General features: G+C 41.2%; 3 protein-coding genes across 3 annotated transcripts in view; 1 reads left to right on the top strand and 2 right to left on the bottom strand.

Moving 5' to 3' along the window:
• The window catches only part of LOC132858392 (centrosomal protein of 135 kDa-like), a 38,794-nt gene extending 32,006 nt beyond the window's left edge, over positions 1–6,788 (bottom strand). The window contains exons 1-2 of the mRNA XM_060888714.1: positions 6,653–6,788; positions 5,640–6,024 (exon numbers count right to left, since the gene is read on the bottom strand). Of these exons, the coding sequence (XP_060744697.1) occupies positions 5,640–6,024; positions 6,653–6,788 (521 nt within the window). The remainder of the gene's footprint in view (positions 1–5,639; positions 6,025–6,652) is intronic.
• A 20,237-nt stretch (positions 6,789–27,025) lies between these two features.
• LOC132858381 (uncharacterized protein K02A2.6-like) lies at positions 27,026–31,473 on the top strand. Its single transcript, XM_060888702.1, has one exon. The coding sequence runs from the start codon at positions 27,424–27,426 to the stop codon at positions 31,471–31,473; it is 4,050 nt and encodes a 1,349-aa protein (XP_060744685.1). The 5' UTR covers positions 27,026–27,423.
• A 20,143-nt stretch (positions 31,474–51,616) lies between these two features.
• On the bottom strand, positions 51,617–63,094 carry LOC132858372 (C-type lectin domain family 4 member M-like). Its single transcript, XM_060888691.1, has 5 exons — positions 62,959–63,094; positions 56,491–56,880; positions 55,942–56,075; positions 51,950–52,056; positions 51,617–51,758 (listed from the first exon to the last, which is right to left on the bottom strand). The coding sequence occupies exons 1-5, from the start codon at positions 63,092–63,094 to the stop codon at positions 51,617–51,619; spliced, it is 909 nt and encodes a 302-aa protein (XP_060744674.1).
• Positions 63,095–72,089: the final 8,995 nt, after the last annotated feature.

Here is a 72,089-nt window from a genome sequence, read left to right as displayed (position 1 = left end):
ACTGAGATCGAATTAAAATACAATTATCTCATTTATATTGCTTCCATCATCATGATCATCAGAATCATAAGAAATATACAATACATCGATGAGATAAAGAAAAGTATTTGTGCACTCTGTATCTGTGAATGATTACAGAGGAAACAAGAGCAGAGACTGAAACTCAATTAGCATCTAAATATTGTCTTTGATATTGTATAGATTTAGCACGTTTCATTTAAAATGATACACGTCATTGAGAAACATGTTTCTCACAGATCCAGGGTAATTTAGCAGAACATTTCCGGTCATTCCAAGTGCCAGTTGAACTTGAACCGGAAATCACAGCACAGTCCTCTTCACCTGCATTATTCGGTTCCTCTCTAGCCCAGGAGAATCAGATCAGAATATATTTCCTTCAGTTCCACACATTTAACTGAATCCTCTCAGCCTCTGTTTACTGAAATGCCCATTGGAACAATAAAAAATACAAGTAGAACAAGGAATAATCTTTGTTCAAGCAGGAGAACATTATTAAGATGATTTCATTTGTATTACATGATAAAAACAGGGAAATATTTTCTTACCCAGTGTTCAGTGGTGTATCGTCCACCCATTTCCACTCCCCCTCTTTTACTGTGTCACTCAGACCAATCCAAGTCTCAAGGTTGTTCAGCTGTTTAACGATGAACTCCTTTAAATGACAAAAAAACAGCAGAATAAAAAAGCTTTACTCTCTCTCTCTCTCTCTCTCTCTCTCTCTCTCTCTCTCTCTCTCTCTCTCTCTCTCTCTCTCTCTCTCTCTCTCTCTCTCTCTCTCTCTCTCTCTCTTTCCATGTGCATGCCTGCGTAAGCGAGTGTGTGAGCGTGGACGGAGCATGTGAGCGTGTAGTGAAGGTGTGAGTGAAAACTCAGTCTTTTTGCTATTTTCTTTATGTTGTACAGTATGTTGTGTGATTTGAGTGAGCATTGAGTGGTGTGTAGCGAGTAGAGTGTGTGTGTGTGTGTGTGTGTGTGAGAGAGAGAGAGAGAGAGAGAGAGAGAGAGAGAGAGAGAGAGAGAGACGCTGTAGCGGAAGCCTTGTTTTCTTTGGTTCTGGCATCATGGCTTTTTTAAACCTGACACATAAGCAGGGGGTTTAAACTCTTACCGACTGTCACGTAAACTGTAGAGGAGTGCTCTTCAGTGGTAGCTAGGCTAATCGGTGAGAAGAGCAATGTTTGTGCATGAGCTTCACGATGTTGAGGTTGTGGTCAAATCTCTCTCCCCCTCTCTCTCTCTCTCTCTCTCTCTCTCTCTCAAAAGGGGTTGTAATAAAAGACACTCTGGTCAAAGATTTTCTCCTCAGTAGCCCCACAAAAAGAGTTATCGTGTCTAATGTCCCACAACTGTCTAGATTTGGAAAACTCGTGTCACCAATAAAAATGATCCCAGCAGGCTGTAAAGACCCCGAGCTGAGGCACATTATGTCTTATAGAAGATGTGTACATGATTTTAAACAGCAGGCATGAAGACCTGAACATCATGTTTAAAATAAATGTAAATGGAGAGGAAGTCGTTATTTATAGAAAGTGTTTTTTGTGGTCAGGAGGGACATGTAATCAGGAACTGTCCTGAGAAAGAGGTTAAAGGTAACCAGAAGACAGAAATGCTAAAAGCAAACAAAGAAAAAGACAAACAAGACAATGAAGAGGGCAGTGTACAGGAAAAACGTCAGGAAGAAATAAAACAGCAAAAAAGTAACACAGAAAGTCAAGAAGAAGAAGAGAAAATAACTGAGCCAGAAGCAGAACAGATGGAGACAGGAAAAGAAAATCCAAAGGTTGACGTTAATGACAATACAGGACAGAACCCAAAGACCATCAACAATCATGTTGATGAGTCTGTAGCTACAGACAACACAGATCTGATCACAGAAGATGTAGGTTTCACTGTGGTCAAATCCAAGAGAAAATCTAAAGCAGGTAGTAGTGGCCCACAGACCAGGAAGAAAGGGCTAGTTGAAATGGGACAAGAAAAACAAATCATAAGCAGTCAGTAAGCAGTGATGGAGTCGGGCAGTGAACAAGATACTAACAAGGAAACAGAAAGTGATGAAGACAAAATAGCGAACAAACAGGTATATATATATATATATATATATAATATATATCTATATATATATATATATATAATATATAATATATATATATATATTATTATAAAGCAAAAGAAATCAAAAGGTTTCTCCAAAAGACAAAGAATATGAAAGGAGTTAGAATAAACCAGCACTTCCCTGATAAACAAAGCTTTGTGGACTCAGCCACAACCATAATAAAAGAAAAATATAAAAGCTTCACACACCAGGAAATATATAGTTTAAAAAAAGTTTGTAAATAGAACACGTCTTTTAAAAACTCATGATCTGGTAGATGTTTGGTGAAAACAACATAGAACTGAAAGACAATGCACATGGGGGCATTTTAGAGACAATTTTATTTCGTTAGCTAAATTTTATTTAGATTTTATTGTTTAAAACAGATTTTATTGTTTTAAACATAATTTCAATGTTTTTAAAGCTAGTGAAATAACACCTGTTAGTTTTTCAGACCACTTTTTATCAGATGTAGAGTTTTTATTGCAAATCGTAAACCTAGAAGTGCATTTTAATGTTTCTTTACTGAATGATGATAATTTTATTGAGTCTTTTAGATTTTTCTCCACTCACTGAGGAGATTTCTCCTCCTGTAGACAATGGTGGGACCATGGGAAGGTTTTGAACCAGCAGCTCTGTCAGTAGTACGCTGCCAACGTCACAAGGGTCATCACCAAGTCATTAAGAGAGCTGGAGATAGATATAGTGGAACTCCAGGCTTTTCTGAGTCCACAGTAAACAGAGGACATTTTGAGAACCTCAAAGCAAAAAAAGCATTTATGGTGGATCTATTGGGCACAAAGGCACATGGAGCTCTCGTCTGTTCACGTTTTAAAGGAAGCAATGAACTACACGCCCCCTCACAGTTCTTCTTCAGACTGGAGAAAAAGAACAGGACAGAGCAGATTCATGCACACACTATGCACAACGGATGGGCAACACATAACACACAGTAATGACATCAGACGGTATGCCACAAACTTCTACAGAGATCTGTACGAGAGTGAATACAGAGACAATGAAGAGCTGTTAGAGAGCTTTCACAGAGGACTCCCAAAGGTTTCCCCAGAGGACAATGCTGCACTGGAAGGTCCCATGGTTCTGGAAGAGCTGCAGGCCGCCTTGAACACCATGCCGGGGGGAAAAGCACCTGGAATAGACGGCCTACCAGCAGAATTCTACAAGTTCTTTTGGCAGGAACTGGGAGAAGATCTGCTGGAGGTTCTCACTGAAAGCTGTGAAGAAATGTCTCTACCCCTGGGCAGCCGAAGAGCGGTAATCACACTTCTCCCCGAGACAGGGGATCTACAGGACATTAAGAACTGGCCTCCAGTGTCACTGCTCTGCAAAGACTACAAGATAATGTCCAAAGCGCTGGCCAACCGTTTCAGAGATGACATGGACTCTATAATACACGTTGACCAAACATGCTGTGTGCCCAATAGATCCATGATTGATAACGTTTCTTTGATTCGGGACATTTTGGACGTCTCCAGCTCATTGGCAATTGGTCTGATTTCACTGATTCAGCTTTTGACAGGGTTGAGCATCAATACCTCTGGAAAACTCTGGAGGCTTTTGGTCTCAAGCCCAGTCTTATAGCAATGATAAAGTTGATGTACCAGGATGTTGAAAGTGTACTCAAGATCAATGGAGGGTTAAGCGCTCCCTTTAATGTAAATAGGGGAATCAGACAAGGCTGTTCTTTATCAGGTGTTGTACACTTTCTCAACTAACAATTTTTACACAGATTACAAATGTCTTTAAATGTTTTTATTCTTAATGGTTTTAGTGCTCCACATGTTTTTTCTGTGTAGGCAGATGATGTTATGGTATTAGTACAGAATCAAAACGGAATTAAGGTTTTAGAAAAAATTGTTTCTGATTTTAGCCAAGTTTCCTCGTCGCAAATCAACTGGAGAAAATGTGAAGCCATTGCATTAGGAAATTGGACCCTAGGCTTAACAAAACTACCAAGTGGACTAAATTGGATAAAGAATTCAGATACCTAGGGATTTATTTAAATGATGAAAAGAAAAACTTGGTAGGATAATTAGGAAAAATAGAAAGTAAACTAAAAAACTGGGAATGGCTTAAACCAAACATGTCACTAAGTGGAAGGGTACTGGTGGCCAACAGTCTAGTAGCCTCAACACTGTGGCATCGCCTAGCTTGCCTGGAGCCCCCTATGGGCCTTGTTGAAAAAAATTCAAGCAACACTATTCAGCTTTGTATTGGAAAAAATTACAATGGATTCCTCAGAGTGTTCTCTTCGTCCCTAAGGAAGAAGGAGTTCAGGGCCTAGTTGACATTAGGAGCAGAATCGCCTCATTTCATTTTCAAACAATACAAAAATACCTTATAGAATCTGATTAGCTGATATGGAGAGATTTTATGAGTTTTGTTCTGCAAAAAATCAGTGGCTTTGGTTGTGATTTCACTTTATTTTTAATGGATCCAACTGTTTTAAATGTTTTTAAAATGTATTATTTTTATAAAAGGGTTTTGGACATTAAAGACACTTCTGCAGTCCTCACACTGTCCCAAAATTTCACAACTTTGAGGAGACTAGTGGACGCTGCAGTACTGGATTTCAAAGACATGAGAGCAGTGATCGGGCTACGGTCACTGTTCAACTGATTTTATTATTGATGATAAACGTGAGAGTATGTTCCAAAGTATGTTTTATTTATGAAAAACAGAAATTGGAAGTGACTAATTTTATTGTCGGAGAAGCAAAAATCCCGATTTACAATAAAAAATGTTACCTGTTTTATTGATGAAGCTGAGCTGGTTATTAACACCCTTTTGCACTAAAAAAACTTTTTTAAAAATGCTGCTGGTTTTTAACTGTCTATTGTAACTTATTGGTTATTTAATAAAGCTGAGTTAAAAAGTAAAAAAAAAAAAATCAAGTATCTCTCTCTCTCTCTCTCTCTCCCCCTCTCTCTCTCTCTCACCTGTTCCTCTTTGCTGTTTATGATCACCAGGTCTGCTCCTTTGGCCTTGCAGTCTTTTCTGCTCTCTTCGTCTCATTAGACATGATATAAAAACTGGAACTAAAACTGAAACACTTCTGTTTACCTACAAATACCAGTGGAGAAGATTTACAGATCAAAACACATACTTTATTTTATTATCATGTTTATTATCAAGTCATGATTTCGTTTTGTCCACGTACACAATAGTATATGAGGAAAACATTTAATCAGCCGTAAATAACATTATAACAGATATCAGTTATCTATTAGTATTTATCTATTGTTATTACTTATTTCAAAGTAACCTACAAGTTCAGGGACAGTATTGTAAAGAATTAGCAATATTATAGAGATTCGCTTCATTCTGAGATCTTGGAGGAACATGTGAGAGGATGTGAGTTTAAATTATTATTCTACAGATTCAAGATGGTACGTAGATTTCCACTGAGGGCATTTAACTGTTGAGCAAAAAATTTAAAACAAAATTCAGCTACTTACTTGAACTACAAAATGTTTTCAGGTATCTGTCTCTCTCCTCCCGTAACTGGTCTCTGTCTTTAGTCAGTTTATTGTAACTGGTCTGTAACTGGTCTCTCTCTTTAGTCAGTTTATTGTAACTGGTATGTAACTGGTCTCTGTCTTTAGTCAGGTCATTGTAACTGGACTGTAACTGGTCTCTGTCTTTAGTCAGGTTATTGTAACTGGACTGTAACTGGTCTCTGTCTTTAGTCAGGTTATTGTAACTGGACTGTAACTGGTCTCTGTCTTTAGTCAGGTTATTGTAACTGGACTGTAACTGGTCTCTGTCTTTAGTCAGAATGCTGAATTTGATCCACAGAACTGTGACGGCAGTCAGCAAGGAAACTAACAGAAGCAGCACCAACCACACTGCAGTCAGTCTGCAACACCTGATCCATGCAGTGTCTCCTCCTACAGGTACATGAACACCAAAGACCCAGGTTTTAGTATCTCAAACTTATCTAACATTTACAGTTTAACATAAACACTGAGCTGGAGAACATCTTAGTAACTCTATCCAGCCATCAGTATGAAACTCCTCCCTTTCCACTAATGCATGCAGTGATGGGCGGAACTTTGGGCTGGTTTTGAATAAGCTGACTGGCTTACGAAAACATGTATGTGTAATAATATAATGATTGTATAATGGTACAAAAATAAGGAAATGCTCCTGTCTGCTGAGGCCTTTGATTACAGTTTACAGCTATAAGATAAATTGGTTTCACAGTTGTCTCAATGGTTTACGTGTTATCGACAGTATAATCTGTTTATAAAGTGCAGAAATCAGATTTAAATGTTTATGTCTTGTGTTAAAACACATGCAGATAACGTAACACAAAGGTGATATGAAACAGAAAGACAAGCAAGGCTAAAAAACAAGCTGAGTAAAGAGAGGAAGTTACTCATTTCTCTCTGTGTTCCTCTCACCATGTCTACATTCTCACAGATATCCACCATCATCTCCACTCACTGGAACATATAAAATCCTAAATGAATCCTCTACTTTATAAAACACTTTTGCAAACTTTAACATTTGTACCTGTGTGTTGTTCTTCTAGGTGTCTCTCTGTGTCACAGTTGTCCTTCTCTGTCTCAGGGTCGTGACCTCTAACAGTTTCTGCAATCTTGTAGATAACCGTCACCATCTCCACTCGATCAAATGAACGTTGAAGCATCTTTAAACTATAAAACTAGCAATAAAACATGAAACTACTGCGTCTCTGAATAGACGTGACTGTCAGTCTGCACCTCTGTGCAAAGAATGAAATGTGCTGCTCTCAGTAAAGGAAGTCTGTCATAGAGCAACGTGGACATCATTGGCTTCTTGTGGTCAAACTGTGAAGAATTTTGAGCTGTGCTTCTTACACATCCTGTAGATGTTCCTGTTAGAGTCCAGCAGTTTTATTAAATATCAAAATGACCTTGTGGATTTATAATGGTGTATACATTGACCTTCATCGTATTTTCTTCCTCATAACGTCATTACACAAAGCTATTTATTTAGATCAGTTTGAATATGAATTCAGTTACATGTTCCTGCAGAAGATCTGGAATTGTTAGTTTTTACATTTGCAGCTTTACTCTGAGACTGAATGACACACGGTCCACTGATCTAAGATCAGCATTAACACCTGCTCTATTTCACAAAATAAAAAGTACACACTGACAACTGCAGCAATCTTCAGGACTGAGAAGATTGTGGTTACTCACTAATAAACTGACAAGCTGAGTGTTTATTTCCTAACTGCGAGTGTGAATAATGAGAGACTGCAGAGGAAATGACGTCTGACCATCAGGTTTATATATGGTTCTTCCCCAAAGTACATGTTAGAGCCTGTAAACTAAATGGGTATGGATAACACTGTATTGAAATTTGTCAATTTTATTGCCCTATGTGTTATTTACTGAATTTAAGTCAATGTACCTGGATGCTTAATGTTTTAGAGCATCTGTTATGATGTGGGGCTTTGTGTACTTTATCCAATCAAGTTTATTTATTTTCATGAGTCATTTTGGAAGCACTCATCTGCCACTGAGTGCAGGGGGGAGGGTCAGAAAAAAAAAGATATATATACACTTTTTTTTTACTTGATTCGAAGGCCTTACAAATGCTATGTTCGCAGCTCAGGGGTTATATATCTGAGAATTTGTTGTTGAAACTGCAGCCTAACTATTGCAGGAAATAATTAATAAATTCTTATTTTCTATTTTATTATAACCTGGTTGTAGTGGCAACTCATTCATACACACAGACAAACAAAAGGAGTTTAGTACATCGTACTGTTATTGCATTTTTATGTTCTGGTGATATACATTACGCACTATTTTTAAATTAAGTGTAATAATCACCAGTGGAGGCACAGCGCTACTGTCAGCCCAGACTTCGGCCATGTGCCTTTTGTTTATGTACTTTGTCACGTGTCTGCCCCACCTTTGTCTGCTCCTCCCGTTTCCACACACCTGTTTCCTATTGTCGTCATCATCATTGTCTATTTAACTGTGCCGCGTTGCCTTGTGCAGCGCGTAATCAACTGTTGTCTTTGTCTGGTCTAGTCTGTGTTATGGTTCATGTTTCATGGTTTTCGTTATTAAACCCTGTGTATTTTGCTATCCTGCGTTTGGGTCCCTTTTATCCTGCGTTCGTGACAGATGATTCCGCCATACTAAGACCCAGCAGGATAGCTGTAGCCTGGACCGGCCGATTGGGAGCACCTTTTTTTTATTGGACCTTTTTTTTTCTCCCTCTGGACTTCGCGGTTTTGGTGACATCGGTCCGCATTTTTCCGGTGAGGGACGCCGCTCCGCTTCCGGTTTCTCCGCAGGGGGGCGCCGCCTCACTTCCTGTTTGCAGGCTATGTCACCAGCCTGAGTTTTGTTTATTTTTCGGTGTCCTGCGACATCGTCCCGCATCTGTCCGGTGGGGGGCGTCGCTTCACTTTTGGTTTCCGTGGAGGACGTCGCACCACTTCCTGTCCGCAGGGGGTGTTGCAGGCCCGTCCCATGAATTGTTTTCTGTGTATTTTTCTGTTTTGTGGAGGAATTATTTTCTCCCTGCCCTCCCTCCCCTTTTCCTGGTTCCCGAGAGGTGGGTCTGGCCGCGGTATGTTGGGGGTAGCGCCCGGCCACCCTGTTCGGCTGTGGACGTCGCTCGGCCGCCCTGTTCGGCTGTGGACGTCGCTCGGCTATCCCTTGCTCGGCTGTGGACGTCGCTCGGCTATCCCTTGCTCGGCTGTGGACGTCGCTCGGCTATCCCTTGCTCGGCTGTGGACGTCGCTCGGCTATCCCTTGCTCGGCTGTGGACGTCGCTCGGCTATCCCTTGCTCGGCTGTGGACTTCGCTCGGCTATCCCTTGCTCGGCTGTGGACGTCGCTCGGCTATCCCTTGCTCGGCTGTGGACATCGCTCGGCCCCCTTGTACGGCTGTGGACGTCGCTCGGCCCCCTCTGGCTGTGCCGCCGTGTGCCTCACTCCCCCCACCTGCCTTGCTGTGTGCCTCACTCCCCCCACCTGCCTTGCTGTGTGCCTCACTCCCCCCACCTGCCTTGCTGTGTGCCTCGCTCCCCCACCTGGATCGCAGTGTGCCTCACCCCCCCCAACAACCCAGACTCCGTTGGGACTATTAAGACGGATTGGTGCATCGGGAGCCGCGCTTTGGGGGGCACTGTCAGGACTCAGCCTGGACTTTGGCCATGTGCCTTTTGTTTATGTACTTCGTCACGTGTCTGCCCCGCCTTTGTCTGCTCCTCCTGTTTCCACACACCTGTTTCCTATTGTCGTCATCATTGTCTATTTAACTGTGCCGTGTTGCCTTGTGCAGCGCGTAATCAACTGTTTGTCTTTGTCTGGTCTAGTCTGTGTTATGGTTCATGTTTCATGTTTTTCGTTATTAAACCCTGTGTATTTTGCTATCCTGCGTTTGGGTCCCTTTTATCCTGCGTTTGTGACAGCTACTGAATATGATAAGATTTTTTTTTGTTAGTCACCTTAAATACTATTTCCTGTTTTGTGGTGTTTCTCTACTTGGGTAAAAGGAGATCAGCCAGTTCACCATCCCACTGCTAAGAATCCAGTATCCTGTTGCGCTACTGTATACATATGTTATCCCTTTAGTAACTAGCTAGTCAGGTGGTATTAGCTATGGGCCGTGGTGGGCTCTCTCTCTCTCTCACTCTCACTCTCACTCTCACTCTCACTCACTCACTCACTCACTCAGTCCATAATCTCATCCATCCTTACATCAGCCATCGCGGCCGTGCTCTTACATCCGAATAGATGCTTTGCGTTGCCTTATATTTCTTTGCGAATTGTAGTTTTGTGTATAACATCGGGGATGCAGAACATATTAGTAAGGCTACTGTTTGCAGAGCGGTCAGGAAAGTGTGCCTCGCTCTTAAGCGCTTGACCATTTTTGTGTTGTTTCCTGATAAAATAAAATACTGTTCTTCTGGTTTCACCTCTAATATTATAATAGTTGGGAATTTACTCTAAAATAGTTCTTAATTACTAACTACAACTGACATCTCCAACAAGTCTAATTAGATTAATGTAATAATTACTATCTCTAGAAAGTATTGGTCTACTTACTAATTTGTTCTACTCACATTAATTACTTTGTAAATCCCAAATGAACCTCAACCACTTGAACAATAAGGAGAGACAAGCAACTGCATTTCTAATGCTTTCAAATAAACAATATACAATTGCATGAATTATCCTTGAATTGAACAAAGTGTGTAACTAGTGGGAGAAGTTTACATTAAAAAATATACCTTTTAAAGGTATATAGGGTTTTATTTTTTATAAAGGTTTTTTATTAAATACGTGTTCATATTCTCCATATGCTTGCATAAGCACTTCCAGTTCTGCTGGTGAGAAATATGCAGATTTTTTTTTTGTCTGACGCTGTTGCCATGGTGACTCGTTATATCTGTGCTCCATTGATAATGGTTTTTTATAGTTGTGTTGCACGCGCTTAACTCAGAGTCAATCAATTTAGAGTTGAAAAAACTAACTCATTTCAGCTGTTCTGTAACCAAAAACTCAGAGTTTCCCATCTCAGGGTAAATCAACTCAGAGTTCAAGTTTAAACTCAGAGTTGGTTGAACCTCCTTTCTGAAACAGGCCCCTGTTCCTCTTTACTGTTTATGATCACCAGGTCTGCTCCTTTGGCCTTGCAGTCTTTTCTGCTCTCCTCCCAGCTCTTCATCTTATCACTCATGATATAAAAACTGGAATTCAATCTACTGTTAGCGCCTTTGATAATGTACCTTAAGTAGGGACTGGGGGCAAGCTGGGGGCAGGGTTACTGTTAGCGCCTTTGATAATGTACCTTAATGTACATTGGTGTATCCAAGATGGCAGTGCGGCAGTAGCACGCAACGGCCACTTCTGTGCTATTTACGTTTTTTACGATTTTGTTTTATGTAGCACCCTGGTCCTGGAGAAAAATCTCATTTCACTGTGTACTGCAACATATATATATATGGTTGAAATGACAATAAAAGCTTCTTGACTTGACTTGACTTGAAGTAGGGACTGGGGTGGGGTTACTTTTAGCGCCTTTGATAATGTACCTTAAATAGGGGCTGGGGCGGGGTTACTGTTAGTGCCTTTGATAATGTACCTTAAGTAGGGACTGGGGGCGGGGTTACTGTTAGCACCTTCGATAATGTACCTTAAGTAGGGACTGGGGGCGGGGTTACTGTTAGCACCTTCGATAATGTACCTTAATTAGGGACTGGGGCAGGGCTGGGTTTACTGTTAGCACCTTTGATAATGTACCTTAAGTAGGGACTGGGGGCGGGGATACTGTTAGCACCTTTGATAATGTACCTTAAGTAGGGACTGGGGGCAGGGCTGGGGTAATTTACTGTACGATATTCTTGATTACAACCTCTGTTTATACAGATTACATGGAGCTGCACGTACAAGTTGGATTCGCCGCGTTTGGATGCCAATGTAGGTTCGCAAAGCCATGAGCATTAACAATAAAGCAACATCCGCCATTATTGATGTTGTGTTTGTGTTTGCTGCTGCTGCGCTAACGTTGCGGGAAAATATGAGACGTAAACAGTGACATAAGACTTGGCTCTGTGATTGCTCTCTAGCCCATGGAAAGGCAAAACGGTTCTTAGAAGGCTGGCCAGTGGAACCAACTAAGAACCAGCACCAGCACTAGCTCTGAACCAGTACCCGGTTCCTTTAGGTGGAAAAGGGGCATATTATTCCTCCACTAGACTGTGAGACCTCTTCAGACTTAGGATTTACCTAGATGTAAGTAATTAACTAGTAGTTAGTGCTAGTAGCTTAGTGTTAATGAAGAATTATTAATTCATTTTTTCTATTGTAAAGTTTAGCAATATTACAGAGATTTGCCTCATTAATCTAAGCCATGGGGGTCACAGTCCAGTGACTTCTGTGCCGGTCCCAAGCCCGGATAAATAGAGAGGGTTGCGTCAGGAAGGGCATCCGGCATAAAACATTGCCAAATCTAACCATGCGAATTGTCAGTAAGAATTTCATACCGGATCGGTCGAGGCCCGGGTTAACAACGACCGCCATCGGCGCCGTTGACCTACAGGGTGCCGGTGGAAATTGGGCTACTGTTGGTCGAAGGAGTAGAGGAGGGAGGAGAGTACACAGACAGAGAGAGAAGAGGAAAGTTAAGAGTGTAGGACTGAGAATAGGGACTCTGAATGTTGGTACTATGACAGGGAAAGGTAGAGAGCTGGCTGATATGATGGAGAGAAGGAAGGTGGATATACTGTGTGTACAGGAGACCAGGTGGAAGGGTAGTAAGGCTCATAGTATAGGAGCAGGATTCAAGCTGTTTTATTATGGTGTGGATAGTAAGAGAAATGGGGTAGGTGTGGTCCTGAAGGAGGAGTTTGTGAGGAATGTTCTGGAGGTGAAGAGAGTGTCAGACAGGGTGATGAGTCTGAAGTTAGAGATTGAAGGGGTGATGTTGAATGTTGTTAGTGGTTATGCCCCGCAGGTAGGTTGTGAGTTAGAGAGAAGAGAGGATTCTGGTGTGAATTCGATGAGGTGATTGAGAGTATTCCCAAGGGTGAGAGAGTGGTGATAGGAGCGGATTTTAATGGACATGTTGGTGAGGGGAACACAGGTGATGAGGAGGTGATGGGCAAGTTTGGAGTTAAGGAAAGGAACCTTGAAGGACAGATGGTAGTAGACTTTGCTAAGAGGATGGACATGGCTGTGGTTAACACTTATTTTCAGAAGAGGGAGGAACATAGAGTGACTTACAAGAGTGGAGGTAGGAGAACACAGGTAGACTACATCCTTTGTAGAAGAGGCAATCTGAAAGAGATTAGTGACTGTAAAGTGGTAGTGGGAGAGAGTGTAGCCAGACAGCATAGGATGGTGGTGTGAAGGATGACTCTGATGGTCTGTAAGAGGAAGAGGTCAAAGATAGAGAAGAAAACTAAGTGGTGGAAGCTGAAAAAGGAGGAATGTTGTGAGGAATTTAGAAAGAAGTTGAGGCAGGCTCTGGGTGGTCAGGTAGTGCTGCCGGATGACTGGGAAACTACAGCAGAAGTGATCAGGGAGACAGGGAGAAAGGTGCTGGGTGTGTCATCTGGAAGGAGGAAAGAAGATAAGGAGACTTGGTGGTGGAATGAGGAAGTTCAGGATAGTATCCAGAGGAAGAGATTAGCCAAGAAGAAGTGGGATATGGACAGGACTGAAGAGAATAGACAGGAATACAAGGAGTTACAGCGCAGAGTGAAGAGGGAGGCCAAGGCCTAAGCAGAAGGCATATGGCATTGAAGGCATTGTCTAAGGCCAAGCAGAAGGCATATGACGAGTTGTACACTAGGTTAGACACTAGAGACGGAGAGAAGGACTTGTACAGGTTAGCTAGACAGAGGGATCGAGATGGGAAGGATGTGCAGCAAGTTAGAATTATTAAGGATAGAGATGGAAGGGTGATCACAAGTGAGGAGAGTGTACAGAGGAGATGGAAGGAATACTTTGAGGAGCTGATGATTGAGGAAAATCAGAGGGAAAAAAGAGTAGAAGGGGTGAACTCTGTGGAACAGGAAGTAGATAAGATTAGAAAGGATGAAGTCAGGAAGGCTTTGAAGAGGATGAAAAGTGGAAAGGCAGTTGGTCCTGACGACATCCCGGTAGAGGTCTGGAAGTGTCTAGGAGAGGCAGCAGTGGAATTTTTAACTAGTTTGTTCAACAGGGTATTAGAAAGTGAGAGGATGCCTGAGGAATGGAGAAGGAGTGTGTTAGTGCCCATCTTTAAGAATAAGGGTGACGTGCAGAGTTGCAGCAACTATAGGGGGATAAAGATGATGAGCCATACAATGAAGTTGTGGGAAAGAGTATGGCTTCATGCCCAGAAAGAGCACAACAGATGCAATTTTTGCTCTGAGAATGTTGATGGAGAAGTATAGGGATGGTCAGAGGGAGTTGCACTGTGTGTTTGTAGACTTAGAGAAAGCGTATGACAGGGTGCCAAGAGAAGAGCTGTGGTACTGTATGAGGAAGTCAGGAGTAGCAGAGAAGTATGTCAGAGTGGTGCAGGACATGTATGAGAGGAGCAGGACAGTGGTGAGGTGTGCTGTAGGTCAGACAGAGGAGTTCACAGTGGAGGTGGGACTGCATCAGGGATCGGCTCTGAGCCCCTTCCTGTTTGCTATAGTGATGGACCAGTTGTCAGAGGAGGTCAGACAGGAGTCTCCTTGGACAATGATGTTTGCAGATGACATTGTGATCTGTAGTGAGAGCAGGGAGCAGGTGGAGGAAAACCTGGAGAGGTGGAGGTTTGCGCTGGAGAGAAGAGGAATGAAAGTCAGTCATAGTAAGACTGAGTACATGTGTGTGAATGAAAGGGAGGGAAGTGGAACAGTAAGGTTACAGGGTGAAGAGGTGAAGAAGGTACAGGAGTTTAAGTACTTGGGGTCAACAGTCCAGAGTAATGGAGAGAGTGGGAAAGAAGTAAAGAAGCGAGTGCAGGCAGGTTGGAGTGGGTGGAGAAAGGTGTCAGGAGTTCTGTGTGATAGAAAATATCAGCAAGAATAAAGGGGAAGGTGTACAGGACAGTGGTGAGACCGGCCGTGCTGTACGGTTTACAGACAGTGTCACTGAAGAAGAGACAGGAGTCAGAGCTTGAGGTAGCCGAACTGAAGATGTTGAGGTTCTCTTTGGGTGTGACAAGATTGGACAGGATTAGGAACGAGTACATCAGAGGGACAGCCCATGTTGGACGTTTGGGGGACAAAGTTAGGGAGGGCAGATTAAGATGGTTTGGACATGTTCAGAGGAGGGAGAGTGAGTATATTGGTAGGAGAATGTTGGACATTGAGCTGCCAGGCAGGAGGCAAAGAGGAGGTATATGGATGTAATTAATGAGGATTTGAAGCTAGTGGGTGCAAGTGTTGAGGATGCAAAGGATAGGGTTAGGTGGAGAGAGATGATTCGCTGTGGCGACCCCTGAAGGGAAAAGCCGAAAGAAGAAGAAGACAGAGATTTGCCTCATTCTAAGATCTTGGAGGACAGAAGACGGAGGCAGGTATAAAGTAAAATAACAGAGTTTATTGAAAAGCAGAAGTGAATGAAGTGAGTGAGGGTGGATAAGTCCAGGTGAAGCTCCACACGCCGGGTCACAGGTTGCAAACCAACGATATCTAGACCCTTTGGTGGTCAACGAACTTGGGAAACTACTGATAGAAAAGAGAGAGTCAGGTTAGTAGACACAGTATGTAGTAGTAGCTAGAATTTATGAGACTGGACAATGTGTGTGTTAGAGAGCATATTTTATGTGGTGAAGTAATGAGGGGTGCCAGGTGCCAGTGATTAGAACTCAGGTGATGAGGATCTGGTTTGCTGTGTGTGGGGATGTTGAACTGGGGTGTACGCAGTTTTATTAATTAATCGCTTGAAAGAAACCTACGTTGCACAATTCACATTTAACACTTCAGCATTCACTGTTTTTATTAGCTCACATGGCAGAATAACATATCCGGACTTTTACAGCGTAACGACGTGGTGACGTGGCAGAAAGACGTCATCACGCATAACCGTAATACAAATGATAAGAGTGCACTTACTTTAACACCCCCACTCGCTCTTAGCTCATTGTGTCATTAGAAAAACAATACCCAAAACAAAAACAAGTCTTCACTTTAAAATAAATAATGCAAGCATACACTTTTCACATTTTAAGTGCCAAACATATCTTGAACAAATCTCCTTAGTTTTTGCTTTGTAGGTGACTTTGTCATAATGTCAGCAACCATTTTCTCTATGGGACAAAACTCCAAAATTACCTTACCACCATTTACAATTTCCCTTACAAAGTGGTACTTGATGTCAATGTGTTTGCACCTCTGCCTACTGATTGGGTTTCTGGCCAGTGCTATGGTACCTTGGTTGTCCTCATACACTTTTGGTTGTGTATATTGGTATGTGTCCATACACTTAAGTAGCTGTTTCAAGTAGATACATTCCTCATGGCTGACGCTAAGGACATGTACTCCGCTTCACAAGTAGATAATGCCACTGTGGATTGTTTTTCTGGTTTTCCAGGAAATCAAAGAACTTCCTTTACTTAGATTAACACAATATCCTGAGGTACTGCGTCTGTCTTTTGTATCTGACGCCCAGTCAGCATCACAATATACTCTAAGACCTAGTTTCTCTGAGTCATTTCTTCTGAAGCATAGTTTCCTGTTTTGTCTTACCTTTAAGGTATCTGAACACATTTTTACTGTGTTCCAGTGTTGTTCTGTTGGTTCAGCAAAATGTTGAGATAGCCTACTGACAACAAAACTTAAATCTGGTCGTGTACAAGTGGACAAATAGATTAAACTTCCCACTGCCTCCCTGAACTTCTTTGGATCTTTCAATTTTTCTGCATCTTCTGAATAATCAAGCTTAGTTTCACATGGGGTTTCTCTAATTTTACAGTCCTGCATATCAAATCGATCTAGTAGTTTGCATACATATCTCTCCTGTGACATTTTGACTAGACCATCTGTTTGTTCAAAATCTATGCCTAGGAAATGTTTCAACTTTCCCATGTCTTTCATTTTGAACCTCTCAGTTAGCATTTGCTTTACATCTTTCAGAACATTTACACTGTTAGCAGCTATGATAAGGTCGTCAACCCATACAATCAGTATTACTTTCTCATTCTGCTTTTCCTTTGTATACACACAGTTATCAGCTGAGTTCTGTGTAAAGTCATTCTCAGTTAAACATGCATGTAACATAGCATTCCAGTTTCTACCTGATTGTTTGAGACCATAGAGAGATTTCTCTAATTTACATACCAGTTTTTCACCAGTCTTAGATTTTTGTTCATAACCTTCTGGTTGTTCCATATATATCTCATGGTCAATTTGTGCATGCAAATAAGCTGTCTCAACGTCCATCTGATGTAAGATCAAGTCCTCTTGTGCTGCTTTCTGCATAACCACTCTCACGCTTGTCATATCTGCTGTGGGTGAGAATGTCTCATCATAGTCAGTCCCTTGTTTCTGACTGTAGCCTTTTGCAACAAATCTTGCCTTGTACTTTTCAGATCCATCAATGTCTCGTTTAATTGTGTAAACCCATCTGCCTCCAACTGGTTGTTTTCCTGGTGGCAATTGAGTAAGTGTGAAGGTTTTGTTCTATTCCAGTGATCGCATTTCTTTGTCCATGGCATTCTTCCATTGCCTTGATTTCGTTGATGTTATGGCTTCATGGTAGGTTATCGGCATATCGCATACAGCTCTATAACAAAAGTCTATGCATGTTTGCAGTTTGTCCTCCGTCTTCTCAATCTCATAATCCTGTAAATCCTGAGTTGTAATCCTGAGTTGGTCTCCTTCTCGTCCTTGGTGGGTTGCTTTTAAGTATAGTCTCAGATGGTTTTCCTGACTGTGTTGGTTCAGTCTTTTCAGTCAGAATCTCGCTAAAACCACTTTGAATGCCTTGATTTGGATTTTCCTCATTTTCTACGAATTCTTTCTCCTTGCCAATGATCTTAGGAGTTATACCCACGTATTCTCTGTGCGGCTCAGATGTTTGTGTTTTTCTTTCTTTGGTTGTCCTAGTTGTAAACTTCACTAGCCTGTGTTTTTGGATTTTTCCATTGTTGGGGTAATACACTAAGTAAGCCGGGCTGTTCTTGTCATAGCCGATGAAAACGCCCTGTTCACATCTGGAATCCAATTTGCCTTTCTCTTGTTTGTAAGCGAAACATGTTGATCCAAATTTCTGCATTTTGGAAACATCTGGCTTTTTGCCTATGAATAACTCGTATGGTGTTTTCTTTGTACGTCCATTGTAGCACCTGTTTCTCACATAGGCTGACGTTTGCATAGCATAGTTCCATAAGTTACCTGGTAATTCACTTTCTATCAGTAAGCATCTGCTCATGTCGTAGAGAGTTCTCCAAGCTCTCTCTGCTATGCCGTTCTGGTGAGGTGAATAAGGTGCGGACGTCTCATGTCGTATCTTATTCTTTGTTAACAGAGCTTGAAAGTCTTGATTCATAAATTCAGTGCCATTGTCTGAACGAATACACTTGACTTCTCCATAGGGTGCTATGTCTGCTAGAAACTAAAGTCACCTTTAGACTTTAAGAAATATACTAACATAGTGCCTGAGTAGTCATCTGTAAAAGACTGTGCATATTTGTGTCCTTCTTTGCTCTGTATTGGCATAGGTCCAGCCAAATCAGTGTGGACCAATTCTAAGGGTTTCTTTGCCTTTCTGTCTGGCTCCCTGTTTCTTGTCTGAGTAAATTTTCCTTGTGTACACACTTCACATAACTGATTTGGTCTGTTTATATTTCCTTTTATATCCATGCCTTTAACCACACCTTGTAACTTTTGTATGTCATCGTAGTTACAATGTCCCAAAATCTCATGCCAGGTTTGTAAATCATGACACACTTTGCATTGGTCACCAGTCTTTTCTATAGTTGGCAAATAGTATAAGTTTCCACTTTCATGAATGTCAAACCTGTTGCCATCTCTGGTAACCATGTGACTGTTCCCCCTTTTGAAGGTGATTGCTGCTCCTCCATTTATTGCTCTTGCTACTGAGAAGATGTCATTTGGGTACGAAGGCATGTATAGTGCATCCCTTAGTTGTGCTCTGTGGTGTCGTCCAGCACTGTCAAGGAAATAAATCAATGCTGTTCCTCTTTGTTGTGCTATACCACTGCATTTTGTCCCGTCGGCTAGTTCCACTGAATGAGTCTCAGATTGAAAAGAGCTGTCAAAACTTTTGAACTTTTTGATGTCGTTTACAATATGAGATGTCGCTCCAGTATCTACCATTATGCCTTTCTTCTTTACATTATCTGTTGGTCTTCCATATTCTGAGTGTTCAATTTTGAAGACATGGTCTTGGTCACTGTCTTGTTCATCTGCAACCTTTCTAGCACCATCTTTGTCTCCCTTTTTCTTGCACAGGAATTCTGCATGTGTACTGTTTTTACAATGATTGCACCATACTCTTTTGTAGCATTTTCTTGCTTTGTGTCCTTTTATTCCGCATTTATAACATGTCACATTGATATCTTCATCTTTCCTGTCTTTAATGTGTGACTTAAAAGGGCCTTGTCCTTGTCTCGTGTGTGCTTTCATCACGTTGTCTGTAGATTCTGTCCTTTTCATTTTCTCCGCCTCTTCGTAAATCCGTAGTCTTCTTTTAAAGTCAATAAACGTAACGTTGTCCTCATTTTGTGTTATGTGTATGGCTAGGGGCTTAAAAGAGTCTGGTAATCCGCGAAGAATCATAGCTATGGTTAGTCCATCACTCATGGTTTCTCCTGTATCTCTCAGGGCTGTAATGATGTTCTCTGCTCTTATTATGTAGTCGGTAACACTCTCGTTGTCCATCATGTGTAGCTGGGTTAACGATGTGTACATATTTATTATGCGTGGCTTACTTTTTCCTGAATAATGCTCTTTCAGTATTTTCAGAGCTTTCCGGCCATCATCAGCAGCTTCATGTCTTATCAGTGATAGGCTTTTGTCATCTATCAGTCTTATCAACTCAGCATAGCAGTCAGCATTTTTTCGTCTGTCTTCGGTTAGCCCTTCTGCATTAGCACCAATGGGCTCATGCAAAATAGTCTGTTTTAACTTTAGAGTAAGTAAATAGCCTAGGAATCTTGTTTCCCAAAGGTCATATTTATCTTCACATCCTTCAAACAAAAGCTGTGGTGCCAGACCTCCCGTCGTCCTAATTGCCATTTTGTAAACTCTCCGACTTTGATTAATGTTCTTTCTTTCGTTAAGCTTAATAACGCGTAATACGTCGCGTAAACAGACTTACTCAAGACGTTCGCTTGTTCTCCTCTCCTGGGCCCATAACTGTTGAACTGGGGTGTACGCAGTTTTATTAAATTACTCGCGTGAAAAGGAAACAAACGTTGCACAAATCCACATTTAACACATCAGGCATTCCTCTGTTTTATTTGCCTCACATGGCAGATAAAACATATCCGGGCCTTTTTACAGCGTAACGACGTGGTGACGTGGCAGAAAAGACGTCATCACGCATAACCGTAATACAAATGATAAGAGTGCACTTACTTTAACAGGGGAGAACCAGGAAAATCCATGACAGTAGGAGATAATGAGAGACTGCAGAGGAAATGACGTCTGACCATCAGGTTTACATATGGTTCTTCCCCAAAGTACATGTAAGAGCCTGTATGGTATGAAAACACTGTATTAAACTTTGTCAGTTTTATTACCCTATGTGTTATTTACTGCTTTAAAGTCAATGTACCTGCATGCTTAATGTTTTAGAGCATCTGATATGATGTGGGGCTTTTGTGTACTTTGTGTTCCAATCAAGTTTATTTGTTTTCATGAGTCATTTTGGAAGCACTCATCTGCCAATGAGTGCAGGGGGGAGGGTCAGAAAAAAAAAAAATATATATATATGTATATATATATATATATATATATATATATATATATATATATATATATATATATATATACACATATATATACACGTATATGTATGTTGTGGGCAGACGTTTTGGGGATCATAAGTAGTGAGAGGAAGTTACGTCATCATTGTTACTGCCCGAACTCTTCAGCTAAGTGAGTTGGATAAAGTGCACCAACGGGCCCCAACAATCGCTTTGAGTACTGTTGAGGTTGTTGTTTTATTGACATAAACAGCACTGTTGTTTTTTTTTTTACCTTGATTTGTAAGCCTTACGAATGTTATGTTCGCTGCTCGGGGGTTATATTTCTGAGAATTTGTTGTTGAAACTGCAGCCTAACTATTGCAGAACATAATTAATATGATTAATTTTTTTCTTGTTAGTCACCTTAAATGCTATTTCGTTTTTTTGTGTTGTTACGCTAAGGTAAAAGGAGATCAGCCAGTTCACCATCCCACTGCTGAGAATCCAGGATCCTGTTGCACCACTGCTATACATATTATATGTTATCCCTTAGTAACTAGCTAGTCAGGTGGTATTAGCTATGGGCCGTGGTGGTCTAGGTTTCAGGTGACTCCCACCTGTGAAAAAGGGGTTACATACAAAACACACAATAGTATTTAACCATAACCACGACTACTGTAAAGGTGGAATTCTGTTCATTCAGATGAGGAGAAGGATGTGCTGGACAATAAGGATCGTTTTCCTGAACTCGTATTGTCTCCAGACCTTGAGGAAATCACTGGTCACTTTTTAGAGTTTAGAATGTTGTTATGTTGTTTCTGGTCCTCTGCCTCACTTAGGAGGAGCAACCAGAGTGGAAAGCCACCAATACATAAAAGAAGTAAAGATTTACAATGGATAATTTTACATAGAATTGTCTCCATCAATTCCTTTGTCCTCTATTTTGTGTCCATGAGGACCAGTCATGAGTATCTTTCTTTTTTTTGCCTTGAGATAAAACTGTCTTTCACACTTTTATGCAATGTTCCAGACTACAGCCTCTTTTTACTTTTGTACAAAAGATTTTTGGTTGTTTTGACACATCCTTTTCACTGCAAACCTTATCCTTGGTGTAAAATATACATGCAATTGGCAAGCCAAATGTAAGCTTTTAAACATCACCCTAGGACAAGCAAAAATGGGTATTTGCATTAGCAGGAAAAACAAGGTTGAACAAAAAGGAAGCCACAATTTTGTTATGGTAACCACAGCACTACTAAAGTTCAAAATTGTGGTCGATTTTCTCTTTTATAAGAAAATGAAAAACCTAGCAACTTTAAAGAAAATTTGGTGTTATCAAAGAGCACTTTGTTTGCTTACTGATGACCAATTGCAATTTGTACATTGTACGCTGTCTTAATGTTCTTTGTTTGTTTGTTTTTATTCTTTTTTTTTTCTTTTTAATGGAAATGTTATCTATTCAAAGATGAACTGTGGCCATCTGTGATGAACGTTACTTTGAAAATTAAACTACTAAACTAAAACACTTCTGTTAACCTACAGATACCAATGGAGAAAATGTACAGATCAAAATGCATACTTTTTATTATTATTGTTATTGTATAATCATGATTTCTATTTGTCCCCGTAGACAATAGTATATGAGGAAAACATTTAATCAGCCGTAATTAACATTAAAACAGATATTAGTTATCTATTGTTCCTCCAGTAGACTGTGAGACCTCTTCAGACTCAGGAGTTACCTAGTTGTAAGTAGTTAACTAGTAGTTACTGCTAGTAACTTAGTGTTAATGAAGTATTATTCATTCATTCTTTCTTAATTCTTTCTTAGTGACTTACAAGTTATGGGACAGTACTATAAAGTTTAGCAATATTACAGAGATTCGCCTCATTCTAAGAAATTTGGGGAACACTTGAGAGGATGTGAATTTAAATCATTATTCCACAGAGTCAAGATAATCCGTGGATTTTGTCAGAACTCAGAGTCCTCCTCTGAGGTGACACATCAACTAGGTGGTTTCTAAGATCTGCCAATTACCAATAAAACATTTTCTTGCTAAACAGAGTCAAAATTAGATGAATAAAACAGACTTCTCCAGCTTGAATGAGATCAGGAAAGTCCCAACTTTAATGCAGCCAAAACAGAGATCTTCAAAGTAAACTTCTCCGAAATATTTCCTCAGCATCAAAGTCAGCCAAACAATCCAACATCGAGCAATGCTGCAGTCGAGTACACAAAATCTCAGTCAGGCTATCGCTATTTATGCCCCGTTACTTAATTCACATAGTTTAGCCAATTTCTTATTATTTCTGGTTTGAAGATTTAAATACCCTCCTACCTGTTTTGCATAGCTCCTCCCAGTTTCCTATCATTTTTAGTATTTACCCTACCCTCTCTTTTTCTTTTCCCTTTTATGGATTTCCTGTCTTTTAACATTGCACAAAATTTGTTCCTGACTCTCAAGAGATGTGTGTGTATGCGTGGATCTTCCACCTAAGTTCTCATGGATTATTTTCTTCACTTTTCTCTCGTTTTGACTTCACTTCATAGTGTAAGCCTTAAGTTAAGCCCATAAGTTTATGTAAATTTCGTATTTCGTATCTCGACCCCCCCCTTGGGTGGGATAGATTCTGGGGCTAAGCGAGTGGCTGGCTGACTCTTCGGTGGTGGAGTTCCTCTCTCCTATCTTCATGCTGTTGCGGAACCTATGGCATTTTCCCGTGTGTATTTGGTGTGTTCACTGGTGGTGTGCTGTTTAACACTTTTCCCTCCCTCCTTTTAGAGCAGCCTTTAGTCATCGTGGTAAGTTCCAGCCTGTCCCCTGTATTGGGGATTAGTGTCATAGCATTGAGTTGGGCTTTAGCCCACAGGCCTCTGTGTTTATTTGTATGTATGCGAACAGATTATGTTTTTTGTTATCATGTTGTGCTTTTAATATTGTGGAAAATTTTTATGTATAAATAAAGATTTATTTAGGTTTATTTTTGTTAATCCTGTCCCTGCATGACCAGTGGGAACAAATTTGTCTTGTCTATTTTGGATAAATCCTATTTTGGATTAATGTACAACTCAAAAGAATAAACTATTTCCTGGGGCAAAATACCATTGTCAATAATGGTCAATAATGACATTTATCATATTGTACTGTTCCAATTAGACTTGCTGAAATTGCGCTCTTGCCACATTTACTAAACTCCACCTGTTCTAATGAGAAATATCTACAATACACTCGTCCTGTGTCTTTGTGCTGCATGATATTATAATGAACCCCCAGAAGCAGATGTCAGAAAATCCATATGTTTATTAGCAGTAGAAATGTGATTAGAAACTCTTAGAAGCAAATTCTGAAGCTAAAATTATGGTCAGAGGACAGGCACAGTTCAAAAAACTAACAAAACAATAGCAAACGATTTGCATTGAATCGTTGAGTAAGCATGCTTATGAATGTAAAAACCAAGAAGTGGGTGGGTCAGTATTCAGGAGAGCGCTCCCACTAGGCTTCCTATGACTCTGTTGTGTTGGAGACCCCTGCTTTAGAAACAATAAGATATAATACAGAGGTGATTGAGCTCAAACTTAAATCAACAGAGTCTGAGACACTGAGATGGAATTAAAATACAATTATCTCATTTATATTGCTTCCATCATCATGATCATCAGAATCATAAGAAATATACAATACATCTATGAGATAAAGAAAAGTATTTGTGCACTCTGTATCTGTGAATGATTACAGAGGAAACAAGAGCAGAGACTGAAACTCAATTATCATCTAAATATTGTCTTTGATATTGTATAGATTTAGCACTTTTCATTTAAAATGATACACGTCATTGAGAAACATGTTTCTCACAGATCCAGGGAAACTTAGCAGAACATTTCTGGTCATTCCAAGTGCCAGTTGAACTTGAACCGGAAATCACAGCACAGTCCTCTTCACCTGCATTATTCGGTTTCCCTCCAGCCCAGGACCTGAAACTAAGAGAATCAGATCTGATTCAATCTCCTTCAGTTCACACATTTAACTGAATCCTCTCAGCCTCTGCTTACTGAAATGCACATTGGAACAATAAAAAATACAAGTATAATAAGGAATAATCTTTGTTCAAGCAGGAGAACATTATTAATATGATTTCATTTATATTACATGATAAAAACAGGGAAATATTTTCTTACCCAGTGTTCAGTGGTGTATCGTCCACCCATTTCCACTCTCCCTCTTTTACTGTGTCACTCAGACCAATCCAAGTCTCAAGGTTGTCCAGCTGTTTAATGATGAACTCCTTTAAATGACATAAAAAACATCAGAATAAAAAAGCTTTACTCTCTCTCTCTCTGTGTCTCTCTCTCTCTCACTCTCTCTCTCTTTTTTCTCTCTCTCTCTCTCTCTCTCTCTCTCTCTCATCTCTCTCTCTCTCTCACTCACCTGTTCCTCTTTGCTGTTTATGATCACCAGGTCTGCTTCCTTTGGCCTTGCAGTCTTTTCTGCTCTCCTTCCAGCTCTTCATCTCATTTAGACATGGATATAAAAAACTGAACTAAAACTGAAACACTTCTGTTACCTACCAGATACCAGTGGAGAAGATTTACAGATCAAAATACATTATTGTATTATCATGTTTATTATCAAGTCATGATTTCGTTTTGTCCACGTAGACAATAGAATATGAGGAAAACATTTATTCATTCATTCATTCATTTTCTACCGCTTATCTGAAGTACCTCGAGTCACGGGGGAGCCTGTGCCTATCTCAGGCGTCATCGGGCATCAAGGCAGGTACACCCTGGACGGGGTGCCAACCCATCGCAGGGCACACACACACTCTCATTCACTCACGCACCACGGACAATCTTCCAGAGATGCCAATCAACCTACCATGCATGTCTTTGGACCGGGGGAGGAAACCGGAATACCCAGAGATAACCCCCGAGGCACGGGGAGAACATGCAAATTCCACACACACAAGGCGGAGGCGGGAATTGAACCCCGACCCTGGAGGTGTGAGGCGAACATGCTAACCACTAAGCCACCGTGCCCCCCAGGAAAACATTTAATCAGCTGTAAATAACATTATAACAGATATCAGTTATCTATTAGTATTTATCTATTATTATTACTTATTTCAAAGTAACCTACAAGTTCAGGGACAGTATTGTAAAGTATTAGCAATATTATAGAGATTTGTTTCATTCTAAGATCTTGGAGGAACATGTGAGAGGATGTGAGTTTAAATCATTATTCTACAGATTCAAGATGGTATGTAGATTTCCACTGAGGACATTTAACTGTTGAACAAAAAATGTAAAACAAAATTCAGCTACTTACTTGAACTACAAAATGTTCTCAGGTATCTGTCTCTATCTTCCCGTAACTGGTCTCTGTCTTTAGTCAGGTTATTGTAACTGGTCTGTAACTGGTCTCTGTCTTTAGTCAGGTTATTGTAACTGGACTGTAACTGGTCTCTGTCTTTAGTCAGGTTATTGTAACTGGACTGTAACTGGTCTCTGTCTTTAGTCAGAATGCTGAATTTGTAGTTTATTAGCAGTAGAGTCCAATACAACATTCTAGAAAATGTGAAGCTAAAATCGTGTTCAGAGGACAGGCACAGTTCAAAAAACTAACAATACTTTATTTTATGGCGTTCACTTGATTTTTATCCATTTTGTACACATTCTATGAACCTTTAGGTGAGATACTCAGAGTGTTGTGTTGGAGACCCCTGATTTAGAAACAATAAGATATAATACAGCGGTGATTGAGCTCAAGGTTCTGCTAAATCAACAGAGTCCGAGACACCGAGATGGACCTAAAATACAACTAGATTTGTAAAGTTCGTCGCGACAAACTTTGATGTTGGCTTTGACGAGGTAAGTATTCGCAAAGGCCAGTGTTTTTTGGAGGCAAGTGGACATAAGGGTCAGTGTTACTTTTGGAGGCAAGTGGGCAGACAGATAGGGTGTCAAAACATTTGGAGGGAAGTGGAGACCAGCATGTGACATCATCCAAATACTCCTGAGGAAGTTCCCCTCATTGTTCTGAGTGTTTTGATATGTCACATGTCCATGTTGTAAAAAGTTTTTTGATTTTGCATATTTTGGGGGCGGGGCTGCGGCACAACCCAAAGGCCAGTCGGTACACCAATTTAAAACTTTGTTCAGAGTATCACCCTAAAGGAGCTGGCCGAGTTTGGTGTAGATAGTTCGAAAGCTTGCTGAGTTATAAACCTCCAAATTTTATAATGGGAATCTATGGGAAAAAAGGCCACTTTGAGACCCGGTACCGGAAGTACCGGTACTCGGATCGCTTAGAAAAGTAATAGCAACAAACTTCAGACCAGGTTCTACAACATATCCGAATTTGGTGCATGCGGCTCGAAAGCACTAGGCCGCATTAAATTTTATAAATTTTTGTCTAAGCTGAAATAGGAAAACAAAATGTTGGCTTCTACAAAGCCAACATAATTATCTCATTTAAATTGCTTCCATCATCATGATCATCAGAATCATAAGAAATATACAATACATCTATGAGATAAAGAAAAGTATTTGTGCACTCTGTGTAATAGATTTGTGTATTGACAGGTTAAGGCTGCCACCTTCTGGGTCATTATGGTAAAGGCAGTTGTTATGTTACGTTGTTGGCAAATGATAATTGAGCCTTTGCGGCACCTGTAATAACAGAGTCTGTCCCCGGAAGTAAGAAGTAAAGACGTGTTAAGTTGTTCTGCTCAGCCTGTTTATTGTCTTCCACCTGATATACTACAAATGGCGACGAGGATATTTAATGAATACCGCTGCGTCAATGGTTTGTAAGAGTCACGTACACAGGTCGTGGTAAAAAAAAAAAAAAAAAAAGTTTTTTTTTTCCGAGGAACCAGGCACGTGTTGGATTAGCAGTTAACATTGAAATCAGCATGGCTGTGCTAGTCGGTCGTGTGGATGAATACAATGACGCGAAGGAGGATTTTGAGTCGTATCTGGAACGTCTGGAGCAGTGGATGTTGGCGAATGACATCGAGGATGAAAAGAAAGTCTGCGTGTTTCTCTCGGTGATTGGGGCTGATGCTTATAAGCTGCTGAAGAATCTGGTGTCACCGACAGTACCGAGTGCTATGGCGTATGCTGATCTGGTGAGAGCACTGAGCACGCATTACAAGCCGGCACCGATTGTAATCGCGGAACGGTTTCGGTTTCAGAGGCGTAACCAGAAAGAGAGTGAAACTGTCTCTGATTATGTGGTGGCTTTGAGGCAGTTAGCTGCTACCTGTGTTTTCGGACAGTACCTGGATGATGCGCTGAGAGATCGTTTTGTGAGTGGATTACGCTCGGATGCCGTGCAACGCAGGTTGTTGTCTGAGAAGGATCTGACCTTCTCGAAGGCTTGTGAGATTGCAGTGTCAATGGAACTGGCGTCAAAGAAATCGATGGAATTTTCTGGACACAGCGAGCCTCAGCAGGTAAATGCCCTGTCAAGTGCAAGCTTTTCTGAGAAGGGGAGGAAAGGTCAGTTTAGACGACAAAATGATGATAAAATGCAAAGCAAGGGACAGAAAGGAGTAAAAAATTACTTGGGACCACAACAGACATGCTACCGATGTGGGGGAAAACACTCAGCACGTGACTGCAGATTTAAAAATGAAAAGTGTCATACCTGCTCCAAAATTGGACACATAGCCCGTGCATGTAGAAAGGGAAAGGCCATTTCGCAAACTCAGTATGTGGAAGCTGAAGTAAATACATCCAGAGTGGATGAAGAGGCTGAACTTTTTGGATTGTATGCAGTATACGCCACCTCAAGGTATAAAAAGGGGTACACAGTGGATGTTGCACTGGATGATAAGAGAACAACAATGCTACTGGATACAGGGTCAGCTGTGTCAGTGGTATCTGAGGATTTCTACCAGACGAATCTCAACCATTTCAGTTTAAAACCAGCCCCCGAGTTAAGGCTAAAATCATATTCAGGCCAAAGTATTGCTGTTCGAGGATACATTACGATTCCAGTGCGGTATGAAACACAGCAAGTTACCCTTCCTCTGGTCATTGTAAAAGGAAGTAGACCAGCTCTGATTGGTAGGAACTGGCTAAAGGAACTACACCTGAACTGGGAACAGATTTTCACTGTACACAGGGTGTTTACACAGGCAGATGGGACTCTAGGCGTGAACGAGGTGTTACAGCGCCACCAGGCAGTGTTCTCTGAGAACCAGGGTTGCATAGAGGGCTTTAAAGCCAAAATCCGTATAAAACCAGGCACCACACCAATCTTTTGCAAAGCTCGCCCGGTTCCTTACGCATTAAAGGAAGCAGTAGAAAGGGAGCTGGACAGGTTGGAGAAAATGAAAGTGATTTCAAAGACTGAGAAAAGTGAGTGGGCCTCTCCGATTGTCACTGTACCAAAGGCAGATAAAACAATTAGGGTTTGTGGCGACTACAAGGTCAGTATTAATCGGTGTATGGAAGAGCAGACATACCCACTACCTAACGCCGAAGATTTGTTTGCTACTTTAGCAGGAGGAACATTGTTCAGCAAGCTTGACCTCTCTCATGCCTACCAGCAGTTGATGTTAGACGAAGAGTCAGAGAAATATCTGACCGTTAACACCCATAAGGGCTTGTACAGATTTCATCGCCTCAGCTATGGGGTTTCCAGCGCACCTGCGATTTTTCAGTCTGTTATGGACCAGATTTTACTAGGACTGGATCATGTGACATGTTTTTTGGATGATATTCTCATCACTGCGTCATCTGAGGAAATGCATTTAAAAAGACTGGATGAAGTGCTCACACGTCTGGAAAAACACGGTGTCCGGGTGAAAATGTCTAAATGTAAGTTTTTTCAGAGCAGTGTGGAGTATCTGGGACATCGCATCGACCAGGATGGTCTGCACCCCACTAATGAAAAGGTAGCAGCCATAAACAAAGCGCCGGAGCCAAAAAATGTCACTGAGCTGAAGTCTTTCTTAGGTCTTCTTAACTATTACAGCCGTTTCCTGCCAAACTCCTCCACCATCCTCCGCCCTCTACACAGCCTGCTGAGAAAAGAGGCAAAGTGGGTTTGGACCTTTGAGTGTGCTAAGGCATTTGAAGATGCAAAGCAGCTATTACAGAAAAATAATGTGTTGGTGCATTACGACACACGTTTGCCACTCCGGATTGCGTGTGATGCGTCACCCTATGGAGTAGGGGCGGTGATTTCTCATGTCATGAAGAATGGAGAGGAACGGCCTGTGGCTTTTGCATCAAGGACATTAACGGAGGCTGAAGGGAAATATGCCCAAATTGAAAAGGAGGCCCTTGCCATCATTTTTGGAGTAAAGAAATTCCACAAATATCTATATGGGAGGAAATTCACACTCATTACAGATCACAAACCACTGTTAACTATACTGGGACCAAAGTCAGCGGTTCCAACTTTAGCGGCATTAAGGATGCAACGCTGGGCTCTCATCCTTATGGCATACAGTTATGATATTGAGTACAGAAGATCAGCTGATCATGCTAACGCTGATGCTTTGTCTCGCCTACCCAGTGCCTCATTAGACAACACAGGAGAAGAGGGAGGTATTTTCTACTTCTCACACGTGGAGGAACTACCAGTGAGTGCAAAAGACATTGAGAGTGCTACTTTAAAAGATCCTACACTGAACAAAGTGTGGAGCTACACAATGAATGGATGGCCAAGTTATGTTCAGGAGGAAGCACTACGGCCTTATTTCATACGTAGGCAGGAGTTGTCAGTGGAACAAGGTTGCGTTCTTTGGGGCCAGCGAGTCATCATACCCCCAGGCTATCGGCAGCGCTTACTGGATGACCTTCATCAGGTGCACCCAGGTATCTGCCGCATGAAAGCTCTCGCTCGCAGTTCCATGTGGTGGCCTGGCTGTGATGGGGATATTGAGGAGCTCGTGAAAGGTTGCTCTATATGTCAAGCTGTTCAGAAAATGCCAGCAGTCGCACCACTGCACCACTGGAGATGGCCGGAAAGAGTGTGGCAGAGAATTCATATTGATTTTGCTGAAAAGGACAAGCAGTATTTTTTGGTGGTCATTGATAGTCATTCAAAGTGGTTAGAAGTGTTTCCTGTGTCCTCTACCACCTCTCACAAAACCATTGAAGTGCTGCGAAGCCTATTCTCTGCGTATGGACTGCCAGAGGAGCTGGTATCTGATAATGGTCCACAGCTGGTGTCGAGGGAGTTTACACAGTTCCTGGAGAGAAACGGTATCAAACACACTGCTGTTCCTGCATATCATCCTGCATCGAATGGAGCTGCAGAGAGGTCGGTGCAGATTTTGAAACGTGCACTTACAAAGGATGTGTTGGAGGCGGAGAAAAAGGCTCTTTTGCCACTCAGTCATAGACTGGCAAATTTCCTGCTCATGTACCGCAGTACACCCCACACCGTGACGGGACGTACACCGGCTGAGTTATTTCTGAAACGCCAGATACGAACCCGCTTCAGTTTGCTTAGGCCCACGCTTGCCAGACGGATGGAAGAGAAACAAGCCACTCAGAAACGTCATCATGACTGTGGTGGCTCATCTCTTCGTTTCTTTCAGGAAGGGGAAGCGGTCCGCGTCCGGGATTTCAGGGGAGGAGGGGACAAATGGAATCGGGCAAAAGTACTAAAAAGACTGGGAGCTGTCACATATTTGGTACAAGAGGGTCAGAGGCAACGCACAGTGCATGTCGACCACATGTTGCCCGGACGAGGAAATGTGGGTACACTTCCACAAAGCTTGCCCTCACCAGTGGTGGAAAATGAGCCGCAGGTAACTATGGACTGTGCTTGTCCAGCTGTTTTGCCCAGTGCACCGGTGACGCTAATATCACCTACTGTTCTCTCTAAACCAACCGAACGGGTGGTCGAAGCGCCATCCCCCACAGCAAACAAAAAGTCACCTGAGAAACGGAGGTACCCAGAGCGGGTCCGCATACCACCTAAAAAACTGAATCTATGACCGGCAGGAATTTCTTGGTAAATGTGAATCTGCACAGTGGATGTAAGCTGCCAAGAGACATTTTTTTTGTTGAAAATAGGAAGTTTTGCCGTAAATTTAGATTTAATTAAGGCAGTGGATTTATTTTGACTGTGAGATTTATATGCAAAGTTATTGTTGCTTGTTCTTTCTGAACTTAAAATTGCTCTTGTTTAAAACTAAAAGGGGAGGAATGTAATAGATTTGTGTATTGACAGGTTAAGGCTGCCACCTTCTGGGTCATTATGGTAAAGGCAGTTGTTATGTTACGTTGTTGGCAAATGATAATTGAGCCTTTGCGGCACCTGTAATAACAGAGTCTGTCCCCGGAAGTAAGAAGTAAAGACGTGTTAAGTTGTTCTGCTCAGCCTGTTTATTGTCTTCCACCTGATATACTACACTCTGTATCTGTGAATGATTACAGAGGAAACAAGAGCAGAGACTGAAACTCAATTAGCATCTAAATATTGTCTTTGATATTGTATAGATTTAGCACTTTTCATTTAAAATGATACACGTCATTGAGAAACATGTTTCTCACAGATCCAGGGAAACTTAGCAGAACATTTCTGGTCATTCCAGGTTGCAGTCAAATGTGAATCATAAGTGAAAATCGCAGCACAGTCCTCTTCACCTTGGTTATTCGGTTCCCCTCCAGCCCAGGACCTGAAACTAAGAGAATTATACGGTGGCAGAGAAGTGCAAAACAAATTAACAAATCCGAAAACAAATTAACATATCCGAAAACAAATTAACAAATCTGAAAACGCAACGACAAGTCAGACAACCCGGAAACGGTAGTGTATCGTTTTTGAATGGAAACTTACCGATCATTGGACAAGACACCTGTCACTCAAGATATACAGGTATGGAATCTTATGTGTAATGTGTAAAGTTCTCCATTTAAATATAAGAAAATAAAATTAATCCACAGTAATCCATTCCATTCATCCATCCATCCAAACTTTTCCCTGCGGCAGACTGTTGAACTTCATGTATACCTTGAGTGACAGGTGTCTTGTCCAATCACAAACTATACCAACCTCTTCCGGGTTGTCTGAAATGTAGTTGTGTTTTTGGATTTGTTAATGTATTTCGTGCACCGATTCAGACAACCCGGAAGAGGTAGGTATAGTTTGTGAATGGAAACTTACCGATCATTGGACAAGACACCTGTCATTGAAGATATACAGGTGAATGAAAGGTGTCTCGTCCGATGATGGTAAGTTTCCATTCACAAACTATACCAACCTCTTCCGGGTTGTCTGACTTGTTAATGTGTTTTTGGATTTGTTAATTTGTTTTCGGATTTGTTAATTTGTTTTCGGATTTGTTAATGTGTTTTGCACTTCTCGGCCACCGTAGAATCAGATCTGATTCAATCTCCTTCAGTTCACACATTTAACTGAATCCTCTCTGCCTCTGTTTACTGAAATGCACATTGGAACAATAAAAAATACAAGTATAATAAGGAATAATCTTTGTTCAAGCAGGAGAACATTATTAAGATGATTTCATTTGTATTGCACAATAAAAACAGGGAAATATTTTCTTACCCAGTGTTCAGTGGTGTATCGTCCACCCATTTCCACTCTCCCTCATTTACTGTGTCACTCAGACCAATCCAAGTCTCAAGTTTGTCCAGCTGTTTAACGATGAACTTCTTTAAATGACAAAAATAACAACAGAATAAAAATCTCTCTCTCTCTCTCTCTCTCTCTCTCTCTCTCTCTCTCTCTCTCTCTCTCTCTCTCACCTGTTCCTCTTTACTGTTTATGATCACCAGGTCTGCTCCTTTGGCCTTGCAGTCTTTTCTGCTCTCCTCCCAGCTCTTCTTCTCATTAGATATAACATAAAAACTGGAACTAAAACTGAAACACTTCTGTTTACCTACAGATACCAGAGGAGAAGATTTACAGATCAAAACACATACATTCTTGTGTTGTTATTATTATTATTATTATTATTATTATTATTATTATTATTATTATTATTATTGTTGTTGTTGTTGTTGTTGTTGTTGTTGTTGTTGTTGTATAGTCATGATTTCAATTTCTCCACATAGACAATAATATATGAAGAAAACATTTAATCAGCCGTAATTAACATTAAAACAGATATTAGTTATCTATTGTTCCTCCAGTAGACTGTGAGACCTCTTCAGACTCAGGAGTTACCTAGTTGTAAGTAATTATCTAGTAGTTACTGCTAGTAACTTAGTGTTAATGAAGAATTATTCATTTATTTTTTCTTACTTCATGCACATTTAACTTCAAGTTCAGGGACAGTATTGTAAAGTTTAGCAATATTACAGAGATTCACTTCTTTCTAAGATCTTGGAGGAACATGTGAGAGGATGTGAGTTTAAATCATTATTCTACAGATTCAAGATGGTATGTAGATTTCCACTGAGGGCATTTAACTGTTGAGCAAAAATGTTAAACAAAATTCAGCTACTTACATGAACTACAAATGTTCTCAGGTATCTGTCTCTCTCTTCCCGTAACTGGTCTCTGTCTTTAACTCAGTTATTGTAACTGGTCTGTAAACTGGTCTCTGTCTATATTCAGGTTATTGTAACTGGACTGTAACTGGTCTCAGTCCTTTAGTCAGGTTATTGTAACTGGACTGATACTGGTCTCTGTCTTTAGTCAGAATGCTGAATTTGATCCACAGAACTGTGACAGCAGTCAGCAAGGAAACAAACAGAAGCAGCACCAACCACACTGCAGTCAGTCTGCAACACCTGCTCCATGCAGTGTCTCCTCCTACAGGTACATGAACACCAAAGACCCAGGTTTTAGTATCTCAAACTTATCTAACATTTACAGTTTAACATAAACACTGAGCTGGAGAACATCCTAGTAACTCTATCCAGCCGTCAGTATGAAACTCCTTCCTTTCCATTAATGTATGCAGTGATGGGTGGAGCTTTGGGCTGGTTTTGAATAAGCTGACTGGCTTACTAAAACATGTATGTGTAATAATATAATGATTTTATAATGGTACAAAAATAAGGAAATGCTCCTGTCTGCTGAGGCCTTTGATTACAGTTTACAGCTATAAGATAAATTGGTTTCACAGTTGTCTCAATGGTTTAGGTGTTATCGACAGTATAATCTGTTTATAAAGTGCAGAAATCAGATTTAAATGTTTATGTCTTGCGTTAAAACACATGCAGATAACGTAACTGTCAGGGAGCTACCTGACTCTTCTCCCATGCGTGCCCCGCCCGCACGGAGCGGCTCGCCGGCGTACTAATGACACACACCTGACTCTCGTTTCTACCTCATCACCAACCCTATAAGATCCCCTCTCTCACGCTAACCAGCGTCCGTTATTACCAATGGTTCGGCGTGCTTCCAACATGCCGTTAGCATTCTCTTCCGGACTTCGTGGGCCGTGCTCTCTAGCGCACCACCACATATTTATCTCTGCTAACCAGTTGTTTGTGGAATTAAAACAGTTTGCCTTCACTTCGGCTTTCACCTCTGTGTTTGGCGTAACAGAATAACGGACCTAACAAAAAAAAAATAAATAAATAAATAAATTATTTTTTCCTACCGGAATATGGAGAACCTGCCCAGCACACTCCCCGATCCGGTTCGGGATCTGGTCGCCGCGCTTCGAGCCGCCTTTCCCCCCACCGCTGCTCGTCCGGAAACCCCCACTGTCACCGGCAGTCCCATGGCACTCCCGGGAACTTTTTCGGGAGAAGCGTCAGCGTGCCGCGGCTTCCTACTCCAGGTAAATCTCTACATGGAGATGCAGCCTCAGCGCTTCCCTTCCGAGCGCTCCAAGGTGGCGTTCCTCATTTTGCTCCTGTCCGGAAGAGCGCTAGCTTGGGCTCAGGCCTTGTGGGACTCTGACAGCCCCATGATGGAGGTATACGATCATTTCGCGGCACACCTTCGCGAGGTTTTCAGTGCCGCTTCCGGGGTCCTATCCACAGCGGACCAGCTGCTCAGCTTGCGCCAGGGGAAGGATGACATCACGGCGTACAGCTTGCGTTTCCGCACCTTGGCGGCATCTAGTGGCTGGAACGAGGCGGCGCTACTGGGAGTATATCGGCGGGGTCTCTCTCCCGAGATTAAACAGGCCATGGCGGTGTTTGATGACGCTACGGGCCTGGAGGACTTCATTGGGAGATCCTTAGGACTTTCCCAGTGACTGTCCGCATGCCTCCCCAGGTCGCCCACCTCGGGGGAACAGCCTGGACTGGCGGCCACAGCTGACGCCGAACCCATGCAGCTGGGTTCTCAGAGGCTTCCCCGGTGGGGGGGAAATAGCCGCCGGGCTTCGGGCAAAGACCGGTATGGTGGGAGCCCGGGCTACTCCAGCGGCTGTTGCCCCACGTGTCATGCTCCGGCAGCGGTGAGTACGGTAGAGTTTCCGTCGGACATTTCTACTCTGTCCACACTCCCGGTGACGCTTCTAACTCCCTCTCTCTCTCTCTCTGTGGATGCGCTGGTGGACTCAGGTTCGGCAGGGAACTTCATATCCCAAGCCTGCCTCAACAGCTTGCAGCTCCCCCGGGAGAGGGGTTCCCAGGACTTAGCCGTCCAGACCATCCAGGGACGCCCACTAGGTCGGGGCTGGGTGAAGTACTGTGCGCCCATAGTGACTCTATGCGTGGGGCTGTTCCATAGAGAGGAGATAAGGTTCATGGTGCTCGACGAGTCCACTGTCAGCGTGATCCTGGGTAGGCCCTGGCTGAAACAACACGCCCCTGCATGCTCCTGGGACCCCTGCGATATCCTGCAATGGAGTAGCCACTGCCGGGAACACTGCCTCTCTCCGCTTCCATCCAGGGTCCCCAAAGCCCTGGTAGGCGCCACCAGGGTGGAGGAAGCCACGACATCCCAGCAGGCAGAGATCCCCACGGAGTACCAGGCCTTCAAGGACGTGTTCAGTGCCCAGGCAGCTACTCGTCTCCCCCCTCACCGGCGCGGGGACTGCTGCATCGACCTGCTTCCCGGGGCTAAGCTGCCGAAGGGCCGAGTCTATCCCCTTTCTGCTCCAGAACATCAGGCCATGGAGGAGTACATCCAGCAGGCGCTCCGGCAGGGGTTTATCACGAACTCATCCTCCCCGGCTGCGTCGAGCTTCTTCTTTGTGGGAAAGAAGGACGGGGGGCTACGTCCCTGCATCGATTACCGACAGCTCAACGCCCAGATCTCCCCTCTCTCTTACCCTCTCCCGCTGGTCCCAGCAGCTCTGGAGGCCCTGCGAGAGGCACGGGTGTTTTCTAAACTGGATCTCCGGAGCGCGTATAACCTGGTTCGTATCAGGAAGGGGGACGAGTGGAAGACCGCCTTCATAATGCCCTCCGGACACTACGAATACCGGGTCATGCCGTACGGCCTATCTATCGCCCCAGCTGTGTTCCAGGGGTTCATGAACGAGGTGCTCCGACCCTTCTTACAAAGGTTCGTCATGGTTTACATCGATGACATTCTGATATATTCAAGGAAACTAGAGGAACACCATAACCACGTCCGTGAGGTCCTAGGGGCACTTCGTTCCCAACAGCTCTACCTCAACCTCTCCAAGTGCGAGTTTCACTGTAAGGAGGTACAGTTTCTGGGCTACGTCATCAGCGCACGGGGTATACAGATGAACGACAGGAAAGTTAAAGCAGTGAAGAGCTGGCCCGTTTTGGAGACTATTAAGGAACTCCAACGCTTCTTGGGCTTCGCTAACTTTTACCGTCGGTTCATTCAGGGGTACAGCCTGATCACCGCTCCCCTCACTTCTCTCCTCAGGGGTAAGGCGCGGACCCTGAGGTGGACCAAGGAGGCCCAGGGGGCGTTTGAGGAGCTCCGCCAGTGGCTTTTGCTCCGCTCCCGTGTTGCGTCATCCAGACCCCCGGAAGCCCTTTGTAGTGGAGGTGGACGCCTCCTCGACGGGGGTGGGGGCTGCTCTCTCTCAGCAATCAGGCACCCCACCACAGGCTCCACCCGTGCGCTTTCTTCTCCCACAAGCTCTCGGCCGCCCAGAGCAGAACTACGGATATCCGGCAACCGGGAGCTTCTGGCTATCAAGCTCGCCCTGGACGAGTGGAGGCACTGGTTGGAGGGATGCAGAGCAAACCCATTTCACTGTGATCACAGGACCACAAGAAGCTTCAGTACCCTGCGGGAGGCCCGGAGACTCAATGCGCCGGCAGGCTTTGTCTGTGCCACTCTTCTTCACTCGGTTCCAGTTTCAAGTCACCTACCGAGCTGGGGAGCCTCAAACGGAAAGGCCGACGCCCTGTCCCGGATATTCGGGCCTGAGGAACCCAGACATCCCGGACCCCATTCTCCCTCCTTCGATCGTACGTGGGGCCTATTGTCTGGGACATGGACAGCGAGCTTCCGTGCGGCCTCCGTCAGGGAGCCCGCCCCAGAGGGTGCCCTGAGGGAAGGGTTTTTTGTTCCCACATCCTGCCGCGGGGAGCTAATCCAGTCGGTCCATGAGGGACCGGGCACGGGGTCACCAGGGAGAGAGGAGGACGGTCCAGCTCCTTCAGGCTCGCTACTGGTGGCCAAGGATGGCAGAAGAGGTTACCCGCTACGTCCAGGAGTGATCCAACCTGCGCCATGGCCAAGGGTACCATCGCCACCTGCCCCTTCGGCAAGTTGGTGCCGCTCCCCGTCCCTCAGCGCCCCTGGTCACAACCTAGGCATCGACTTTGTGACCGACTTGCCACGGTCGGGGGGAAACACGTGTATCCTGGTAGCGGTGGATACTAGGGTCTGCCGACTTGTGCCTCTAAAGGGGTTGCCCACGGCCCTCGAGACGACCGAGGCCTTGTTTCCATTCACGTATTCAGGAACTTTGGTCTCCCGGAGGAGATAGTTTCGGACCGTGGGCCCCAATTCTCCTCTCGGGTTTGGCGTGCCTTCTTCCGGCTCCTGGGGGTGTCAGTAAATCTGACATCGGGTTACCACCCTCAGTCCAACGGCCAGGCGGAACGCAAGATACAGGAGCTGAACAGGTACTTGAGGACTTACTGCAGGCAAGATCAGGGAGATTGGGCACGGTTCTTACCTGGGCGGAGTATGCTCAGAACTCGCTTCGCCAGCCGCCCTTGTTCCAGCCGCCCTTGTTCCCCTGGTCGGATCAGCCCAGCGACGTGCCTTCGGTGGACGCCTGGTTCAGGGAGAGCAACCGGGTCTGGGAATCGGCGCACACCCAGTTGTGTCGGGCCCTCCGCACCGCCCGCCGGCACGCCGACGCGAGATGTCTGGAGTCTCCAGGTTACCGCCCCGGGGATCGAGTGTGGGCTCTCTACAAAGGACCTGAAGATGAAACTGCCGTGCCGCAAGCTCAGCCCCCGGTTCATTGGGCCGTTCAGGATCGCCAGGAGGATTAGTGACGTGTCCTACCGGCTGGAGCTGCCACCGGGGTACCGCATACACCCAACCTTTCACGTGTCCCTGCTGAAGCCGTGTGCTCGCCCCATTTCTCGCCCTCCAGGTGGGCCCCGTGGAGCCCGTCCAGCCGGAGGTCGTAGCTCAGCCGGGCGTCTATGCAGTGCGGGAGGTCCTTGATCCTCCAGGAGGCGTGGGGGTCGCCTCGAATACCTGGTGGAACTGGGAAGGGTACGGCGCGGAGGATCAGTCTTGGGTAGCAACGACAGGACGTGCTGGACCCGGGCCTGCTGCAGATTTCCATACTGCCCACCGCACCGCCCGGCGCCCAGGGTCTAGGGGTCGTCCTCGTCGTAGGGACAGGGCGTCCGGTGCCGCCCCTGGAGGGGGGAGGGTGGTGTCAGGGAGCTACCTGACTCTTCTCCCATGCGTGCCCCCGCCCGCACGGAGCGGCCTCGCCGGCGTACTAATGACACACACCTGACTCTCGTTTCTACCTCATCACCAACCCTATAAGATCCCCTCTCTCACGCTAACCAGCGTCGTTATTACCAATGGTCGGCGTGCTTCCAACACGCCGTTAGATTCTCTTCCGGACTTCGTGGGCCGCGCTCTCTAGCGCACCACCGGATATTTATCTCTGCTAACCAGTTGTTTGTGGAATTAAAACAGTTTGCCTTCACTTCGGCTTTCACCTCTGTGTTTGGCGTAACAGTAACACAAAGGTGATATGAAACAGAAAGACAAGCAAGGCTAAAAAAACAAGCTGAGTAAAGAGAGGAAGTTACTCATTTCTCTCTGTGTTCCTCTCACCTTGTCTACATTCTCACAGATATCCACCATCATCTCCACTCACTGGAACATATAAAATCCTAAATGAACGCTTCTCTACTTTATAAAACACTTTTGCAAACTTTAACATTTGTACCTGTGTGTTGTTCTTCTAGGTGTCTCTCTGTGTCAGGGACGTGACCTCTAACACTGTCTGCAGTCTCGTAGATTTCCAGTACCATCTCCACTCGCTCAGATGAATGTTGAAGCATCTTTAAACTATAAAACTAGCAATAAAACATGAAACTAACGCGTCTATATGGACGTGACTGACAGTCTGCACCTCTGTGTGAAGAATGAAATGTGTTGCTGTCAGTAAAGGAAAGTCTGTCATAGAGCAAAGGCGAGATCAGTATCTTCTTGTGGTCAAACTGTGAAGACTTTTGAGCTGTGGCTTCTTACACATCCTGTAGATGTTCCTGTTTAGAGTCCAGCAGTTTTATTTAAAATATCAAAAATACCTTGTGGATTTATAATGGTGTATACACTGCACCTTCATCGTATTTTTCTTCCTCATAAACGTCATTACACAAAGCTATTAGACTTTTTAACTGTTTTAAGACTGATTTATATATTTAGATCAGTTTAAATAGGATCATATGAATTCAGTTACATGTTCCTGCAGAAGAATATAAAAATTATTTGTACATAAACTTATTTATCAGAAACACTACAGCTTTACTCTGAGACTGAATGATACAACACGGTCCCAATGATCTAAGATCAGCATTAAACACCTGCTCTATATTCACAAAATAAAAAGTACACACTGGACAACTGCAGGCAATCTTCAGGACTGAAAAGATTGTTTGTACTCACTAATATGACAAGCTGAGTAGTTTATTTCCTAACTGAGAGTTGTGAATAATGAGAGACTGCAGAGGAAATGACTGTCTATACACTATATGAACAAAAGACTGTGAGACGTCTGACCAACCAGGCTCATATATGGTTTCTTTCCCCAATGTATTAAAACACACATAGTTATTAAAACCATAATAATCAGTACTTTGCTAAACTCCACCTGCTCTAATAATAAATGTCTACAATACACTCATCCTGTGTCTTTGTGCTGCATTGATATTGTAATAAACCCCCAGACGCAGATGTCAGAGAATCCGTATGCAGAGTTTATTAGCAGTAGAGTCAATACAACATTCTAGAAAATGTGAAGCTAAAATCGTGTTCAGAGGGACAGGCAACAGTTCAAAAAACTAAACAATACTATATTTATATGGCGTTCAACTTTGATTTTATCCATTTTGTACATATTCTATGAACCCTTTAGGTGAGCTACTCAGAGTGTTGTGTTGGAGACCCCTGATTTAGAAACAATAAGATATCATACAGCGGTGATTGAGCTCAAAGTTCTGCTAATCAACAGAGGTCCGAGACACTGAGATGGAATTAAAATACAATTATCTCATTTATATTGGTTCCATCATCATGATCATCAGAATCATAAGAAATATACAATACATCTATGAGATAAAGAAAAGTCTTTGTGCACTCTGTATCTGTGAATGATTACAGAGGAAACATGAGCAGAGACTGAAAACTCATTTATCATCTAAATATTGTCTTTGATATTGTATAGATTTAGCACTTTTCAAGTGTATTTCAAATGAGTCAAGTATTCAAAAATGATAACAGGGCCATTGAGAAACATGTTTCTCACAGATCCAGGGTAATTTAGCAGAACATTTCTGGTCATTCCATGTTTTAGATGAAATGAAGCGTGAATCACAGGCACAGTCCTCTTCATCATGATATATTCGTTTACCTCTTGAGCCCAGTACCTGAAACCAAGAGAATCAGATCAGATTTAATTTCAAAAATAAAAAACAAATATAACAGAAGAATAAAAAAGGCTTTAATCTCTCTCTCTCTCTCTCTCTCTCTCTCTCTCTCTCTCTCTCTCTCTCTCTCTCTCTCTCTCTCTCTCTCACCTGTTCCTCTTTGCTGTTTATGATCACCAGGTCTGCTCCTATGGCCTTGCAGTCTTTTCTGCTCTCCTCCCAGCTCTTCGTCTCATTAGACATGATATAAAAACTGGAACTAAAACTGAAACACTTCTGTTTACCCACAGATACCAGTGGAGAAGATTTACTTATCAAAACACATACATTCTTGTGTTATTATTATTATTATTATTATTATTATTATTATTATTATTATTATTATTATTATTATTTCAATTTCACCACATAGACAATAGTATATGAGGAAACCATTTAATCAGCCATAATTAACATTAAATCAGATATTAGTTATCTATTAGTCCTCCACTAGACTTTGAGACTGCTTCAGACTCAGGAGTTACTTAGTTGTAAGTAATTAACTAGTAGTTAGTGCTAGTAACATAGTGTTTATGAAGAATGTTATGACCTTCAGTAGGGGGCACGGTGGCTTAGTGGTTAGCACGCTCGCCTCACACCTCCAGGGTCGAGGTTCGATTCCCGCCTCCACCTTGTGTGTGTGGAGTTTGCATGTTCACCCTGTGCCTCGGGGGTTTCCTCCAGGTACTCCGGTTTCCTCCCCTGGTCAAAACACATGCATGGTAGGTTGATTGGCATCTCTGGAAAATTGTCCCTAGTGTGTGATTGCGTGAGTGAATGAGTGTGTGTGCCCTGCGATGGGTTGGCACTCCATCCAGGATGTATCCTGCCTTGATGCCCGATGACGCCTGAGATAGGCACAGGCTCCCCGTGACCCAAGGTAGTTCGGATAAGCGGTAGAAGATGAATGAATGAATGACATTCATGGTGTCTTCTCTTGTACCTGTCATTTGTTTTCAGGAAGACGGTTCCGGAGTTAATATGATGAAGGCTCCGATTGGTTATCATCTCCACCTGTTCGGATAAAAGGACTGCCTGGATCCCTGATTGAGGCCTCTTTGTCTTTTCGTGCCATGGTGATTGCTTTGTTTGCAGTGTGCTTTAACATTGCTCATTCGTATGCTATATTCTAGTGATGGCGAAGTGAAGCTTTCTTGAAGCAGTGACGCTTTCAACCCAATTGTATCGGAAAAAGGTTCATTACTCGAAGCTTTTCAAATCAGCGCTCGATGAGGACCTCTGCTGGTGAAAGTGCTATCACAGAAAGTTCCACAACCAAACAACGTATTCATTTTAGAAGCAAAAATTAATGGATTGACAAATTAAGGATAGATTAATAAATGAATGAATCAATATATTAAATACAATAATGTATGTTCTTATTGTACTTCTATAATTTACTGTTTTACTTTTAATTATGCACAATGTACTTTGTTTAAATTTTACTTTTTGTACTATTTGTATGCAGCACAGCTGCAAATGCTTTGGTAATACAAATGTGCAGTTTTTGTCATGCCAATAAAGTACACTTAAATTGAAATTGAGAGAGAGAGAGAGAGAGAGAGAGAGAGAGAGAGAGAGAGAGAGAGAGAGAGACTTTGTTCCTATTTAGATAATAATAAAATAACAGCAGCACTTTTAAACCACTTAATTATTTTAATAATTAAAACTGAAACTGAAAGTGAATAAAATTAAAAGTAGGCTTTAACCTTGGCTGTTAGCTACATCTTGGACAGAGGATCTGACACTGTCATGCTTCAACATGGATGTTGTATTATTATTATTATTATTATTATTATTATTATTATTATTATTATTATTATTATAGTCCAGCTGCTGGGAGCAAATCAAACACTGGACCTAAAAACAGATTAAGGATAGACCTTGTCTCAAAAGTATAAAGTCTGAACCATTTAAAATAAGATCATGGCATTAAGCGGTGCACAAAAGGCTTTTCTTGCATTCCTTTTCATTTTTCTTTAACTTATTACTATCCAATATATATATATATATATATATATATATATATATATATATATATATATATATATATATATATATATACATATATATATATATGACAAAATATACGACATTAAATGTTACACTGAATCATATAATTGCCCAATGATGAGTGAAGTTATAAATATAGGCTTCACAACAAAACCATATATATCCACCTTATTGGGCGAAATCAAATGAAAGTGTTCCCACATTTCAGAACGCGATCTTTTTGTAACAGGCTCCATTGACAACTCGCAACAATAAGCTCTCCTAAACAGTAATAGATTCCATGTAATACTCCAATACAACACAAGGGGGCGCCGCGTGTCGCGCACAATTTTAAAAGTTGGAATCAGATAACGAAGCTTCGGGCGTCATTGGTCACGTGATTTTGCCAGAACGACTCAAGCTTCGATACAAAGCTTCAATGAAAATCGGTTCATTTTTTTTGACACACGCCTCAGAGCTTCGGTGTCACTGCTAACATCACTACTATATTCTCTAAATGTTAATCCATTTCATTTATTGTTGATTGTCCCGTCTGAGAGAGAAAGTTTGTAAGTTTATGTTCAGAGTGTGTCGAGCTTTTGAGTTTTGTATTGTTTTATTCTGTTTATTATTTTAACCAGTGTTGTATAAAGTACTCGAAAGCAATACTTGAGTAAAAGTACAAGTATCGTACTAGAAAAAGACTTTGGTAGAAGTGAAAGTCACCTTTTAGAATATTACTCAAGTAAAAGTCTTAAAGTATCTGATATTTACTGTACTTAAGTATCAAAAGTCATTTTCTGATATTTAATGTACTTAAGTATTTGAAGTAAAAGTAAAAAGTAAAATTTCAGTGATTTTCAGTAGGTATAAGATCAGGGGCAGTTCTAGGGTCTCATCTTTAGGGGGTTTTAGTCCTCAGTGAGAATTTAAAACAAGAAGAGTTTTATATTATATATTATATGACTAAATAGTAAGCCAAAACTTATGGTATTATTAAATGGCAAAAGTGGACACTAAAATTTTATGCATGATGTAATGATGTCGGTCTTGAATCAGATCAGTTCATGTATGTGTGCATTCTCTACAAACAGTGTGTCCAATGAATGCAGTCATTAATAAACAAATATTCACAAGACAAAGACCAAATCAATAAATGTTATTTTTATTTAGTATTGATATTGCATTAATATTTTGTTTGTGCTATCAACTCTGGTAATAAGAATAGTGACATTTCACTGCTTTTGGTTGCTTTTGGTTTCCACCGTTATAGATAAATGCCTCCAGCTCTGACTGCGCGTGTCTGTGCTTCTCCATAGAGCGTGCGGACGTGCAGTGATTCGTGCGGACGTGCCTAATGCAAACTAGGAGCAGTGATTCGCCAAACCTCCCTTATTGCAGTCGCACACATTTCTTATGATTTTATTTTGTAGTAACGAGTAACGAAGCTGCTTATTGGAAATATAACGGAGTAAAAGTATAAATTTTATCTAGGAAATGTAGTGGAGTAAAAGTGAAAGTTGACAAAAATTTAAATAGCGAAGTAAAGTACAGATACGTACAATTTTTACTTAAGTACAGTAACGAAGTATTTTTACTTCGTTACATTACAACACTGATTTCAACTGATAGATTTGTTTGTTCTTGACCCATGCCTGATACTGACTATGATTACGGACTCTGTTTTTGACTTGTTAGCCAGCCAATTTCATAAAACACTTTTATTCAAAACATACCAACTTATGGTGACAAGGTATGTAGGGGGATCGACGCCAGTTATTTTGAATACCTTTTATTATATTGTTTTTTTTTTGAGAGGGACTTGGGTAAGAAAAACTTTGTATTATTTTCTTTCATTTTTGGTTTAGTAAGAGAGAGGTGTTTTGAGGAAGATTGTAAAACCCTTGTTAACTAGTAATATAAGATTGTGAATTGTAATATCTTTGAATGAAGACCTTCATTTGCCCATTCTGTTGCGACTGACCCCTAGACAGTCGTAACAAGAATTATTCATTCATTTATTCTATTGTAAAGTGTTAACAATATTACAGAGATTCACCTCATTCTAAGATTTTGGAGGAACACGTGAGGATGTGAGTTTAAATTATTATTCCAGTATCTGTTTCTCTCCTCCCGTAACTGGTCTCTGTCTTTAGTCAGGTTATTGTAACTGGACTGTAACTGGTCTCTGTCTTTAGTCAGGTTATTGTAACTGGACTGTAACTGGTCTATGTCTTTAGTCAGGTTATTGTAACTGGACTGTAACTGGTCTCTGTCTTTAGTCAGGTTATTGTAACTGACTGACAGTCTGCGCCTCTGTGTGAAGAATAAAATGTGTTGCTGTCAGTAAAGGAAGTCAAAGACCAGAGAGCATCAGTGGCTTCTTGTGGTCAAACTGTAAAGACAGTTGAGCTGTGATTCTTACACATCCTGTAGATGTTTCTGTTAGAGTCCAGCAGTTTTATTAAACATCAAAATAACCTTGTGGATTTATAATGGTGTATACACTGCACCTTCATCGTATTTTTCTTTCTTATAACGTCATTACACATAGCTATTAGAGACCCCTGCTTTAGAAACAATAAGATATAATACAGCGGTGATTGAGCTCAAAGTTCTGCTAAATCAACAGAGTCCGAGACACTGAGATGGACTTAAAATACAATTATCTCATTTATATTGCTTCCATCATCATGATCATCAGAATCATAAGAAATATACAATACATCTATGAGATAAAGAAAAGTATTTGTGCACTCTGTATCTGTGAATGATTACAGAGGAAACAAGAGCAGAGACTGAAACTCAATTATCATCTAAATATTGTCTTTGATATTGTATAGATTTAGCACTTTTCATTTAAAATGATACACGTCATTGAGAAACATGTTTCTCACAGATCCAGGGAAACTTAGCAGAACATTTCTGGTCATTCCATGTGGCAGTCGAATGTGAAGGATAAGTGTAAATCACAGCACAGTCCTCGTCACCTACATTATTCGGTTCCCCTCCAGCCCAGGACCTGAAACTAAGAGAATCAGATCAGATTCAATTTCCTTCAGTTCACACATTGAACTGAATCCTCTCAGTCTCTGTTTACTGAAATGCAAAAAATACAAGTATAATAAGGAATAATCTTCACTGTTAGAAATTACCAGCATTTCACAATAATTAACAGTATTATTTTACAGTAACTTGTTGTAATTAAGTTTCCCTGTAATATATCCCAATGAATACCTGTAAAAACTACAGTATCCTTGGATTTTACAGCATTTAACTCTTATTTTACAGTAAAATCTTGCAATCTAACACCTGCTGTTATATCACAACAAGGTCTGTAATATCACAGCAACACAGTGAAAAACATTAAGGATTTCACAGCATTAATCAGTATTATTACAGTGAAATATTGTATTGAAATATGCCCTGGGTAGTCACATGACATAACCGAACTGTTTTGAACCATAGACTGTATAAAAACATGGACGTAGTGTCCGTGACGTCACCCATAGACTCCTCAAGAGCGGTTTTGAAGCTCAAAGTGTGAAGAGCTCAAAGTGTGCATTGTCAACAGCGGCAATCCACCTGTCACTCACGTGGCCACGCCCTTAATTATGCAGAACTTTAAGGCTTAATATAATTTAAACGGATGAGTTCTAAAAAAAAAATTCACCCCCTTGAAGGGCAAAATTAGCTATATAGACCAAAATCATTTTTTGCACCAGCCTGTAAACATCTTTTTTCTGCTGTAAAATAGGCTGGAGCTATACGTGGTATCGCCAGACTCAGGGAACTGCTGGATGAACGGGAGAAAGGTAAAAATCAATTGTTTTACTCGAGGTGAGGTGGAAAATGAGCTTAATTCCCCAAATGGTGGAATATCCCTTTAATTAGTTTGATAAAATACACCTGTGTTTACAACACTATTACACTGTAACATAACGTCTGTGGGATAGGTATATTTAGACAGTCACAACAGGAAATCAAACTGCTGACCCTTCAGTTATGAGACGACTTGCTCCAACTTCTGAGCTATAACCGTCCCCAATAGTATTGTTACCCTGTGATGCCCACTCCTAGGTGTGTCAGGTGGGGCCCAGCAGATTTGCCAGAGGGGGAGACAGAGGCAACGTTGGAGAATATAAAGAGGGATCTGCTGAACATCTACTCAGGCATGCGATCTACTGTCTTTTTGGATCATTTTGTTTAGACTTTAGTAATTGGTCAAGATCTGAACACTGTGTGTGTTGGGCGGCTACAAGACCAAATTGTTACTTGGGTACTAACAATACATTTGTAGGTCTGTATACACAGAGGAAGGCATGAGTGGGGCAGAGAGAGCAGAACCAATGATGGAAAAGACATACCTCATCCTGCGAAAATATCTTAACAATGCTGCAGCGATGTCTGAGATCAAACAGGAATGGCCATTTCTCTTCTCTCAGAAATGCCTATTCTCACACTTTGGCTTCCTGACGGACGTTGATGTCCTTCAGAAGCTACAGGAGGCAATTAGTCGACGAGGACAGACCATCCTGGATTACTGTGCAACACTGGACAACCCCAAGATCCGTGATGTTCTGGCCTGCTATGATCCAGACTCTGACAAGGCTGCCTGCATCCTGCTGCTCCTAATGTTGTACTTCAAAGAGCCGAAAGAGTTTGATGCTTGAAGTTGATGTAATATTTTTTTATTCAAATATTTAAAATGCAAAATGAGCTGTATCTGTGTACAACAGATACAACATTATGTGTTATGAGCACTTTGTGATCTGCTTAAGATACAAAGGGCTATACAAATGTAATTCTTATTATAATTACATTTGTATAGCCCTTTGTATCTTAAGCAGATCACAAAGTGCTCATAACACATAATGTTGTATCTGTTCATTTCAGGTGACATGATGAAGCCCTCTGGATGGCTTATATCCATCGAGGGACATGTCGTGATGGGCCCACACCCTTTCTTTTTACACGGAGTAGCTGCTTTCTTCAGCAGCTATTACATATTCAACCTTGAGTATCCTGTCACTGGATCTTCGACACTGGAGTTCATTCAAAGGTATTTTGTAAAGATCGCATTTAATCTTGTAATTCACATTATATAGTACAGGCTTCCAACTCAATGATTGTCTTGAGGTCGAAAATGCTGACAAATGAGGTACTTGAGGCTAGCCTGGTGAGATTATCCTGATCTCGCGAACTCATTCAATTTCGCTCTGCAGATCAGTCTGGGTTTCTACACGTTATGCTGACAAATACCTGCCGGTCCATTCATTCATTCATTTCCTACCGCTTATCCGAACTATTCTCGGGTCACGGGGAGCCTGTGCCTATCTCAGGCGTCATCGGGCATCAAGGCAGGATACACCCTGGACGGAGTGCCAACCCATCGCAGGGCACACACACACACACACTCTCATTCACTCACACACTATGGACAATTTTCCAGAGATGCCAATCAACCTACCATGCATGTCTTTGGACCAGGGTAGGAAACCGGAGTACCCGGAGGAAACCCCAGAGGCACGGGGAGAACATGCAAACTCCACACACACAAGGCTGAGGCGGGAATCGAACCCCCAAACCTGGAGGTGTGAGGTGAACGTGCTAACCACTAATCTCCCTTTCCATTAATGTATACATGATGGGCGGAGCTTTGGGCTGGTTTTGAATAAGCTGACTGGCTTACGAAAACATGTATGTGTAATAATATAATGATTTTATAATGGTACAAAAATAAGGAAATGTTCCTGTCTGCTGAGGCCTTTGATTACAGTTTACAGCTATAAGATAAATTGGCTTCACAGTTGTCTCAATGGTTTACGTGTTATCGACAGTATAATCTGTTTATAAAGTGCAGAAATCAGATTTAAATGTTTATGTCTTGTGTTAAAACACATGCAGATAACGTAACACAAAGGTGATATGAAACAGAAAGACAAGCAAGGCTAAAAAACAAGCTGAGTAAAGAGAGGAAGTTACTCAATTCTCTCTGTCTTCCTCTCACCTTGTCTACATTCTCACAGATATCCACCATCATCTCCACTCACTGGAACATATAAAATCCTAAATGAACGCTTCTCTACTTTATAAAACACTTTTGCAAACTTTAACATTTGTACCTGTGTGTTGTTCTTCTAGGTGTCTCTCTGTGTCACAGTTGTCCTTCTCTGTCTCATGGTCGTGACCTCTAACAGTTTCTGCAATCTTGTAGATAACCGTCACCATCTCCACTCGCTCAGATGAACGTTGAAGCATCTTTAAACTATAAAACTAGCAGTAAAACATGAAACTACTGCGTCTCTGAATAGACGTGACTGACAGTCTGCACCTCTGTGTGAAGAATGAAATGTGTTGCTCTCAGTAAAGGAAGTCTGTCATAGAGCAACGTGGACATCATTGGCTTCTTGTGGTCAAACTGTGAAGAATTTTGAGCTGTGCTTCTTACACATCCTGTAGATGTTCCTGTTAGAGTCCAGCAGTTTTATTAAATATTAAAATAACCTTGTGGATTTATAATGGTGTATACATTGCACCTTCATCATATTTTCTTCCTCATAACGTCATTACACAAAGCTATTTATTTAGATCAGTTTGAATATGAATTCAGTTACATGTTCCTGCAGAAGATCTGGAATTGTTAGTTTTTACGTTTGCAGCTTTACTCTGAGACTGAATGACACACGGTCCACTGATCTAAGATCAGCATTAACACCTGCTCTATTTCACAAAATAAAAAGTACACACTGACAACTGCAGCAATCTTCAGGACTGAGAAGATTGTGGTTACCCCCCCCCCCCCCCCCCCCCCCCCCCACCCTTCCTGTTCCTGTTTTGTTTTATTTAATAAATCCCTTTTATTTACGCTATCCTGCATTTGGGTCCGTTTTTATCCACGCGCTCATGACATATCTAGCATTTACAGTTTAACATAACCACTGAGCTGGAGAACATCTTAGTAACTCTATCCAGCCATCAGTACGAAACTCCTCCCTTTCCACTAATGTATGCATGATGGGCGGAGTTTTGGTCTGGTTTTGAATAAGCTGACTAGCTTACGAAAACATGTATGTGTAATAATATAATGATTTTATAATGGTACAAAAATAAGGAAATGTTCCTGTCTGCTGAGGCCTTTGATTACAGTTTACAGCTATAAGATAAATTGGTTTCACAGTTGTATCAATGGTTTACGTGTTATCGACAGTATAATCTGTTTATAAAGTGCAGAAATCACTTTGTATAGAAGTATAGAAGCGTTCATTTAGGATTTTATATGTTCCAGTGAGTGGACCACTATAAAACTAGCAATAAAACATGAAACTACTGCGTCTCTGTATTGATGTGACTGACAGGCTGAGTCTCTGAGTGAAGAATAAAATGTGCTGCTGTCAGTAAAGGAAGTCAAAGGTCATGGTCAATTAGACTTGCTGAAATTGCGCTCTGGCCACATTTACTAAACTCCACCTGCTCTAATAATAAATGTCTACAATACACTCGTCCTGTGTCTTTGTGCTGCATGATATTGTAATAAACCCCCAGAAGCAGATGTCAGAAAATCCATATGTTTATTAGCAGTAGAAATGTGATTAGAAACTATTAGAAGTAAATTATGAAGCTAAAATTATGGTCAGAGGACAGGCACAGTTCAAAAAACTAACAATACAATAGCAAACGATTTGCATTGAATCATTGAATAAGCATGCTTATAAATGTAAAAACCAGGAATTGGGTGGGTCAGTATTCGGAAGAGCGCTCCCACTAGGCTTCCTCTGACTCTGTTGTGTTGGAGACCCCTGCTTTAGAAACAATAAGATATAATACAGAGGTGATTGAGCTCAAAGTTCTGCTAAATCAACAGAATCCGAGACACTGAGATGGACTTAAAATACAATTATCTCATTTATATTGCTTCCATCATCATGATCATCAGAATCATAAGAAATATACAATACATCTATGAGATAAAGAAAAATATTTGTGCACTCTGTATCTGTGAATGATTACAGAGGAAACAAGAGCAGAGACTGAAACTCAATTAGCATCTAAATATTGTCTTTGATATTGTATAGATTTAGCACTTTTCATTTAAAATGATACACGTCATTGAGAAACATGTTTCTCACAGATCCAGGGTAATTTACGAGAACATTTCTGGTCATTCCAGCGTTTAGATGAATTTGAACCGTAAATCACAACACAGTCCTCGTCACCTGCATTATTCGGTTCCCCTTCACCCCAGTACCTGAAACCAAGAGAATCAGATCAGATTCAATTTCCTTCAGTTCACACATTTAACTAAATCCTCTCAGTCTCTGTTTACTGAAATGCAAAAAATACAAGTATAATAAGGAATAATCTTTGTTCAAACAGGAGAACATTATTAAGATGATTTCATTTGTATTGCACAATAAAAACAGGGAAATATTTTCTTACTCAGTGTTCAGTGGTGTATCGTCCACCCATTTCCACTCTCCCTCTTTTACTGTGTCACTCAGACCAATCCAAGTCTCAAGGTTGTTCAGCTGTTTAACAATGAACTCCTTTAAATGACATAAAAAACAGCAGAATAAAAAAGCTTTACTCTCTCTCTCTATCTCTCTCTCTCTCTCTCTCTCTCTCTCTCTCTTTCCATGCGCATGCGTGCGTAAGCGAGTGTGTGAGCGTAGACAGAGCGTGTGAGCGTGTAGTGAAGGTGTGAGTGAAAACTCAGTATTTATGCTATTTTCTTTATGTTGTATGTTGTGTGATTTGAGTGAGCATTGAGTGGTGTGTAGCGAGTAGAGTGTGTGTGTGTGTGTGTGTGTGTGAGAGAGAGAGAGAGAGAGAGAGAGAGAGAGAGAGAGAGAGAGAGAGAGAGAGAGAGAGAGAGACGCTGTAGCGGAAGCCTTGTTTTCTTTGGTTCTGGCATCATGGCTTTTTTAAACCTGACACATAAGCAGGGGGTTTAAACTGTTACCGACTGTCACGTAAACTGTAGAGTGCTCTTCAGTGGTAGCTAGGCTAATTGGCGAGAAGAGCAATGTTTGTGCATGAGCTTCACGATGTTGAGGTTGTGGTCAAATCTCTCTCTCTCTCTCGCTCTCTCAAAAGGTTGTAATAAAAGACACTCTGGTCAAAGTTTTTCTCCTCAGTAGCCCCATAAAACGAGTTCTCGTGAAATCTCGTGTCACCAATAAAAATGATCCCAGCAGGCTGTAAAGACCCCGAGCTGAGGCACATTATGTCTTATAGAAGACATGTACATGATTTTAAACAGCAGGGATGAAGACCTGAACATCATGTTTAAAATAAATGTAAATGGAGAGGAAGTCGTTATTTATAGAAAGTGTTTTTTGTGGTCAGGAGGGACATGTAATCAGGAACTGTCCTGAGAAAGAGGTTAAAGGTAACCAGAAGACAGAAATGCTAAAAGCAAACAAAGAAAAAGACAAACAAGACAATGAAGAGGGCAGTGTACAGGAAAAACGTCAGGAAGAAATAAAACAGCAAAAAAGTAACACAGAAAGTCAAGAAGAAGAAGAGAAAATAACTGAGCCAGAAGAATACAGGACAGAACCCAAAGACCATCAATAATCATGTTGATGAGTCTGTAGCTACAGACAACACAGATCTGATCACAGAAGATTTAGGTTTCACTGTGGTCAAATCCAAGAGAAAATCTAAAGCAGGTAGTAGTGGCCCACAGACCAGGAAGAAAGGGCTAGTTGAAATGGGACAAGAAAAACAAATCATAAGAAGTCAGTAAGCAGTGATGGAGTCGGGCAGTGAACAAGATACTGTACTAACAAGGAAACAGAAAGTGATGAAGACAAACAAAATAGTGAACAAACAGGTATATATATATATATATATATATATATATATATATATATATATATATATATATATATATATATATATATATATATATATATAAAGCAAAAGAAATCAAAAGGTTTCTCCAAAAGACAAAGAATATGAAAGGAGTTAGAATAAACCAGCACTTCCCTGATAAACAAAGCTTTGTGGACTCAGCCACAACCATAATAAATGAAAAATATAAAAGCTTCACACACCAGGAAATATATAGTTTAAAAAAGTTTGTAAATAGAACACGTCTTTTAAAAACTCATGATCTGGTAGATGTTTGGTGAAAACAACATAGAACTGAAAGACAATGCACATGGGGGCATTTTAGAGACAATTTTATTCCGTTAGCTAAATTAGGCAGATTTTATTGTTTTAAACATAATTTCAATGTTTTTAAAGCTAGTGAAATAACACCTGTTAGTTTTTCAGACCACTTTTGATCAGATGTAGAGTTTTTATTGCAAATCATAAACCCAGAAGTGCATTTAATGTTTCTTTACTGAATGATGATAATTTTATTGAGTCTTTTAGATTTTTCTCCACTCACTGAGGAGATTTCTCCTCCTGTAGACAATGGTGGGACCATGGGAAGGTTTTGAACCAGCAGCTCTGTCAGTAGTACGCTGCCAACGTCACAAGGGTCATCACCAAGTCATTAAGAGAGCTGGAGATAGATATAGTGGAACTCCAGGCTTTTCTGAGTCCATAGGAAACAGGACATTTTGAGAACCTCAAAGCAAAAAAAGCATTTATGGTGGATCTATTGGGCACAAAGGCACATGGAGCTCTCGTCTCGTCAAGTTCTTTTGGCAGGAACTGGGAGAAGATCTGCTGGAGGTTCTCACTGAAAGCTGTGAAGAAATGTCTCTACCCCTGGGCAGCCGAAGAGCGGTAATCACACTTCTCCCCGAGAAAGGGGATCTACAGGACATTAAGAACTGGGGTCCAGTATCACTGCTCTGCAAAGACTACAAGATAATGTCCAAAGCGCTGGCCAACCGTTTCAGAGATGACATGGACTCTATAATACACGTTGACCAAACATGCTGTGTGCCCAATAGATCCATGATTGATAACGTTTCTTTGATTCGGGAAATTTTGGACATTTTCGGCTCATTGGCAATTGGTCTGATTTCACTGATTCAGCTTTTGACAGGGTTGAGCATCAATACCTCTGGAAAACTCTGGAGGCTTTTGGTCTCAAGCCCAGTCTTATAGCAATGATAAAGTTGATGTACCAGGATGTTGAAAGTGTACTCAAGATCAATGGAGGGTTAAGCGCTCCCTTTAATGTAAATAGGGGAATCAGACAAGGCTGTTCTTTATCAGGTATGTTGTACACTTTCTCAACTAACAATTTTTACACAGATTACAAATGTCTTTAAATGGTTTTATTCTTAATGGTTTTAGTGCTCCACATGTTTTATCTGTGTAGGCAGATGATGTTATGGTATTAGTACAGAATCAAAACGGAATTAAGGTTTTAGAAAAAATTGTTTCTGATTTTAGCCAAGTTTCCTCGTCACAAATCAACTGGAGAAAATGTGAAGCCATTGCATTAGGAAATTGGACCCTAGGCTTACCAAAACTACCAAGTGGACTAAATTGGATAAAAGAATTCAGATACCTAGGGATTTATTTAAATGATGAAAAGAAAACCTTGGTAGGATAATTAAGAAAAAAAGAAAGTAAACTAAAAAACTGGGAATGGCTTAAACCAAACATGTCACTAAGTGGAAGGGTACTGGTGGCCAACAGTCTAGTAGCCTCAACACTGTGGCATCGCCTAGCTTGCCTGGAGCCCCCTGCGGGCCTTGTTGAAAAAAATTCAAGCAGCACTAGTCAGCTTTGTATTGGAAAAATTACACTGGATTCCTCAGTGTTCTCTTCCTCCCTAAGGAAGAAGGAGTTCAGGGCTTAGTTGACATTAGGAGCAGAATCGCTTCATTTCGTTTTCAAACAATACAAAAATACCTTATAGAATCTGATTAGCTGATATGGAGAGATTTTATGAGTTTTGTTCTGCAAAACAGTGGCTTTGGTTGTGATTTCACTTTATTTTTAATGGATCCAACTGTTTTAAATGTTTTTAAAATGTATTATTTTTATAAAAGGGTTTTGGACATTAAAGACACTTCTGCAGTCCTCACACTGTCCCAAAATTTCACAACTTTGAGGAGACTAGTGGACGCTGCAGTACTGGATTTCAAAGACATGAGAGCAGTGATCGGGCTACGGTCACTGTTCAACTGATTTTATTATTGATGATAAACTTGAGAGTATGTTCCAAAGTATGTTTTATTTATGAAAAACAGAAATTGGAAGTGACTAATTTTATTGTCGGAGAAGCAAAAATCCCGATTTACAATAAAAAATGTTACCTGTTTTATTGATGAAGCTGAGCTGGTTATTAACACCCTTTTGCACTAAAAAAAACTTTTTAAAAATGCTGCTGGTTTTTAACTGTCTATTGTAACTTATTGGTTATTTAATAAAGCTGAGTTAAAAAGCAAAAAAAAAAAAAATCAAGTATCTCTCTCTCCCTCTCTCTCTCTCTCTCTCCCTCTCTCTCTCACCTGTTCCTCTTTGCTGTTTATGATCACCAGGTCTGCTCCTTTGGCCTTGCAGTCTTTTCTGCTCTCCTCCCAGCTCTTCGTCTCATTAGATATAACATAAAAACTGGAACTAAAACTGAAACACTTCTGTTTACCTACAGATACCAGAGGAGAAGATTTACACTTACATTTACACTTACATTTACATTTACACAAACTTTATTTTATTATCATGTTTATTATCAAGTCATGATTTCGTTTTGTCCACATAGACAATAGTATATGAGGAAAACATTTAATCAGCCGTAAATAACATTATAACAGATATCAGTTATCTATTAGTATTTATCTATTGTTATTACTTATTTCAAAGTAACCTACAAGTTCAGGGACAGTATTGTAAAGTATTAGCAATATTATAGAGATTCGCTTCATTCTAAGATCCTGGAGGAACACGTGAGAGGATGTGAGTTTAAATTATTATTCTACAGATTCAAGATGGTACGTGGATTTCCACTGAGGGCATTTAACTGTTGAGCAGAAAATTTAAAACAAAATTCAGCTACTTACTTGAACTACAAAATATTTTCAGGCATCTGTCTCTCTCCTCCCGTAACTGGTCTCTGTATTCAGTCAGGTTATTATAACTGGACTGTAACTGGTCTCTGTCTTTAGTCAGGTTATTGTAACTGGACTGTAACTGGTCTCTGTCTTTAGTCAGGTTATTGTAACTGGACTGTAACTGGTCTCTGTCTTTAGTCAGGTTATTGTAACTGGACTGTAACTGGTCTCTGTCTTTAGTCAGGTTATTGTAACTGGACTGTAACTGGTCTCTGTCTTTAGTCAGAATGCTGAATTTGATCCACAGAACTGTGACGGCAGTCAGCAAGGAAACAAACAGAAGCAGCACCAACCACACTGCAGTCAGTCTGCAACACCTGCTCCATGCAGTGTCTCCTCCTACAGGTACATGAACACCAAAGGCTCAGGTTTTAGTATCTCAAACTTATCTAGCATTTACAGTCTAACATAAACACTGAGCTGGAGAACATCTTAGTAACTCTATCCAGCCGTCAGTATGAAACTCCTCCCTTTCCACTAATGCATGCAGTGATAGGCGGAGCTTTGGGCTGGTTTTGAATAAGCTGACTGGCTTACGAAAACATGTATGTGTAATAATATAATAATTTTATAATGATACAAAAATAAGGAAATGTTCCTGTCTGCTGAGGCCTTTGATTACAGTTTACAGCTATAAGATAAATTGGTTTCACAGTTGTCTCAATGGTTTACGTGTTATCGACAGTATAATCTGTTTATAAAGTGCAGAAATCAGATTTAAATGTTTATGTCTTGTGTTAAAACACATGCAGATAACGTAACACAAAGGTGATATGAAACAGAAAGACTAGCAAAGCTAAAAAACAAGCTGAGTAAAGAGAGGAAGTTACTCAATTCTCTCTGTGTTCCTCTCACCATGTCTACATTCTCACAGATATCCACCATCATCTCCACTCACTGGAACTTATAAAATCCTAAATGAACGCTTCTCTACTTTATAAAACACTTTTGCAAACTTTAACATTTGTACCTAGGTGTCTCTCTGTGTCAGGGACGTGACCTCTAACACTGTCTGCAGTCTCGTAGATTTCCACCACCATCTCCACTCGCTCAGATGAACGTCGAAGCATCTTTAAACTATAAAACTAGCAGTAAAACATGAAACTACTGCGTCTCTGTATAGACGTGACTGTCAGTCTGCACCTCTGTGCAAAGAATGAAATGTGCTGCTCTCAGTAAAGGAAGTCTGTCATAGAGCAACGTGGACATCATTGGCTTCTTGTGGTCAAACTGTGAAGAATTTTGAGCTGTGCTTCTTACACATCCTGTAGATGTTCCTATTAGAGTCCAGCAGTTTTATTAAATATCAAAATAACCTTGTGGATTAATAATGGTGTATACATTGCACCTTCATCGTATTTTCTTCCTCATAACGTCATTACACAAAGCTATTTATTTAGATCAGTTTGAATATGAATTCAGTTACATGTTCCTGCAGAAGATCTGGAATTATTTGTTTTTACATTTGCAGCTTTACTCTGAGACTGAATGACACACGGTCCACTGATTTACAGTAAGATCAGAATTAACACCTGCTCTATTTCACAAAATAAAAAGTACACACTGACAACTGCAGCAATCTTCAGGACTGAGAAGATTGTTGTTACTCACTAATAAACTGACAAGCTGAGTGTTTATTTCCTAACTGAGAGTGTGAATAATGAGAGACTGCAGAGGAAATGACGTCTGACCATGAAGTTTATAGATGGTTCTTCCCCAAAGTACATTTTAGAGCCTGTAAACTAAATGGGTATGGATAACATTGTATTGAAATTTGTCAATTTTATTGCCCTATGTGTTATTTACTGAATTTAAGTCAATGTACCTGGATGCTTAACGTTTTAGAGCATCTGTTATGATGTGGGGCTTTGTGTACTTTATCCAATCAAGTTTATTTATTTTCATGAGTCATTTTGGAAGCACTCATCTGCCACTGAGTGCAGGGGGGAGGGTCAGAAAAAAATATATATATACACTTTTTTTTTTACTTGATTCGAAGGCCTTACAAATGCTATGTTCGCAGCTCAGGGGTTATATATCTGAGAATTTGTTGTTGAAACTGCAGCCTAACTATTGCAGGAAATAATTAATAAATTCTTATTTTCTATTTTATTATAACCTGGTTGTAGTGGCAACTCACTCATACACACACACAAACAAAAGTAGTTTAGTACATCGTACTGTTATTGCATTTTTATGTTCTGGTGATATACATTACGCACTATTTTTAAATTAAGTACTTCACGGCTAAGTACACACGACTTCGGCCATGTGCCTTTTGTTTATGTACTTCGTCACCTTTGTCTGCTCCTCCCGTTTCCACACACCTGTTTCCTATTGTCGTCATCATCATTGTCTATTTAACTGTGCCGTGTTGCCTTGTGCAGCGCGTAATCAACTGTTTGTCTTTGTCTGGTCTAGTCTGTGTTATGGTTCATGTTTTTCGTTATTAAACCCTGTGTATTTTGCTATCCTGCATTTGGATCCCTTTTATCCTGCGTTTGTGACGGCTACTGAATATGATAAGATTTTTTTTTTGTTAGTCACCTTAAATACTATTTCCTGTTTTGTGTTGTTTCTCTACTTGGGTAAAAGGAGATCAGCCAGTTCACCATCCCACTGCTAAGAATCCAGGATCCTGTTGCGCCACTGCTACTGTATACATATGTTATCCCTTTAGTAACTAGCTAGTCAGGTGGTATTAGCTATGGGCCGTGGTGGTCTCTCTCTCTCTCTCTCACTCACTCACTCACTCACTCACTAATACAGTCCATAATCTCATCCATCCTTACATCAGAAACATCAGCCATCGCGGCTGTGCTCTTACATCCGAATAGATGCTTTGCGTTGCCTTATATTTCTTTGCGAATTGTAGTTTTGTGTATAACATCGGGGATGCAGAACATATTAGTAAGGCTACTGTTTGCAGAGCGGACAGGAAAGTGTGCCTCGCTCTTAAGCGCTTGACCATTTTTGTGTTTCCTGATAAAATAAAATACTGTTCTTCTGGTTTCACCTCTAATGTTATAATAGTTGGGAATTTACTCTAAAATAGTTCTTAATTACTAACTACAACTGACATCTCCAACAAGTCTAATTAGATTAATGTAATAATTACTATCTCTAGAAAGTATTGGTCTACTTACTAATTTGTTCTACTCACTTATTAATTACTTTCTAAATCCCAAATGAACCTCAACCACTTGAACAATAAGGAGAGACAAGAAACTGCATTTTTAATGCTTTCAAATAAACAATATACAATTGCATGAATTATCCTTGAATTGAACAAAGTGTGTAACTAGTGGGAGAAGTTTACATTAAAAATATACCTTTTAAAGGTATATAGGGTTTTATTTTTTATAAAGGTTTTTTTCATAAATACGTGTTCATATTCTCCATATGCTTGCATAAGCACTTCCAGTTCTGCTGGTGAGAAATATGCAGACTTTTTTTTTGTCTGACGCTGTTGCCATGGTGACTCGTTATATCTGTGCTCCATTGATAATGGTTTTTACAGTTGTGGTGCACGCGCTTAACTCAGAGTCAATCAATTTAGAGTTGAAAAAACTAACTCATTTCAGCTGTTCTGTAACCAAAAACTCAGAGTTTCCCATCTCAGGGTAAATCAACTCAGAGTTCAAGTTTAAACTCAAAGTTGGTTGAACCTCCTTTCTGAAACAGGCCCCTGTTCCTCTTTACTGTTTATGATCACCAGGTCTGCTCCTTTGGCCTTGCAGTCTTTTCTGCTCTCCTCCCAGCTCTTCATCTTATCACTCATGATATAAAAACTGGAATTCAATCTACTGTTAGTGCCTTTGATAATGTACCTTAAGTAGGGACTGGGGGCGGGGCTGGTTTTACTGTTAGCACCTTTGATAATGTACCTTAAGTAGGGACTGGGGGCGGGGCTGGGTTTACTGTTAGCACCTTTGATAATGTACCTTAAGTATTGACTGGGGGCGGGGATACTGTTAGCACCTTCGATAATGTACCTTAAGTAGGGACTGGGGGCGGGGTTACTGTTAGCACCTTCGATAATGTACCTTAAGTAGGGACTGGGGGCGGGGTTACTGTTAGCACCTTCGATAATGTACCTTAATTAGGGACTGGGGCAGGGCTGGGTTTACTGTTAGCACCTTTGATAATGTACCTTAAGTAGGGACTGGGGGCGGGGATACTGTTAGCACCTTTGATAATGTACCTTAAGTAGGGACTGTGGGCAGGGCTGGGGTAATTTACGATATTCTTGATTACAACCTCTGTTTATACAGATTACATGGAGTTGCACGTACAAGTTGGATTCGCCGCGTTTGGATGCCAATGTAGGTTCGCAAAGCCATGAGCATTAACAATAAAGCAACATCCGCCATTATTGATGTTGTGTTTGTGTTTGCTGCTGCTGCTCTAACGTTGCTGGAAAATATGAGACGTAAACAGTGACATAAAACTTGGCTCTGTGATTGCTCTCTAGCCCATGGAAAGGCAAAACGGTTCTTAGAAGGCTGGCCAGTGGAACCAACTAAGAACCAGCACCAGCACTAGCTCTGAACCAGTACCCGGTTCTTTTAGGTGGAAAAGGGGCATATTAGTCCTCCACTAGACTGTGAGACCTCTTCAGACTTAGGATATACCTAGATGTAAGTAATTAACTAGTAGTTAGTGCTAGTAGCTTAGTGTTAATGAAGAATTCTTCATTCATTTTTTCTATTGTAAAGTTTAGCAATATTACAGCGATTCGCCTCATTCTAAGATCTTGGAGGAACACGATGTCAGGGACAGAAGACGGAGGCAGATATAAAGTAAAATAACAGAGTTTATTGAAAAGCAGAAGTGAATGAAGTGAGTGAGGGTGGATAAGTCCAGGTGAAGCTCCACACGCCGGATCACAGGTTGCAAACCAACGATATCTAGACCCTTTGGTGGACAACGAACTTGGGAAACTACTGATAGAAAAGAGAGAGTCAGGTTAGTAGACACAGCATGTAGTAGTAGCGAGGGGTGTAGTTTTAGTAGTTTTGAGGGGTGCCAGGTGCTGGTGATTAGAATTCAGGTGTTGAGGATCTGGTTTGCTGTGTGTGGGGAGAACCAGGCAAATCCATGACAGTCCCCCCCCCCCTCCCGGGGTGGGCAGTGTGGATGTCACGGAGGAGTTCGGGATCCAGGATGTCGTCCTTGGGGACCCATGAACGTTCCTCTGAATCCCTCCCAGTCAACAAGATATTCTAACCTGCCACCCAGATGGTATTCTAACCCTGCCACTCCAGGAGCTGCTGGACGGCATACATGGTGTAATCCTCTTTGAGAGGGGGGGCTTCTTCGCCAGGTCCTGTGAGGGGAGAAGGAGAGACAGGTGAGTGATTTAATTTGAGAGATGAAACGTGGAAAACTGGGTGAATCCGGTAGTGCGAGTGGAGTTGGAGCTCATAGGTTACCGGATTGACCTCCTTCACGACAATGAATGGGCCAATGAACCGGGGACTTTTTGCAGGGTAGGCATAGGTGGATATTCTTCGTAGACAGCCAGACTCTGTCCCTGACCTTGATGTTGAGTGTCAGGGCACGACAAACATCCGCCTGCTGTTGCTGGCACCTGACAGCCCCCTGCAGGTGATGGTGCGCTCTTGTGTCTAAATTATTATTAGTATTTAGTTAAGCCACGTTGCCTAAGGCAGCACGGAATCCTTGGTTTTGTTCTGGTGTCTTTTGTTGTGGTCTTGCCCTGAGTCCGTGTTCCTGTTTTGTTTTATTTAATAAATCCCTTTTATTTACGCTATCCTGCATTTGGGTCCATTTTTATCCCCGCGATCATGACATATCTAGCATTTACAGTTTAACATAAACACTGAGCTGGAGAACATCTTAGTAACTCTATCCAGCCATCAGTATGAAACTCCTCCCTTTCCACTAATGTGTGCATGATGGGTGGAGTTTTGGTCTGGTTTTGAATAAGCTGACTAGCTTACGAAAACATGTATGTGTAATAATATAATGATTTTATAATGGTACAAAAATAAGGAAACGCTCCTGTCTGCTGAGGCCTTTGATTACAGTTTACAGCTATAAGATAAATTGGTTTCACAGTTGTCTCAATGGTTTACGTGTTATCGACAGTATAATCTGTTTATAAAGTGCAGAAATCAGATTTAAATATTTATGTCTTGTGTCAAAACACATGCAGATAACGTAACACAAACGTGATATTAAATACAAAGGCAAGTAAGGCTAAAAACAAGCTGAGTAAAGAGAGGAAGTTACTCATTTCTCTCTGTGTTCCTCTCACCATGTCTACATTCTCACAGATATCCACCATCATCTCCACTCACTGGAACATATAAAATCCTAAATGAACGCTTCTCTACTTTATAAAACACTTTTGCTTTAAAATTTAAAATTTACAAACTTTAACATTTGTACCTGTGTGTTGTTCTTCTAGGTGTCTCTCTGTGTCACAGTTGTTCTTCTCTGTCTCAGGGTCGTGACCTCTAACAGTTTCTGCTATCTTGTAGATAACCGTCACCATCTCGACTCGTTCAGATGAACGTTGAAGCATCTTTAAACTATAAAACTAGCAAAAAACATGAAACTACTGCGTCTCTGTATGAGCTGTGACTGACAGTCTGTGGCTCTGTGTGAAGAATAAAATGTGCTGATATCAGTGATGGAAGTCTGTCATAGAGCAAAGGGGACATCAATGGCTTCTTGTGGTGAAACTGTGAAGACTTTTGAGCTGTGCTTCTTACACATCCTGTAGATGTTCCTGTTAGAGTCCAGCATTTTTATTAAATATCAAAATAACCTTGTGGATTTATAATGGTGTATACATTGCATGTAAAGTACTGATAAGGATAGAGACTAGTTCAGGCAAAGTGCTACCAGGATGGTGTGCCCATTAAAACACAGAAGCTCCAAATAATCCAGATCCTTATCATTTTATTTTCAAGCAATCATGAGAGCTGAGTTGTATGGATACCACATTGAACAAAGAGCCACTAATTAACAATTTAACGCAGCTGTGGAGACAAAGCTCCTCCCACCCTGCTACAAAGAATTCTGAACATTGCACCTTCATCATATTTTTCTTCCTCATAACATCATTACACAAAGCGATTAGACTTTTTACCTGTTTTAAGACTGAGGTATATATTTATATCAGTTTAAATATGATCAGTGAATTACATGTTACAGTTACATGTTCCTGCAGATGATATGAAATTATTTGTACATTTACATTTTCAGAAACACTGCAGCTTTACTCTGAGACTGAATGACACATGGTCCACTGATCTAAGATCAGCATTAACACCTGCTATATTTCACAAAATAAAAAGTACACACTGACAACTGCAGCAATATTCAGGACTGAGAAGATTGTGGTTACTTACTAATAAACTGGCGAGTGTGAATAAGAAGTGACGAATGAGACTGCAGAGGAAATGACTGTCTATACACTATATGAACAAAAGACTGTGGATGTCTGACCATCACGCTCATATATGGTTCTTCCCCAATGTATAAAACACACAATAGTATTAAACCATAATAATCAGTACTTTACTAAACTCCACCTGCTCTAATAATAAATTATTACAATACACTCATCTTGTGTCTTTGTGCTGCATGATATTGAAATAAACCCCCAGAAGCAGATGTCAGAGAATCCGTATGCAGAGTTTATTAGCAGTAGAGTCCAATACAACATTCTAGAAAATGTGAAGCTAAAATTGTGTTCAGAGGACAGGCACAGTTCAAAAAACGAACAATACTTGGTGTTCATTTGATTTTTATCCATTTTGTACATCATTATTCTATGAACCTTTAGGTGAGCTACTCAGTGTTGTGTTGGAGACCCCTGCTTTAGAAACAATAAGATATAATACAGCGGTGATTGAGCTCAAAGTTCTGCTAAATCAACAGAGTCCGAGACACTGAGATGGACTTAAAATACAATTATCTCATTTATATTGCTTCCATCATCATGATCATCAGAATCATAAGAAATATACAATACATTTATGAGATAAAGAAAAGTATTTGTGCACTCTGTATCTGTGAATGATTACAGAGGAAACAAGAGCAGAGACTGAAACTCAATTATCATCTAAATATTGTCTTTGATATTGTATAGATTTAGCACTTTTCATTTAAAATGATACACGTCATTGAGAAACATGTTTCTCACAGATCCAGGGTAATTTAGCAGAACATTTCTGCTCATTCCAGATGTTAGTCGATTGTAAGATTTGCAGATCAATACACATACTTTCCTGTGTTATTATTATTATTATTATTATTATTATTATTATTATTATTATTTCAATTTCACCACAGACAATAGTATATGAGGAAACCATATAATCAGCCGTAATTAACATTAAATCAGATATTAGTTATCTATTGTTCCTCCACTAGACTTTGAGACTGCTTCAGACTCAGGAGTTACTGAGTTGTAAGTAATTAACTAGTAGTTAGTGCTTAGCACGTTCACCTCACACCTCCAGGGTCGGGGTTCGATTCCCGCCTCCACCTTGTGTGTGTGTGGAGTTTTAATTGTGTGTGTGGAGTTTGCATGTTCTCCCTGTGACTAGTTAATTTCCTCCGGGTACTCCGGTTTCCTCCCTGGTCCAAAGACATGCATAGTAGGTTGATTGGCATCTCTGAAAAATTGTCCCTAGTGTGTGATTGCGTGAGTGAATGAGTGTGTGTGCCCTGCAATGGGTTGGCACTCCGTCCAGGGTGTATCCTGCCTTGATGCCCGATAACGCCTGAGATAGGCACAGGCTCCCCGTGACCCGAGGTAGTTCGGATAAGCGGTAGAAGATGAATGAATGAATGAATGACATTCAGTCATTTGTTTTGTTTCTGTGCTGCCCCTGGTGTCTTCTCTTGTACCTGTCATTTGTTTTCAGGAAGGCGGTTCCGGAGTTAATATGATGAAGGCTCCGATTGGTTATTATCATCTCCACCTGTTCTGGATAAAAGGACTGCCTGGATCCCTGATTGAGGCCTCTTTGTCTTTTCGTGCCATTGTGATTGCTTTGTTTGCGGTGTGCTTTAACATTGCTCATTCGTATGCTATATTCTAGTGATGGCGAAGTGAAGCTTTCAACCCAATTGTATCGGAAAAAGGTTCATTACTCGAAGCTTTTCAAATCAGCGCTCGATGAGGACCTCTGCTGGTGAAAGTGCTATCACAGAAAGTTCCACAACCAAACAACGTATTCATTTTAGAAGCAAAAATTAATGGATTGACAAATTAAGGATAGATTAATAAATAAATGAATCAATATATTAAATACAATAATGTACGTTCTTATTGTATTTCTATAATTTACTGTTTTACTTTTAATTATGCACAATGTACTTTGTTTAAATTTTACTTTTTGTACTATTTGTATGCAGCACAGCTGCAAATGCTTTGGTAATACAAATGTGCAGTTTTTGTCATGCCAATAAAGTACACTTAAATTGAAATAGAGAGAGAGAGAGAGAGAGAGAGAGAGAGAGAGAGAGAGAGAGAGAGAGAGAGACTATTTTCCTATTTTGATAATAATAAAATAACAGCACCACTTTTAAACCACTTAATTATTCTAATTAAAACTGAAACAATTGAATAAAATTAAAAGTAGGCTTTAACCTTGGCTGTTGGCTCCATCTTGGACAGAGGATCTGGCACTGTCATGCTTTGTACGAAAATGCTTCAACATGGATGATGTATTATTATTATTATTATTATTATTATTATTATTAATATTAATATTATTATTATTATAGGCCAGCTGCTGGGGTCTATAATTAAACAGATTAATTATAGACCTTGTCTCAAAAGTATAAAGTCTGAACCATTTAAAATAAGATCATGGCATTAAGCGGTGCACAAAAGGCTTTTCTTGCATTCCTTTTCATTTTTCAACTTATTACTATCCAATAAATATATATATATATATATATATATATATATATATATATATATATATATATATATATATATATATGACAAAATATACGACATTAAATGTTATACTGAATCATATAATTGCCCAATGATGAGTGAAGTTATAAATATAGGCTTCACAACAAAACCATATATATCCACCTTATTGGGCGAAATCAAATGAAAGTGTTCCCACATTTCAGAACGCGATCTTTTTGTAACAGGCTCCATTGACAACTCGCAACAATAAGCTCTCCTAAACAGTAATAGATTCCATGTAATACTCCAATACACCACACGAGGGCGCGCCGCCGCGTGTCGCGCACAATTTTAAAAGTTTGAATCAGATAACGAAGCAGTCACGTGGGTGGGTGTGAAACGAAGCTTCGGGCGTCATTGGTCACGTGATTTTGCCAGAACGAATCAAGCTTCGATACAAAGCTTCAATGAAAATCGGTTCATTTTTTTTTTAACACAAAACCTCGGAGCTTCGGTGTCACTGCTAACATCACTACTATATTCTCTAAATGTTAATCCATTTCATTTATTGTTGATTGTCCCGTCTGAGAGAGAAAGTTTGTAAGTTTATGTTCAGAGTGTGTCGAGCTTTTGAGTTTTGTATTGTTTTGTTCTGTTTATTATTTCAACTGATAGATTTGTTTGTTCTTGACCCATGCCTGATACTGACTATGATTACGGACTCTGTTTTTGACTTGTTAGCCAGCCAATTTCATAAAACACTTTTATTCAAAACATACCAACTTATGGTGACAAGGTATGTAGGGGGATCGACGCCAGTTATTTTGAATACCTTTTATTATATTGTTTTTTTTTGAGAGGGACTTGGGTAAGAAAAACTTTGTATTATTTTCTTTCATTTTTGGTTTAGTAAGAGAGAGGTGTTTTGAGGAAGATTGTAAAACCCTTGTTAACTAGTAATATAAGATTGTGAATTGTAATATCTTTGAATGAAGACCTTCATTTGCCCATTCTGTTGCGACTGACCCCTAGACAGTCGTAACAAGAATTATTCATTCATTTAGTCTATTGTAAAGTGTTAACAATATTACAGAGATTCACCTCATTCTAAGATTTTGGAGGAACACGTGAGGATGTGAGTTTAAATTATTATTCCAGTATCTGTTTCTCTCCTCCCGTAACTGGTCTCTGTCTTTAGTCAGGTTATTGTAACTGGACTGTAACTGGTCTCTGTCTTTAGTCAGGTTATTGTAACTGGTCTGTAACTGGTCTCTGTCTTTAGTCAGGTTATTGTAACTGGACTGTAACTGGTCTCTGTCTTTAGTCAGGTTATTGTAACTGGACTGTAACTGGTCTCTGTCTTTAGTCAGGTTATTGTAACTGGACTGTAACTGGTCTCTGTCTTTAGTCAGAATGCTGAATTTGATCCACAGAACTGTGACGGCAGTCAGCAAGGAAACAAACAGAAGCAGTACCAACCACACTGCAGTCAGTCTGCAACACCTGCTCCATGCAGTGTCTCCTCCTACAGGTACATGAACACCAAAGACCCAGGTTTTAGTATCTCAAACTTATCTAACATTTACAGTTTAACATAAACACTGAGCTGGAGAACATCTTAGTAACTCTATCCAGCCATCAGTATGAAACTCCTTCCTTTCCATTAATGTATACATGATGGGCGGAGCTTTGGGCTGGTTTTGAATAATCTGACTGGCTTACGAAAACATGTATGTGTAATAATATAATGATTTTATAATGGTACAAAAATAAGGAAATGTTCCTGTCTGCTGAGGCCTTTGATTACAGTTTACAGCTATAAGATAAATTGAGTTGAAGCATCTTTAAACTATAAAACTAGCAAAAAAAACTACTGCATCTCTGTATGGTTGTGACTGACAGTCTGTGCCTCTGTGTGAAGAATAAAATGCGCTGCTCTCAGTGACAGAAGTCTGTCAATAGAGCAAAAAGGACATCATGTCACGAACGCGGGATAAAAACGGACCCAAATGCAGGACAGCTTAACAAAAACAGGGTTTATTAACTTAAAGAACACTAAACAGGACGCAGACAACAGACGAGGACAACAGAGGATTAAGCGCTGCACAAGGCAACACGGCTCAATTAAATAATACAAATAGTCATGACACATGAGGGACAGGTGTGCAGAGGTGGGGAGGAAAAGACAAGGGCGGAGCAAGGCACACGGTGAGGCAGGTGGGGGGAGCAAAGCACATGGCGAGGCAGGTGGGGGGGAGCAAGGCACACGGTGAGGCAGGTGGGGGGAGCAAAGCACATGGCGAGGCAGGTGGGGGGGAGCAAGGCACACGGCGAGGTCCAGGAGGGGGGGAGCAAGGCACACAGCGAGGTCCAGGAGGGGGTGGTAGCAAGGCACACGGTGAGGCAGGTGGGGGGAGCAAAGCACATGGCGAGGCAGGTGGGGGGAGCAAGGCACACGGTGAGGCAGGTGGGGGGAGCAAAGCACATGGCGAGGCAGGTGGGGGGAGCAAGGCACACGGCAAGGAAGTTGGGGGGAGCAAGGCACACGGCGAGGCAGGTGGGGGGAGCAAGGCACACGGCAGCACAGCCAGAGTGGCCGAGCGACGTCCACAGCCGAACAGGAGGGCCGAGCGACGTCCACAGCCGAACAGGAGGGCCGAGCGACGTCCACAGCCGAACAGGAGGGCCGAGCGACGTCCACAGCCGAACAGGGGGGCCGAGCGACGTCCACAGCCAAACAGGAGGGCCAGAGCACAACCCCCGATGCACCGTGGCCAGACCCACCTCTCGGGAACCTGGAAAAGGGGATGGAGGGCAGGGGAAAAACCAAATCCTCCACAAACAGAAAAAATATCATGGGCGCAAAACACGGGCCTGCAACACCCCCACGGACAGGTGCGGGGCGATGTCACAGGACACCGAAAAAACAAAACAAAACTCGGGCTGGTGACATGGCCCGCCACCAGAAAGTGAGGCGGCACCCCCGCGGAGAAACTGGAAGCGGAGCGGCATCCCTCACCGGAAGAATGCGGACCAATGTCACCAAAACAGCCAAGTCCAGGGGAAAAAAAAAATCCAATAACAGAAAAAAATGCTCCCAATCGGCCGGTCCAAGCTGCAGCTATCCTGCTGGGTCCTGGTCTGGCGGAATCCTTCTGTCACGAACGTGGGGGTAAAAACGGACACAAATGCAGGACAGCTTAACAAAAAACAGGATTTATTAACTAAAAGAACACTAAACAAGGCAACGCGGCTCAATTAAATAATACAAATAATCATGAGGGACAGGTGGGCAGAGGCGGGGAGGAAAAGACAAGGGCGGGGCAGACACGTGAACAAGGAACATAAACAAAAGGCACATGGCCAAAGTTCGGGCAGAGTCCTGACACATCATTGGCTTCATGTGGTCAAATTGTGAAGACATTTAAGCTGTGATTCTTACACATCCTGTAGATGTTCCTGTTAGAGTCCAGCAGTTTTATTAAATATCAAAATAACCTTGTGGATTTATAATGGTGTATACATTGTACCTTCATCGTATTTTTCTTCCTCATAACGTCATTACACAAAGCTATTAGACTTTTTACCAGTTTTAAGACTGATTTATATATTTAGATCAGTTTAAATATAATCATATGAATTCAGTTACATGTTCCTGCGGTAGATATGAAATTATTTGTACATTTACTTATTTATCAGAAACACTGCAGCTTTACTCTGAGACTGAATGACACACGGTCCACTGATCTAAGATCAGCATTAACACCTGTTGTATTTCACAAAAAAGAGTGTAAATTAAGAGAGACTGCAGAGGAAATGACTGTCTATACACTATATGAACAAAAGACTGTGGACGTCTGACCATCAGGCTCATATATGGTTCTTCCCCAACGTATAAAACACACAATAGTATTAAACCATAATAATCAGTACTTTACTAAACTCCACCTGCTCTAATAATAAATGTCTACAATACACTCATCCTGTGTCTTTGTGCTGCATGATATTGTAATAAACCCCCAGAAGCAGATGTCAGAGAATCCGTATGCAGAGTTTATTAGCAGTAGAGTCCAATACAACATTCTAGAAAATGTGAAGCTAAAATCGTGTTCAGAGGACAGGCACAGTTCAAAAAACTCACTCACTCTCTCACTCATTTTCTACCGCTTATCCGAACTACCTCGGGTCACAGGGAGCCTGTGCCTATCTCAGGCATCATCGGGCATCAAGGCAGGATACACCCTGGATGGAGGGCCAACCCATTGCAGGGCACACACACACACACACACACTCTCATTCACTCACACAATACGGACAATTTCCCAGAGATGCCAATTAACCTACCATGCATGTCTTTGGACCAGGGGAGGAAACCGGAGTACCCGGAGGAAACCCCCGAGGCACGGGGAGAACATGCAAACTCCACACACACAAGGTGGAGGCGGGAATCGAACCCCCAACCCTGGAGGTGTGAGGCGAACGTGCTAACCACTAAGCCACCGTGCCCCCAGTTCAAAAAACTAACAATACTTTATTTTATGGAGTTCACTTGATTTTTATCCATTTTGTACATGTTCTATGAACCTTTAGGTGAGATACTCAGAGTGTTGTGTTGGAGACCCCTGCTTTAGAAACAATAAGATAAAATACAGCCGTGATTGAGCTCAAAGTTCTGCTAAATCAACAGAATCCGAGACACTGAGATGGAATTAAAATACAATTATCTCATTTATATTGCTTCCATCATCATGATCATCAGAATCATAAGAAATATACAATACATCTACATCATTGAAAAACATGTTTCTCACAGATACACGGAAACGTAGCAGAACATTTCTGGTCATTCCAAGTGCCAGTTGAACTTGAACCGGAAATCACAGCACAGTCCTCGTCACCTGCATTATTCGGTTCCCCTTGAGCCCAGGACCTGAAACTAAGAGAATCAGATCAGATTCAATTTCCTTCAGTTCCACACATTGAACTGAATCCTCTCAGTCTCTGTTTACTGAAATGCAAAAAATACAAGTATAATAAGGAATAATCTTTGTTCAAGCAGGAGAACATTATTAAGATGATTTCATTTGTATTGCATGATAAAAACAGGGAAATATTTTCTTACCCAGTGTTCAGTGGTGTATCGTCCACCCATTTCCACTCTCCCTCATTTACTGTGTCACTCAGACCAATCCAAGTCTCAAGGTTGTCCAGCTGTTTAACGATGAACTCCTTTAAATGACATAAAAAACAGCAGACTAAAAAAGTCTCTCCCTCTCTTTCTCTCTCGTTCTCTCTCTCTCTTTCTTTCTTTCTCTCTCTCTCTCTCTCTCTCTCTCTCTCTCTCTCTCTCTCTCTCTCTCACCCCCACCCACCCACCTGTTCCTCTTTACTGTTTATGATCACCAGGTCTGCTCCTATGGCCTTGCAGTCTTTTCTGCTCTCCTCCCAGCTCTTCATCTCATCAGACATGACATAAAACCTGGAATTGAAACTGAAACACTTCTGTTTACCTGCAGATACCAGAGAAGAAGATTTACAGATCAAAACACAAACTTTCTTTTATTATTATTATTGTTGTTGTTGTTGTTGTTGTATAGTCATGATTTCTATTTGTCCACATAGACAATAGTATATG

This window comes from Tachysurus vachellii, chromosome 2 (genome assembly GCF_030014155.1).
Source record: "Tachysurus vachellii isolate PV-2020 chromosome 2, HZAU_Pvac_v1, whole genome shotgun sequence".
Lineage (NCBI taxonomy): Eukaryota > Metazoa > Chordata > Actinopteri > Siluriformes > Bagridae > Tachysurus > Tachysurus vachellii.
The sequence above is the reverse complement of the archived record's forward strand: the minus strand, read 5'-3'. Positions and strand labels throughout refer to the sequence as shown.

Coding starts and splice junctions, on each gene's coding strand:
- LOC132858372 (XM_060888691.1), bottom strand. CDS start 63,094: ATGCTTCAACGTTCATCTGAACGAGTCGAGATGGTGACGGTTATCTAC. Junction 52,057..55,941: donor TAAACAGCAAAGAGGAACAG/GTGAGAGAGAGA, acceptor TGTCATTTAAAG/GAGTTCATTGTTAAACAGCT. Junction 51,759..51,949: donor GATACACCACTGAACACTGA/GTAAGAAAATAT, acceptor TCTTGGTTTCAG/GTACTGGGGTGAAGGGGAAC.
- LOC132858381 (XM_060888702.1), top strand. CDS start 27,424: ATGGCTGTGCTAGTCGGTCGTGTGGATGAATACAATGACGCGAAGGAG.